The sequence below is a fragment of the Oncorhynchus tshawytscha genome, linkage group LG16, assembly GCF_018296145.1.
Source record: "Oncorhynchus tshawytscha isolate Ot180627B linkage group LG16, Otsh_v2.0, whole genome shotgun sequence".
In the NCBI taxonomy this organism is placed as follows: Eukaryota; Metazoa; Chordata; class Actinopteri; order Salmoniformes; family Salmonidae; genus Oncorhynchus; species Oncorhynchus tshawytscha.
Genome location: NC_056444.1, coordinates 55,058,728 through 55,130,816, shown reverse-complemented (window position 1 = coordinate 55,130,816; position 72,089 = coordinate 55,058,728). Strand labels below are relative to the sequence as shown.

General features: G+C 42.2%; 3 protein-coding genes across 5 annotated transcripts in view; 1 reads left to right on the top strand and 2 right to left on the bottom strand.

The window, feature by feature from the left end:
• The window catches only part of LOC112215941 (serine/threonine-protein kinase 38), a 14,121-nt gene extending 4,754 nt beyond the window's left edge, over positions 1–9,367 (top strand). The window contains exons 4-13 of one of the 2 annotated variants that reach the window (XM_024375453.2): positions 540–662; positions 767–850; positions 993–1,116; positions 1,513–1,667; positions 1,890–1,992; positions 3,811–3,872; positions 4,015–4,132; positions 5,479–5,698; positions 6,695–6,789; positions 7,032–9,367. In XM_024375453.2, the coding sequence (XP_024231221.1) occupies positions 540–662; positions 767–850; positions 993–1,116; positions 1,513–1,667; positions 1,890–1,992; positions 3,811–3,872; positions 4,015–4,132; positions 5,479–5,698; positions 6,695–6,789; positions 7,032–7,171 (1,224 nt within the window). In that variant the 3' untranslated portion in view covers positions 7,172–9,367. Of the gene's footprint in view, positions 1–539; positions 663–766; positions 851–992; positions 1,117–1,512; positions 1,668–1,889; positions 2,002–3,810; positions 3,873–4,014; positions 4,133–5,478; positions 5,699–6,694; positions 6,790–7,031 lie in introns of both variants that reach the window. The other variant, XM_024375452.2, reaches the window with a different exon arrangement.
• A 4,046-nt stretch (positions 9,368–13,413) lies between these two features.
• On the bottom strand, positions 13,414–19,912 carry LOC112215940 (BTB/POZ domain-containing protein KCTD20). Its single transcript, XM_024375451.2, has 7 exons — positions 19,716–19,912; positions 16,355–16,582; positions 16,104–16,206; positions 15,435–15,555; positions 14,869–15,066; positions 14,456–14,566; positions 13,414–14,366 (listed from the first exon to the last, which is right to left on the bottom strand). Exons 2-7 carry the CDS (start codon positions 16,486–16,488, stop codon positions 14,065–14,067), a joined length of 969 nt encoding a protein of 322 aa, XP_024231219.1. The 5' UTR covers positions 16,489–16,582; positions 19,716–19,912; the 3' UTR covers positions 13,414–14,064.
• A 917-nt stretch (positions 19,913–20,829) lies between these two features.
• Positions 20,830–42,481, bottom strand: LOC112215189 (mitochondrial carrier homolog 1). Of its 2 annotated transcripts, XM_024374127.2 has the most exons (12): positions 42,186–42,479; positions 40,149–40,233; positions 39,952–40,058; positions 39,611–39,688; positions 39,101–39,158; positions 37,614–37,665; positions 36,207–36,266; positions 35,800–35,893; positions 34,036–34,083; positions 33,757–33,824; positions 22,731–22,806; positions 20,830–22,606 (listed from the first exon to the last, which is right to left on the bottom strand). In XM_024374127.2, exons 1-12 carry the CDS (start codon positions 42,345–42,347, stop codon positions 22,532–22,534), a joined length of 963 nt encoding a protein of 320 aa, XP_024229895.2. In that variant the 5' UTR covers positions 42,348–42,479; the 3' UTR covers positions 20,830–22,531. The 2 variants fall into 2 exon arrangements, with proteins under 2 accessions (XP_024229895.2, XP_042155303.1); XM_042299369.1 differs by lacking the exon at positions 36,207–36,266 and having other exon boundaries at positions 42,186–42,481.
• Positions 42,482–72,089: the final 29,608 nt, after the last annotated feature.

Sequence of the window (72,089 nt, the reverse complement as noted above, 5' to 3'; positions counted from 1 at the left end):
CCGTGTTCAAAACAACTCAAATCAGGCTTCAGTGCATTCAAGACAACTGGGAATAAAAACGAGTTCCGACTGGGGTGGAAATCATTTTGAATAGTCTTCAACTCGTAGTTCCAACTCTGGAATCGGGCCTCTTTCTAGCGCTCCGATTTTCCGACCTGAAGATCACTGACATGATTTGACCACATATTTTCGAATTTCCAGTTGTCTTGAAAGCACCACAAGATGCTGCGCTTACGCTGTCTGGCAGATTTCCCACTCAAAGGCTCTCTGCTGTACGCATGTGATAAGGTAACGAATATGCTGTACACACGGGCAAATAACCTATAGACTTTTAAGCATCACCAGTCAAATGTATTTCCATCAATGAATAGGCTAAAAAGCATTATTTCACAATGGGATTTATTTTCCTTCTCCTGGACAATTGGCTGGTGCCAATTTGATCTGCTTTCAATATATTTTTCAGACAAAAGCCGGCTAATGGAAACCCTGACAGACAACAAACCTTTTGACACTAACCATTGCCCCCTCTACCTGTGCAGAAGTGTATCCGGCGTTCTCAGCACGCCAGGAAAGAGACCGACTTCCTGCGTCTCAAACGAACCCGTCTGGGCCTGGAGGACTTTGAGTCCCTCAAGGTGATTGGCCGAGGAGCTTTTGGAGAGGTAGGCATCATCCCTTTTGTATAAACGTCTTTTATGTAGCCTTGCAGAGTTTCAGCTTATTATTCAATACACTATTGGCACGTTCTGGTCCTCTTTGTCCCCAGGTGCGTCTGGTGCAGAAAAAGGACACGGGCCATGTGTACGCTATGAAGATCCTCCGTAAGGCTGACATGCTGGAGAAGGAACAGGTGAGAAGGAAGGAGTAGGGGAGGTATACATCGATGGCCAGCAATTTCTCTCAAATATCCAAAGCAGTGTCTTTGATACAAACATGAGTGCCTGTCATGCAATTGAGAAAATAAATGTATGGTGCCGTGTGTGTATTCGTAGGTGGGTCACATCCGTGCCGAGCGAGACATTCTGGTGGAGGCAGACAGCCTGTGGGTGGTCAAGATGTTCTACAGCTTCCAGGACAAGATGAACCTCTACCTCATCATGGAGTTCCTGCCTGGTGGTACGACCCCCTCCCCCTCCCCGAAAACCTGAACCGTCTCCACACTAAGGCACTATTGTCTAGTGAGCAACTCCCAGATTAGCGAGTCTTGCATGTGTATTTAGACCTTGGGGCTTGTATTCATAGTGTTTCAGAGTAGGCATGCTTACTCGACTCAGCCAAAACTCGGCACTCCTAATCTGAGACACTTTGTGAATACGATCCCAGTAATGAGAAGCAATGTTGCAGAAAGACCCGTTTTGTATAGAATAAGCAACCTGCCATTGTCCAAAATGCACGGAATTGTTTAACACATTTCTATCTGAAATTCCACCAAAACAAACTAATGCCTCACTGAATACGCCTCAAAGTCCAGTTGCAATGTGGTGATTTTTAACATGCCGCTGCCCTCTACAGGTGACATGATGACCCTGCTCATGAAGAAGGATACTCTGACTGAGGAGTCCACTCAGTTCTACATCGCTGAGACAGTGATAGCCATCGACTCCATCCACCAACTAGGCTTCATCCACAGAGACATCAAACCTGACAACCTGCTACTAGACTCCAGGGTGAGTTTGAGCACGGACTTGGAGACACACATATGAGCTCAGACTGGTGGTTTGGATAAGGTGAATTTGACCCAGTTGTGCACAAGGCACCAAACTGAAGAAAACAGACTAAACTTCTCCAATAAGAAATGCTTGTTTTCATTTTGTGGTGCAGAAAGTTTTTGCTTTGGTGTGCAATAATGAATATGATCCTGTACTGAAGGTGCCTTTTGATTGTTCCAGGGCCATGTGAAGCTGTCTGACTTTGGTTTATGCACGGGTCTGAAGAGGGCCCATCGTACGGAGTTCTACAAGAACCTCAACCACAGCCTCCCCAGTGACTTCAGTAAGCAAAGTCAGGCATCTCCAATCAATCCATTACTTTACATACTAACACCCTGTATCACTTTGTTTGCAAACATTCAAATGACAATGATGAAATATTTGGGTTACGATGGAGTAAAACAGATGCACTAAGCTCAAAATGAATTTATAAATTCTATTAATTAGAAATGTATTTGAACAGTAGGAAATGTCCCAGATTGAGCCTTTTTAATGTTTCTCTACAAACCTGGTTCTGATTTCAAATGTGCTTTTTAAAAAAATATTATATAAAAGGTGTTTTTAAAAAAAGTATTGTTGCATTTACCAGTGTGTACATATTTGTTGTTGCATGTTTACAATCCTTACTAACAAAGTTATTGAATATATCCTGATTGTAAATCACTGGATTAGAGCTGATAAATGACAAGGCAAAAACAGGTTTTTAGAAAGGTTTGCAAATGTCTAAAAAAAAATATCTTAAATATCACGTTTTACATAAGTATTCAGACCCTTTACTCAGTATTTTGTTGAAGCACCTTTTGCAGCGATTACAGCCTTGTCTTTGGAATGGCGCTACAAGCTTGGCACACCTGTATTTGGGAGAAACTTCCCATTCTTCTCTGCAGATCCCCCTCAAGCTCTTTCAGGTTGGATGGGGAGTGTTTCTATACCGCTATTTTCAGGTCTCTCCAGAGATGTTCGATCGGGTTCAAGGCCGGTCTCTGGCTGGGCCACTCAAGGACATTCAGAGACTTGTCCCGAAGCCACTCCTACTTTGTCTTGGCTGTATGCTTAGGGTTGTTGTCCTGTTGGAAGGTGACCCTTCACCCCAGTCTGCTGTCCTGAGAGCTCTGAAGCAGGTCTTAATCAAGGATCTCTCTGTACTTTGCTCCGTTCATCTTTGCTTCGATCCTGACTAGTCTCCCAGTCCCTGCCGCTTAAAAACATCCCCTCAGCATGATGCTAGCACCAGGTTTCCTCCAGACATGACGCCTGGCATTCAAGCCAAAGAGGTCAATCTTGGATTCATTAGACCAGAGAATCTTGTTTTTCAAGGTCTGAGAATCCTTTTGGTGCTTTTTGGCAAACTCCAAGCGGGCTGTCATGGCTACCGTCTGGCCACTCTACCACACGTCTGGCCACTCCTCCAACTTTGGAGCTCGTTCAATGACCATTGGGTTCTTGGTCACCTCCCTTGCTCAGTTTTGCCGGGCGGCCAGCTCTAGGAAGAGTCTTGGTGGTTCCAAACTTCTTCAATTTTAAGAATGTTGGAGGCAGCTGTGATTTTTGGGGACCTTCAATGCTGCAGAAATGTTTTGGTACCCTTCCCCAGATCTGTGCCTCGACACAATCCTGTCTCGGAGCTCTACGGACAATCCCTTCGACCTCATGGCTTGGTTTTTGCTCTGACATGCGCTGTGAACTGTGGGACCTTATATAGACAGGCGTGTGCCTTTCCAAAGCATATCCAATCAATTGAATTCACCTAAGGTGGACTCCAAACAAGTTGTATAAATATCTTAAGGATGATCAATGGAAACAGGATGCACCTGAGCTTAAATTCAGGTCTCATAGCAAAGGGTCTGAATACTTATTTACATAAGGTTTTTCTGACTTTTTATACATAATAACAAAGCGAACAGTTTTTTTTTTATGGGGTATTGTGTAGATTTAGGACGTTTATTTAAAAAAAAATTAAGTTATCCATTTTAGAAAGACTAACGTAAAGTGTAGGTCTGAATACTTTCCGAATGCACTGTATCTTAACCTGGTGAATTAAACCGGTTGAACCACTATGTAAGTTGCGTCATTTTATAGAACTGTTAATTTTTCTTTACAGCATTCAATAACATGAACTCAAAGAGGAAAGCAGAGACATGGAAGAGGAACAGGAGACAGCTGGTGAGAAAATAAAGCTAGATGGAAAGGCAGCATATTCTACACAGACACACTTGTATTGGTGTGGTCTTATAGTCACATTTATACAATACTATGAAGCCTTGAATCAAGTTTTTTTTAAAGTTTTTTTGCTCTCTCCCTTTAGGCCTTCTCTACTGTGGGCACCCCTGACTACATCGCCCCAGAAGTCTTCATGCAGAACGGATACAACAAGCTCTGTGATTGGTGGAGCCTGGGAGTCATCATGTATGAGATGCTGATAGGTGAGATCTCATTGACATGTTCTACTTGGAGCCTCCTCAAAGCCATTGATGGTAGTATTTGGAAATTGTCTTTCAAACATACACTACATGACCAAAAATCTGTGTACACCTGCTCGTCGAACATCTCATTCCAAAATCATGGGCATTCATATGGAGTCGGTCCCCCCCCCTTTGCTGCTATAACAGCCTCCACTCTTCTGGGAAGGCTTTCCACTAGATGTTGGAACATTGCTGCAGGGACTTGCTTCTATTCAGGCACAACAGCATTAGTGAGGTCGGGCACTGATTTTGGGCGATTAGGCCTGTGTCGCAGTCGGTGTTCTATTTCATCCCAAAGGTGTTCGATGGGTTTGAGGTCGGGGCTCTGTGCAGGCCAGTCAAGTTTGCCACACTGATCTCGACAAACCATTTCTGTGTGGACCTCGCTTGCTGCATGGGTGCATTGTCATGCTGTAACAGGAAAGGGCCTTCCTCAAACTTTTGCCGCAAAGTTGGAAGCACAGAATGTCATTGTAGTTTCAGAAGGGAAATCTTAACGCTAAGGGGCCTAGCCTGAACCATGAAAAACAGCTCCAGACCATTATTCCTCCTCCACCAAACTTTACAGTTGGCACTGTCCATTGGGGCAAGTAGCGTTCTCCTCGCATTCGCCAAACCCCGATTCGTCCGTCGGAATGCCAGATGGTGAAGTTTGATTCAGCACTCCTGAGAATGTGTTTTCACTGCTCCAGTGGCAGCGAGGTTTACACTACTCCAGCCGATGCTTGGCTTTTCGCATGATGATCTTAGGCTTGTGTTCGGCTACTCGGCCATGGAACGCCACTTCATGATGCTCCCGACGAACACTTATTGTGCTGACGTTGCTTCCAGAGGCAGTTTGGAACTCAGTAGGGAGTGTTGCAACCGAGGGCGGGATATTTTTACACTCTTCAGCACTTGGCGGTCCCGTTCTGTGGGCTTGTGTGGCCTACCACTTTGCGGCTGAGCTGTTGTTGCTACTTCACAATAACAGCACTTACAGTTGATCGGCGCAGCTCTAGCACAGCAGAAATTTGACCAACTGACTTGTTGGAAAGGTGGCATCCTATGACGGTGCCACGTTTAAAGTCACTGAGCACTTCAGTAAGTCCATTCTACTGCCAATGATTGTCTATGGAGATTGCATGGCTGTATGCTTGATTTTTATACACCTGTCAGCAGTAGGTGTGGCTGAAACCGCCAAAGGGGTGTCCACATACTTTGTGTCTAATATAGTGCATATTATGAATGTCACAAAATTATGCCATTCCTATGCATTTGGCCATGCCTAGCTTATGTGTTGATCGCTTGTGTGTATTATGCTCCAGGCTATCCCCCGTTCTGCTCGGAGACCCCCCAGGAGACCTACAGGAAGGTGATGAACTGGCGGGAAACGCTGACCTTTCCCCCGGAAGTGCCCATCTCCGAGAAGGCCAAGGACCTCATCCTCAGGTTTTGCTGTGAAGAGGAGCACAGGATTGGAGCGACGGGGGTGGAGGACATCAAGGGCAACGCCTTCTTCGAAGGGGTGGACTACGACCACATCAGGTAGGAGGGCTTAAAAGAATAGTTCACTTTTCTTTTCTTTTTTCTTTGTGTGTGCAGACCTGCCAACATGCATACATTTTGTATACCATGCATGCAATTTGAGGTCAAAGTACTCTGGTATGAAAAACTACCCTATAATATGTAAAAAATAGTCATGTTGTGTTTTTTGACGTTGGAGTGGAGTCAGTACTTGGGTGAGAACATGGAGATCTGAAACCAGCTCATATAGGCCAAGTTCAGTTGTTTCATATTCCAAACAGCCTACTGTAAGCTAGACTACTACATTCCACCAGTAATTGAAATATTCAAAAATATCTCCCCAAACAAAATTAGACAGTTTACATTTTTGTAGGGGCTAACCACATAAAGACACCTATTTAATTAGAATAATCATTACCCCTAAATTTGACCAAGAAAAATATGGAAGTGTCATTAAGACCCACAATTTAATTTTCAAACCCAAAACCTCTGTGTTGGCTACATTTTTAAAAATCCATTTAAGACTCTAGGTTTCAGAAAATGGCAGTTACATGTTTTCAAATGCGAAATTCTCCAACTTTAAGTTGACTGCCCCCCCCGGAACTCTCCCATATCCTGTCAAAAAAAAGCCCTGATTGTACATATACTTTCTAAAATGTTGATCTAGTTAGACTTATGGGTACTTAGCTACTGAAGAGCAGCCATCTGTACAGCCTACTATTCCTATGGAGGCAGTCTTCTGCCAACATCATTATTAGGCAAAACATGAATTAGCATGTTCCTATTATTTGAGCATTGTAGTTGTGTGTGCTGTGAATTGGTACTTGTAAAAATGATTCAAGGTTGACCGGTCTTTATATTTTCATCCAAACAATAAAAAATAAAAAGTTTATTAGCTGGTTATTTACCAACCTCCATTAATATCCTGGCTAGCATTTTCTGACATTGTAGCGGTGCATTTAAAAAAACGGGTGGGAACAGTCCCTTTGTAAAACGAGTCCCGTGTTGTCCCTACAGAGAGAGGCCCGCTGCCATTCCCATCCAGATCAAAAGCATCGACGACACGTCCAACTTTGACGAGTTCCCAGACTCCGATATCCTCCAGCCAACGGGTACGTTGCTTATTGTCACAACACCAGTGGCTGTCAGTAGTCATAGATCGACAGGATCATGTTCATTAGGTCCCTCCCCGTTTTTTTGGTTCCTTCTGTTCTGTTTGGTTCCTAGAGTAAACATTTTCCCTTGCAAAATGTTTTGCAATAGTCTGCGACTAATGAATACACCCATGGTAGTCCCTCCCAGGTTGTCAGTTCTTTCATTTGGTACCTTTTTATCCTTTACTTTTCCTCCTCAGCTGCCCCTGTGGTGTCTAACCATTCTGAGGCAGACCTGAAGAACAAGGACTGGGTCTTCATCAACTACACCTACAAGCGCTTCGAGGGCCTCACAGCCCGAGGGACCATCCCCTCCTACATGAAGACAGGGAAGAGATGAATAATTTCTTTGTTCACTCACTCACTCTACCTGCCCCTCAGACTGGCATTCAAAAGGAATACACCATGGAGCCCACTGACCACTCCTCTAGCTCCAAAAGACACTAAATTAACCTTGTTTTGGGCCCTTCCTGCTGAAGGACGTTCCTCCTTCCCTTGCATGGGACTTGAAGGGCTCTGTGTAGAGAAGTGTGGCCTACTCCAACTCTAGTCTGTGTCGATCAAAAAAAAAAAAGCCAGTATAGTGCTGGAAGATAAGGACGGTGTTCCCATTATACTGTCTGCAAGCTCAATTCTTCATGGAATAATTGTTTTTCTATATGGAAACTCACATGCTGTTCCACCCCAGTATTTAATTTCCCATAGCTTTTTTTCAAGTGGGATCCACCAAAGAGCAGTCTTGGAGATGTTATTTCCTTAGTTTGGGGAACATCTCTCAGATCTCCACTAGCATCGGTCCAACTCGGCCAAGACTGATTCTCTATGCTTCATTATTCCACAGGAACGAACCAAGATACCAGCATAACAGGTCACCCTTGGGGCCAGAGCCTGTTGTCACACCAGCGGACCACACTCAACCGGCTATACCCGCATTCCGTCACTTCTCCCGTCATAAACGGGCTTTGAGGTCTTAGCGGAGCGGCCAATTATCAAGGGCCTGGGATCCAATATGCCTCGCTTTTCTGTCAAAGGGCAAGCTTTTCTCTCTTCAGTCCTTTTTCAACAAGAGAAAAATGCTCCACACACAATCAAATTCTCCATCCTTTAGAAATTAGGTCCCCCTATTAAAACTATTAGAAATGGAGTGTCATTTGATGGGAACTAATGAGTTTTTGGTAAGCTCTCTGAAGCATCTTGGGTGCTAGGCCTTCCGACAGGTTGCCTGTTGCAACAAGGCAACTCTTAACCAAAGAGATTATTATTTTAGGGTTTCAATGTAATTGCTTTGTCCCCATGTAATTGTCACTTCAATACCATCAATGGTAGAGCTGTTTTTATACATGGATTTATGCAAGTGTTTATAGCAATATAATCACCTCTCTGGAATATGATTCCATTTGAAATGGAACTACACCTCCCAGAAGCCCACTTGTTTAGATTCATTCTTGATTTGACAATCATCCACTTTTGAAGGGTAGCATTCATGTTGTCCTGAGTTTTTATTATTTGCCAATAACTTTTTCTGGATATGCATATCCTTTAGCTGGAGCGCAAAGTCAAATGCAAAAATGTGCATGTACTGACCATTTCTTTTGGTTTACTTTTCAATTGACCTTTTTGTGGTAGGGGAGCTAGAAGTAAGGCCAAGACATCAATCTTCTGTTTGTTCTCTCTTTCCTTGTCATTAAAAAAACAACTTCCTGACCATTGGTCTGTAGGGGCTTGGTAGGTGAAGTGGCAGGCAGGGCAAGTTGGTTCAGTGGAGCTGGAAGGAACGGGGAATAGAAAAGGAGCACCTTTTTAGATTGAGGGACTCTGTCTCTGTGTACTCTGACCCCCAGGTTCGGATCATTCACGTCACCTTTCACTTGTCTTGTCTATAGTTTCCTCTTGCTGTCGCTTGTTTTTTTTTCTTAGCAACTGAGCTTTGAGTAACAATTTTAAACATTTCATTTGTCTCAAGTTTTGTCAAGGATATGTCACCTGGAAGTTCCTTACTTTTCAAGAGGTGTGAGGGAGAAACTCTGACCTTAATTCTACCCAGGGCTATATGTGACTGTCCTTAAAACAAAATCCCAAATGCTGTGTCATTTGAATCGAATGTAATCCCCAAGGTGTAGTGGCAGATTAATTTCATGCCATGTTAATTCCAAAATGCTGAATGGAATGTAGCCACAGCCACCATTAGTGGTAGGTTTCTGTCACTCAGGGAAGATGTCATCTGGTCTTTTCTTAAATCCCTGTATGGTGTTCTGGGTAGTTTAGAGTACTTGCTGAAATTTAATAGCCAGATTATTTATTTTTTACAACTGAGCGACAGCTGATTCGAGACTGGTCTCTAATCATTTTACTGATGCTTGATGTCCAAATGATTCTGTAATGCTGGGTTTAAAAACTATTTGGGCGGATGAGGTAGGAATGTGCATATGACTTTTTAAATGATTGTATTGTTTAATTTATGCTGCTTGGTGTGTGTGATTTGCTTGTCTTCAGAGGAATGGTTGATATGCTCAGTAAAAATGAGATGTTTGATTAACCCACACTGATAACCTCAAGTTATTTTCTAGATGTCACCCAACGGTGTGTATGCTGTTCTTTTTCCCCAGGCATTCAGTGTGTGTGCCAGTCAAAAGTTTGGACACCTACTTATTCAAAAGTTTTTTTTCTTTATTTTTTTACAATTTTCTACATTGTAGAATAGTAGTGACAGCATCAAAACTATGAAATAACACACGAAATTATGTAGTAACCAAAAAATGAGATTCTTCAATATAGACATTCTTTGCCTTGATGACAGCTTTGCAGTCTTGGCTCAACCAGCTTCAACTGTAATGCTTTTCCAACAGACTTGAAGGAGTTCCCACATGCTGAGCACCTTTCGGCTGCTTTTCCTTCACTCTGCGATCCAACTCATCCCAAACCATCTCAATTGGGTTGAATTCAGCTGATTGTGGAGGCCAGGTCATCTGACGCAGCACTCCATCACACTCCTTGGTCAAATAGCCCTTACACAGCCTGGAGGTCCATTGTCCTGTTGAAAAACAAATTATAGTTCCACTAAGTCCAAACCAGATGGGATGGTGTATTGCTGCAGAATGCTGTGGTAGCCATGCTGGTTAAGTGTGCCTTGAATTCTAAATTAGTGTCACCGGTAAAGCACCATCACACTTACTCCGTGCTTCACGGTGGGAACCACACATGTGGAGATCATCTGTTCACCTACTCTGTGTCTCAAAGACACTGCGGTTAGAACCAAAAATCTCACATTTGGACTTCCACCGGTCTAATGTCTATTGCTCGTGTTTTCCCAAGCAAGTCTTCTTTTTGGTGTCCTTTTTAGTAGTGGTTTCTTTACAGCAATTTGACCATGAAGGCCTGATTCACGCAGTTTAGATGTCTGTTACTTGAACTCTGAAGCATTTTTTGGGCTGCGATCTGAGTGAGTGGTGAAGCTGGTAACTAATGAACGTATCCTCTGCAGCAGTTAACTCTGGGTCTTCCTTTCCTGTGGCGGTCCTCCGAGCCAATTTCATCACAGCGTTTGATGTTTTTTTTTCTCAACTGCACTTGAAGAAACGTTCAAAATTCTTGGTGTTCTGTATTGACTGACCTTCATGTCTTAAAGTAATTATGGACTGTTTCTCCTTGCTTATTTGAGCTGTTCTTGCCATAATATGGACTTGGTCTTTTACCAAATAGGGCTATCTTCTGTATACCACCCCTACTTTGTCACAACTGATTGGTTCAAACGCATTAAGGAAAGAAATTCCACAAATGTACTTTAACGATGCACACCTGCGAATTGAAAAGCATTCCAGGTGAAGCTGTTTGAGAGAATGCCAAGAGTGTGCAAAGCTGTCATCAAGGCAAAGGGTGGCTACTTTGAAGGATCTAAAATATATTTTGATTTAACACTTTCTTTGGTTACTACATGATTCCATGTGTTATTTCATAGTTTGTCTTCACTATTATTCTACAATGCAGAAAACTGTAAAAATAAATTGAATGAGGTATGTGTCAACTATTGGTGTGAACATTTTAATCAGAAGTAGGGGGTTGTAATTTAATGGGTGTGAATATTTGACAATGAATAACTAACCCTGCACTTAATGTCTGTCTGATTTGTACAGCAAAAGAATGGGCACCTCGGAAGATTTCAGTCTTTAGAATTTTGTAGTGAGTTTTTTTGATGGACCAGTGGAATTAATGCAATTTTACTGGTTGAACAAGCAAGCTGGCCATGTGCAGGACTTATACAATTTCTTCTGGAAATTGTTTCGACTACAAACTAACCACAACTTAAATTGGCACTTTTCTGTAGTTCTATGAGGTGGCATAATGGAAACGCAGTGAACTAACAGCTTGAGGCAAAAGGCTAGAATATTAATTATTCCTAATTTGGCTTCCACATTTTGCTACTCAACCGATTCAGACTGTTAAGTGGAACCAGTTAAAAAAATGTTTTAAGTAATCCCCCCCCCATCCGAAAAGAAGGGTGAGGTTATCCATTTTTGGCTTTTGTGCAAGGCTTGGGGGAAAGTTAGCAGGACCAACCAGTTTCTCAAGCCCCATCATGAAAAGTCACCCAGTCATTGCTCTGTCATCACTCAATATATTGAGAATTTCTTACAGGGCTGAGTTGTCATGTATGCCACAGTTTAAACAGCAGACACTAGTCTTGTAATATAACTTACCTTCCACCTGTGGAAACTGTAGTCCTCAAATCCACCAGTGTTTTTCAGAGAATTCCTTACCAATGTTCCACAAAGGCACTAGGCAGTATCCCTAAGCTAGTAATGGCCTACTTGTACCATAGAGGCTGAGGAACTGACAACGCTACATGTTCGAAATGTGCAGGGTGTTCTGTTCATTTTGAATCACCCACCATGCATCCTTTTTGAATATGGTAGCCACTTAACATTGGGTTAAAAGTTGCTGTATGATCAATCTGACGTCTGCATTGGGCCATGCAGCATTTACGGGGATATGGTCTCTGCAGAAGTCAGGGAATTCATACTTCTTGCACTTCGCCGAGCAATGCAGAGCTTTTGTTAAGGAAGTGAGTTTGTTTATACAGAACCTACTATCAACCAACCATGTAAATGTGGAGCTATACGGAGCCCGCTGCATTGTTACAAAATTTGAGAGGCACAAGGCGATGCCGTATGGTGCTCAATTTGGCCACTGCATGCCTCTGGAGGCTCCGCAATTGCGTCACACCATCCATACGGCGCCTCCGACCACGTTTTCGAATCAGGCTTAAATGGGCTTTTAGTTATATTGTTTCTCCCTTCAAAGAGCACATTTAGCCAGTCAATGGCAGTCCGCTTGTTTCACTGATGGTAGCAATACTGACCTATGTATTTATTTTCATTCCTTGTCTTTTAGGGGTACAGTTGATTTAGATTAGTGAAGAAATATCAGTTTTAGGGTTTCCCCCTAGATTGCAGTTTTGTAACTGCAGTTGACTGGTATTTGATGCAGAATAACTGCAGTGTAAAGATTCCTCGCGAAGGATGCTCCGGTGAATCCTACTGTTTTGAAATCAGCCACAACCCCTCTGAAATAGCTCGTATTCCTCAAAGTATGTACACTTTTTTTTAAAGCCACCTCTTTCTCTATAGAATGTCTAGCACATTTAGTTAAATTTTATTGTTACGACTTTACCCATGTATTTTTGGATTCCACCCCTCTAACTGTAATTTGTCTGATACACTATGGAGAAGGACTTGTAAGAAAGAAGTGCATTTGTTTCCACATTTCCTCTCTTAGTTTCTGTCCCGCTGAAGGTTTCAAAGGGAGGGGGTGATGTACAGTGCGTTCGGAAAGTATTCAGACCCTTTCACTTTTTCAACATTGTTACGTTACAGCCATATTCTAAAATTGATTTTGCCCTCATCAATCGACACAATACACAAACATCTAAACCTGTTTTCACTTTGTCATTATGGGGTAGTTTGTGTGTGTGTTGCTGAGGATTTTTGTTTTATTTAATCCGTTTTAGAATAGAGCATCCAACCCGGAAGCCAGCCGCACCAATGTGTCGGAAGTGCACGGTGTTCCCTATCGACCTGGTCAGCGCGCACTGAGCCCGGCCTGCCACAGGAGTCGCTAGTGCGCAATGAGACTAGGATATCCCTACCGGCCAAACCCTCCCTATGGACGTCGCCCCATGGACCTCCCGGGCACAGCAGGCTGGGACAGAGCCTGGGCTTGAACCCAGAGTCTCTGGTGGCATAGCTAGCGCCTTGTGGCACCCGGGAGGCCTACGACACTCTTTTTAACACCCATCCACCTCCAACCTACCTCACTGGAGCCAATTTCTTTATTTTACTCTCACTTGGAAACTCCACCCACTAACCTGTCACTAAGCTCTGCCCACTGAGCTTTCATGCAACCAATCAATTAATCCCGGACTACCTCTGGTGATGGTCATGAAGCTCTGATCACATTCAGATCTACACCACCTGTTTAAACATGTGGACAAGATCAGGACACATGTTAGCACAAGGTATAAAAGGGGCTAAAGAAAGACCTGCAGCATAACTACTTCCCATGTCACATCACATTTGTCATGAAAAATATGTATAATGCTCTTTAATTACTCAAGGCACACATTCATCTAGCCTACAACTGATTATAGGATCTACAGGCTCAGGGAGACAGTGTAACATGGCAGACGCATCAACATGTTGAACGTGGCACACATTCATAAGGTCATGTTGCCATGGGAACATGTCATTTGGAATGGAATGTAAAACAAATTGGCTTCATTCATAGGCCTACATCTCATTTGCATGCCTACAACAGAGACTAAAACAGCAGGTATTTTAAATGCATACCATCACAGACGACACATAACGTCATAAAATGTGCATATATTGCACATGTATGTGTATAAAAGCTATCTCTGAAATAGTCATATGACATTCAAAGCTATCCACCAAAATGACGATTTCGCATTCCAAACAATAAAAGTGCCTAGTTAGAACTGTAACATAGCCCTCTGTATGGGAGGACAGTCTTGCAGTTATCAGAGGTGCAATATATCCAACATGGCCAACAATACCTTAACTTTTAATGTGCCCCCTGTTGAAGACAAGCACTGTACTCTTGCCAATATGCTTGCTTCCAAGGGAATAACGACTTCCACTGGTTTGAAGGGAATAGTCCAAGAGCCTCGGGATGAGATGGGTAGCAGCAGATTTGAGGTGGGGGTGTGGTCCGAGAGTCTCAGCTTTCATTGGTTGCAGTCTGGGGGAGTTGAGAGGGCGCTGGCCAGTTGAGCCTGTCCAGCTCATCCACCTGCGGGGAGGGCATGGTGCCCCCCCAGGCCGCCCCACCTCCGCCCCCCTCCCCTGGCACCGCAAGGTTGGGCACGCTCTTGCTGCGGACGCACTGGAAGTCAACGTGACGGCTCTTCCCTTCCTCCTTCTCCCAGGACAGCTGAATGAAGGGCCGCTGCACATAGTTGTAGATGACCTCTGACCTTCCTCCCGGACGCCGCTTCACTTTCTCCTTATATGTTGGGTACCCTGGGACACAGATCAGTGGAAATCCATGTGTAATGTATATCAATTCATATTTTACTGGGGGTAGCTTGGGTAGAACAAGCCCGACTCACCCTCAATGCCTATCCGGATGTTCTTCAAACCTCTCTCCTTCAGCAGGGTTTTAGCAACGTCTCTGTTCTCAATGTACTTGAAGAAGCGGTAGAGTTTGGAGCTGTACAAAACTGGACAGAAGAGAGAGAAACATTAATTCACTCAACACTGAAGTTGTTCCGGCGCACAGTTAGGCGAGATGGTTAGCTAGCTACCCAAGGTTAACAGTTAATAAGCAACCACTCCTACGTACACTCTTGACAGAAACCCTAACACTGCTGCGTCAAAAACATGCTTCCAAAAATGACGAGGTGTCTCCTGTTGCGTAACCTTTTTAAATGTGACCAATTTTGAATTGACATGGATTTTGGAAGTTGGTCATTTTTCAGGTACTTTAGGATTTGTGATGTGTGTGTTGTGACTGATGCCTTACTTTGGGAATACTCCTCTCCCATGGGTGGAGGGTGTTCCTCATCCCAGTCCACAATGTCATCGTCGGCCAAAACCACGATGTGGCACTCCCTCTCCCCTCCCTGGGCACATGACACCATGGCAGGCACCACTAGCTCCTCCAGGAATCCCTCAAACTGCCTCCGTGCCCCATCGTTGGACAGCTCATGAAGCAGGGCACCTGGGAACAGAAAGAGACAGTCACTTGACCAACCTCACTATCATGATAATCAAGTGAAAGATGTGTCTTTGTTGAGACTGCAGGAGGTTTGAATGCTATGAAGTCATTTTGCAATCATTCTCAAACAAAATATTCACTCAAAACATTTAGTACCTCAACTTGTTCTTGTTAAGATTCATAGATGTGGGTATCCTTGTGACGTGTTGTGCTGTCAGTCATAAGAGTTGCTCATACTGGTAAAGATATATTTGTAATGGCTGCTGTACTGCATATCCCATTCCTTTTGCCTGCCACTACCCCTACCTTGGGCAATCCTGTAATCTGGTCAGTTTACACATGGAGTACACATAATGGGTGGTTATACTCACTGAGGTCGCGACATTTGACTGTGCTGGCACTGAAGTTGATACAGAGGTAATCACAAGCCTCTCTCAGCTCCGACACTGATACGCCATCGGGACACCTCATAACACCCGTCTGATAAAAGTTCTAACGGAGAAATACACATTGGAATGAATGAACTGACTGTTTTTGGTACCTCTACAGCTGTGGCAATATCTGTCATTTCACTGAGATGAGAGACTGGCTTTAAAAATGCCAGCCCCCATCACAAGTACTGGAAGAGAGCTTTTAAGTTTTGCACTTAAAAGGTCTCCAGAAGTTAGTTGAGTCGAGGCTATAAAGCATACACTGAGTATACAAAACTATAACAACACTTGTTCTTTCCATGACATAGACTGACCAGGTTGAAAGCTATGATCCCTTATTGATGTCACTTGTTAAATCCACTTCAATCAGTTTAGATGAAGGGGAAGAGATGGGTTAAAAAATGATTTTTAAGCCTTGAGAAAATTGAGACATGGGTTGTGTATGTGTGCCGTTCCTTTGAACAGGGTACGTAGTAGGTGACAGGCGCACAGGTCTGTGTCAAGTACTGCAACGCTGCTGGGGTTTTCACGCTCAACAGTTTCCTGCAAAAGGTTGGGTTCCACTCAACATTAGGACAGTGTTCTTATATTCAAGTTGTGCCAACTTACCAGTATGACCTGAAAGATGCTGGCACTGATGCCCTCTGTCAGTTCATACTCGCCCTTCCCATTGGGCCTGGTGAAGTTGTGCTGTCGCGCCGGGCCAAACATTCTGCAATGACAACTTGAAAAAATGTAACCCAAACCTTGATACCTTAACCAACTATGTTTTCTCTAAGTAACATTTTCATGTCTGTATGTACTGTACATTCATAAGTAAGTGAAATAAAATAGTTATTTAAGTTAATTTCCCACTGTACCTTCCTAGCATGGTGTTGGGGTGTGCAGTGAAGGTGGCGGGGTCCACTGCAAAATGGCTACCGTCCACAACCAGAGTGACCCTCTCACGGTGAACGGTACCCGGGTCCGTTCTTCCCTCTTTCAATCCGCTCATCTTTCGGCGTCTCTTTACCTCTAGCCGTCTCCCCCTCTACTGTGGGTGGACCTGGCCACTTAGAGATCACTGTAGGATTGGCTGTTTTTAAGATCTGTAAAAAAAAAAATACTGTGGAGGATGCCATTGTGAGCTGCTCTGAGGTCTGTTCCGAAATCAACAGGATTCTGATGATTTCATGAGAGAATATTGAATGGGCTGCAACGATATTAGCATGAAAATGCTTTAGAATCCAGACTGTCAAAATTCACCTGACTGTCAAAATTCCCCTTAAAAATAATGACAGTCGTAGTCATCACACACAAAAACGTATAAAATGTAATACATCGTTCACTAAATCTCTAGAGTTTAAACCAACATTAGATGAAGTTCTGTTGTACGAGAAACTAGCTATTCTACATTTAAATTGACTTTAGGCCGATTGACTGTATGTGATTTCAAGAATGAGTTAATCAAGGCTACATTACAGTAGCCTATTCACATGGCACTGCTGTTACATGAGCAGCATACAGTGCCTTCAGAAAGTATTCATACCGCCTTGACTTATTCCACATTTTGTTGTGCTACAGCCTGAATTAAAAATGGATTACATTGATTTTTCTCTCTCACCATCTGCACACAATAACCCATAATGATGAAGTGAACATGTTTTTAAACATTTTAGAAAACCATTTTGAAAATCAAATACAGAAATATCTCATTTACATAAGTATTAACATCCCTGAGTCAATACTTTGTAGAAGCACCTTTGCCAGCGATTACAGCTGTGAGTCTTTCTGAGTAAGTCTGTATGTCTGGATTGTGCAACATTTGCCCATTATTGTTTACAAAATTCTCCAAGCACTGTCAAGTTGGTTGTTGATCATTGCTAGACAACCATTTTCAGGTCTTGCCATAGATTTCCAAGTAGATTTAAGTCAAAACTGTAACTCGGCCACTCAGGAACATTCACTGTCTTCTTGGTAAGAAAATCCAGTGTAGATTTGGCCTTGTGTTTTAGGTTATTTTCCTGCTGAAAAATGAATTAATCTTCCAGTGTCTGGTGGAATGCAGACTGCTTTTGCTCTAGGATTTTGCCTGTGCTTAGCTCCATTCCATACATTTTTTTATTCTGAAAAACTCCCCAGTCCTTAACGATAACAAGCATACCCATAACATGATGCAGCCACCACTATGCTTGAAAATATGGACATTCTGTAATTAATTCTGTAAATTAGGTTATTATTGTGGAGTAGCTAAAATGTTGTTGATCAATCCTCAGTTTTGTCAAATCAATGCCATTCAGCTCTGTAACTGTTTTAAAGTCACCGTTGGCCTCATGGTGAAATCCCTGAGCTATTTCCTTACTCTAAATCAAATCAAATTATATTGGTCACACACGCATTTAGCAGATGATATTGCGGGTGTAGCGAAATGCTTGTACGGGTGTAGTGAAATGCTCTATGGCAACTGAGTTAGGAAGGACTCCTGTATTTTTGTAGTTACTGGGTGTTTTGATACACCATCAAAAGTGTAATTAATGACTATCCCTTTGAGCATGGTGAAGTTAATGGCTGCTCCCCCCCATCTACCAATAGGTGCCCTTCTTTGCAATTCATTGGAAAACCGCCCCGGTCATCTGTGTTTGAAATTCACAGCTCGACTGAGGGACAATTATCTACGTGTGTAATTTACAGAGATGAAGTAGTCATTCAAAAATCATGTCAAACACTATTATTGCACACAGAGTGAATCCATGCAACTTATTGTGACTTGTTAAGCACATTTTTTACTGCTGAACATATTTAGGCTTGCCATAACAAAGGGGTTGAATACTTACTGACTTAAGACATGTCAGCATAAATTTTTTTATATTGTAAACATTTTGAAAACATAATTCCACTTTGACATTATGGGGTATTGTGTGTAGGGCAGTGACCCCAAAATATAAATTTAATCCATTTGAGGTTCAGGCTGTAACACAATTTTTTTGAAGTCATAGGGTGTGAATACTTTTTGAAGGCACTGTAAAAACGGAACATGCCGTTACAATTATGAAACATATTTCGTGAACAGCATAAATATTGAGTTTGTCCCGGCCCCTTTACCAACCAGAACCAACTTGTACATTCCTGTTCAGCTAGACAAGTCTACATTACTGTCCTCTGAATCATCAGTCTAGCTGTCTAAAATAGAATTGAAAGTTAAACAGCCTAGACTCTCATAAAATAATTATTTGTTTAATAATTACCATAAATGTATATGTAATATCAAATGTGTTACCATAGAATTACGAATTAGAATACTAGAACATAAACCTTCTTATGGTGGTATAAAAGGTCAGCCATTTTGGTAAGGGAGTTAGTCAACCATGGTCAGCCATTGCTGTGATAAGATAGTGTAAAGAAGATTATCTGCACTGTATGTTTGTTAGCTAGCTAGCCTGACAGTTTTAGAGGAATGATTCCATAAATTTGCTAAATAACTGCCAACATTCCAACATTCCATTCAAGCAATGCAGATAATCCATTACCATACATTTGGCTGGAATCCCCCGAAATGTATGGTCAGTTTACATATATTTTAGAGGCTATGTATACAGAAAATGTGTCCCAAAAAAATTGTTTATAATTTATATGACAATATTTTACGTTGACAATAATATTACACAATTTCTGATGTCTGCCTTACTTTTATTTTCCTGCATAAGTAAAATCAGGAAATGAATAACCTATGACTATTGCCATTCATTGCAACTAGACTGGGTTGGATTTCTCCCTGACCACAATGGCTGCCATTTTTGGACCATTCTGGAACGTTTAGGGTTTATGACATGACCGCTCTAGTAATTAAATAGGATATCTATGTGTGTTACAATCTACAGTATCGCCGGAGTTCTAGAACGTAATGTGGAACCTTTATTGTGAGAACACCATGTGACTTTTACATTGAAGTCTTGTAATACAGTCGCATTGTCCCTGGTCATCATTCATAAATAGGTCTACATTAGTCGATAGGCACATAATTGTCCTGAAGGAAAGCCCTAATTCAGATAACTAGTTTAAAAACGGTCAGTCAGCTATCTGTCTGCTTTCGTCTCTTCGTCCAGCCATTCGTTAGTCAAATCATTGATACATTAGCTTCGTTGCTTACTCTGAGAAAATACAAATATTGCATAGTCACTTGGACTACCGCGACAAGTTGCTACATGTTGCATAGACTACTGTACCTAAAATATAAAAACTTACGCCAGTTTCATGCCCTCGGTGCTCCGGTCGGTTCAATATTTCAAATGTGCCATGGTGCCACCTCATGTGGTTTCAAGTAATTTGAAAAACCTTCGCCATGACTCAAATATGCTCCATTTAGGTTCTTTCCTTGTACTGTACAAACTGAACCAATGATGGCCAGAATACTGCGCCTGTCATAAGGGGAAGTCTTCTAGCCTCAGCTGCGCAAGAACCTGAATGCGGCACTGAACGTGTTTGTCAATACATTTGTATCTATATTGCCATAGGTTCATATCAATGTATTTGAGTTTAAATATTTTTCCTAATTCAGGAATAAACAAATTATAAACAATTTAATAACCTCAGTGTAACAAAGTATAGTGCCTCTACCCTTTCAAATGTATACATATACGAATTTTGGATATCTGCTTGGATAAACACATTGTTAAATGATATGTAGCATGTATCAACTATATATTATAGTTGTTACTCATGTAAAATATACAAAATCCTAGAGATGGAGCTGCCCAGAGATTTCACCTTAGTGTCATCATTAGGCCAACAGTCTGGCAGGTTGCTAACATGTTGCCCAGGGGGTCTTGAACAGTCTAAAACTCTTCTTTTCAATCCATCTTCTATTAAATCCTTGCAAGAGCTCTGTTGGTATGGCTATACATTTTAAGTTTAACATGCTCATTTTACTTTTTTTTGTGTGCTAGGATCAGAAACACGCAACCTTTTTAGATTTGTTGCAAGGTGAGTGCCTTGTTTATGTTATTTCACCAATAGGGACAACCAGTTCTTTTGGGGTTTTGAACATCATTCATGGCAAGACAGGTCACCGCTGTGACCCACTGGGTAAAAGAAAGACTGCTTTGTGCAGACTGGACATGTAGAACAACTCCTGGCATGCACAATGGATTTTAACTGGTCAGATAGATTTTATATTACAAATGGGTTTAATGAAAAGCTGATGAATGATTAACTATGCAGGGAACAAAAAGTATGTGTCTGTCCCAGCTAATACATTTACAGGAAATTACCACTTTTTGACCCTCTCATTCAAGCTGTTGCCTGGCACAAAAATGTGTGTGTGTCTGCCCAGTTGGTCACAGAGAAATGACTACTTGTAGACCATCACATCATCCATGTAATTTCATTTAAAAAAATATATAAAACCAGATCAAACGATTGTTTTTAACCTAACACAGATACTGTAGAATAGACAAGAATGCCAGGTTTCATATTATTTCAGGAAAATAGACATCGGAAATGCAAGGTCGCAAAGCAACTGCCTCGCCATTGCTTCTCCCTCTTTCGGAGATCACAGTTTACAGGGAATGTTTGACTGGAACACACACACACACACACACACACACACACACACGAGTGAATGCTCATGACATTTTGAGAAACAAAAAACATACAGAAAGATTACAGCACTGGACATCATATTCTCAATTACATGGTATAAAGATGCACACATCATAAACCCACTCACACACTTAGCAAAGCAGGTCTCTTCTGCAAGCTTTTTTCCACACATTACTTCAAGTAGACATGATTAGAGCAATTCATTGCAAAAAAATAAAAATAAAAATTGGGAATAAGGACAAAAACAGCCTATACCAAACCCGGTCAAGATCATTTTGTGGTTAACACTGATCATGGGGGCAGGGGGAGACACAATATGATCATGTTAACGAGGAGGTAAGGTGATTCCTTTTATTTATATGCTACTACAAGTGGTTAACTGTAAACTATCAGGTTAATTGGGATCTTCACCTGCAGTCAAAAAGGAACTCAAACAGAAATGGTTGGTTCAAAGATCAGGCACACACCCTTAGCCTGACTGCAAAATGTATCGTAATATGCATAATATGCTCAGCCATTGTCATCACATAATTTAGCATTTCTTTGTCATTGGTAACACAAACATACCCATAATTTTGCACCAGTTAGATATATCACTTATTTGATATATTATACATTAAGGACAGTTGTCAATATGGCCACAGAGAAAATATTTTTGGGATGGCAGGCTAAGTTTTTAGACATCACTGAAAACCACTGGTTGCCCTCTGAATTCCTCCCGTTTCATACTCCTCATGGCAGGCGAACACTAGAGCTGCAATTTGTAAGAATTTGCGAGAAACCAGTTGTCTAATTAATCTTATGGTTGAAAGGAGAGTACTCCAGTTATTGTGGGTTTATGATGTTCCTTAATAGGTATAATTCTTGGTTAAAACACTTCTGATAGGAGACAAAGGATCCCCTTTGAATGCAACAACACTTATCATGCTTCTGGGAAGAAGATCATTTGAAAAATAAACATTTGGCATATTTCAATAGATGACGTTATCAACTATCCAATTCCAAAGCTTACATAGAACTTAATTAAAAACTGTATATAAAAATAAATAAATGGCTAAATGAAGTGATAGATTTGAATTTAAAAAATAAAAAATAATTGTGCAACTTTAGGCTGGGATAGTAAAAGGAGATTATACTCTCAGCATTCAACCAAGAGGACATCTATTGGATAGCATTTTGATTTGCTCACATTAATTCTCCAACCTCTTACTTTTGAGTGGCTACACTAATACTTAAGATTAAAAACCAAATTAACAAAACTTATTTTGTAAGTAACTTTGATTCAGCAAAAAAAAAGATCAGTAGATCACCAAGCCCATTGATATCTTGCTGCTCCTGCTGTACCCACCAGGGTGTTTAAGGTGAGGGGAAGGTTTGACTTGGTGGGCTGTACGTTGGTCTCACTGAGGTACCAGTTAGGAGGGAGAACAGTGGCACAGGTTGTGCGGCGGTTGATGACATCACTCCTCAGTCAAGGCCATCGCTTTCACAGGTACGCGGCGGAAGAAGAAGCTGGATCCTCGGAAGAGATGGCCCTGGTGGGTGAGGCACAAAAAGACAGGTTTCAGACGTGCGCTACCAGAGAAAACAAAAATATACTCACACACAAATACAACCAGTTTCAGTGGGTTCCATTTGCTCCACATAAGTGGACTGTACCTCATGGCTCAGGTGAGCCCAACAGCGCACCCAGGACTTGAAGATGGGAGAGTTAGGGGGAACACCAGCCACTAAGCTGTGAACACACAAGGCAGAGATCCATTAAAAGCTGAACCCACAAGCTAAAGGATTGATCTAATGGACGTCAAACAAATCAATAGAAACCATATCCCATCAAGTCTATGTATTGACTTCATATGAAAGTTGAGACAGATACAACATTATTACTATTTTCAACTGGCACCAGCTATAGTACAGTTAAGTACAGAAAACGGACCATAACAAGGGCATAATCAGTGGTACTTTCTACTGTTGTTGTGCTCTTGACTTAAAGGCTTGCTTCAGTGAGAGATCACTGACTCGGGTATGCTTGGAACCCTTACAAACGGAATTGAATAATTACCTATGTAATAACAAATGATGTATGATGTATAGTAAATCTTGTCCTCCAGCAAATAATACTATGACACTTTGTGACAGATGTTGTACACAGACAGTTGGGAATTGAACAGTGATAACTAATCAATTTATTATTCTTATTGCCTGCATTTAAAAATGTTCAGCTAAATATATCCACTCAAGCAATGGTTTAGTTTTACCAACCCCAACCAATCAACTATATGATAAAACCCAGACACAAACTCGGCCAGAGAGGCCAGAAACCCCCCACTCCATTGGCCCCCACTCACTACCCCTCATGCTGACATGACAGCACCGCCACACCCCATTACCTCCCATGCTTACATGACAGCAGCCCCTCACACCACTACCCCTCATGCCGACAGGAGAGCACCCCATACCCCCCGCCACTACCGCCCCGTGCCGACAGGAGAGCACCCCATACCCCCGCCACGTGCCGACAGGAGAGCACCCCATACCCCTCAGAAATAGAATTAGAAACACAACCTATAATATTATTACAGGTTCAGTTTTAGATAAGCTACCCAGGAAAGGTTCTACATTCTCTCAGATAAATATATGTAGCTTCAGAAACAAAGTTCATTAGAAATTTGCTCATTTCAGATATGAATATATCAGCCATTTCTGAGACTCATTTAGACTGCACCTTTGATGATACAGCAGTAGGAATACAAGGATAACATCTAAAGAAAAGACAGGAATGTCAACAGGGGAGGGGCTGCTGTATATATTCAGAGACATTCCTGTTTAAGCTCAGAGGATCTCATGACAAATGAAGTAGAAGGGCTGTGGCTGCAGGTTCACCTGCCTCATCTGAAGCATCTTCTTTTAGGGTGCTGCTATAGGCCACCAAGTGCAAACTGTCAAAATCTGGTGAATGTGTGTGTGATGTTAGATACGGTCTCTGATGCGAACAGAGAAATGTATGTTCTTGGTGACCTCTCAAGAGGAACATTTTTACTGTGACTAATGCCTGTAACATGACAGGTTATCACTCAACCAACTACAGTGTATGCCAATAGTGTTGGTTCTGTGATATCCATATTTTCACAAATGCTGCAGAGCTTTGCTACAACGCAATATCACTCCCCATTGGCTGTGGTGACCACAACAGTGTAGCAATAACAAGGAAAGCCAAAGTAACAAAGGCAGGGCCTAAAGTTTTTAAGAGATCATACAAAATGTTTTCTCAGGACTCTTTTGTTGAAGGTGTAAAACATTTATGTTGGTCTGATGTGTATAAGGAGGAGAATCCAGATGCAGCACCTGAGAGTATTTGTAAAATTATTCTTGCCAATTTCTTGACAAGTGTGCACCTGTTAAGAAACTAACTGTGAGAACTGTTAGAGCCCCTTGGATCGATGATGAATTGAAAAATCGTATGGTTAAAATAAACGATGAAAAAAAGGTGGCAAACTATTCAGGCTGCACAGAAATTGTGACTAAACTTAAAATCAAATCAAACTTCATTTGTCACATGCACCGAATACAAGTGTAGACTTTACTGTGAAATGCTTACTTACAAGCCCTTAACTCTTCTTGAAGTGCACTGTTGGTTAAGAAAATAGTTACCAAGAACATTAAAATAAAAAGTAACACAATAACGAGGCTATATACAGGGGGTACCGGTACTGCATCAGTGTGCGGGGATATAGGTTAGTTGAGGTAATTTGTACATGTAGGTAGGGGTGAAGTGACTACGCATAGATAATAAACAACGAGAAGCAGCAGTGTACAAAAGAGAGGGGGGGCGAGGGTCAATGTAAATTGTCCGGTAACGATTTTATTAATTGTTCAGCAGTCTTATGGCTTGGGGGTTGACGCAATAGCACCAAAAATGGCTTTGGTGAAACCGCTTCCGTTAGTGACGCCTCTGTTAGAAACACAACAATCTAACGAAGAGGAAGTGTGGATGACTCTGATGAGGGAGTTAGAGTTGCCTAAGTAGTGACCACAAAGAGCTGAGTACTCAAGGTCTAACTACTGAGAAAGGGTATATACACTGTGCTAAAAGGAGAGAACAGGGTCACAACCTGGAGTTCTGAACTCATAGACTACTTGTCTTGTTTAAAACTACCACTGTTACCAATTGGAAACCGTATTTCGTTTTATACTTATACGCTCGTTGAAGTACCTTAGTCCTTTCCTGACTATACTATTCAAAGTACCATACCTACAACCTGTTAGGATAAACGTGCCTACATATCACTAATCCACTGGAAAGTGATGTAGTTAACTACAAAAATACACGGTTCTAGCCGGTCGACTGAATACGAGTCTACAGCGAAAGCTACTACGTACTGAGTGTCGTCCAGTGTAAGTGATAGAGTTCCAAACTTAGGAACATAGCCAAATTCTAAATTCCTGTCCAGATCAACTCCGGGCACAGTATCTACCCTCCTCAGGATCAACTGACTTCTGGTAAATATTTAAAAAATGCACGGATAGACACAATGTACCACTGATATAGGAAAAAGTTAGGAATTACTCTGTAAAACTGTGGTTGATGTTAAAAGGGTACTTGCTTGACAAGCTTTGTTGCTAAACTGATGTAATGGATTGAATAAATGACAACAAAACAAAAAGGTCCCATTGGGGAATCAAGAAGGAATGGGTCTAAAAAGAAATTAACTGGGAGATAATTATTCCGTACAAGAATAGTTGGACTAAGTATATAGGCTATCGACGAAGGACGAAAGAGGACGCTCATAGGGTGAGAAGTACCCTAGGCTTATAGAAAGGGGAGAGAAGACTACCATAAAGGGAGAAGTTTAACTAAATATCTAAAAAGGAAAAAGGTATCAACACTGAGATATAAAGAACCAGATAGGTTAGGTGTAACTGAGTTGTTCTTAAATGTGCTTCGCTCCAAGATTCCACACAATAGAAATAGGTATTGTTCGGATACACAAAGGTGAATATGGGTTTCGTTCGGGAGACCTCAAGTTAGGTGACAAACCAGCTAACTGAAATCTAAGGCTTAGAAGTGACAAACCACAGCTAAGTTGACCCATCCGCAACAGGGTAGAAGCTGTTGAGGAGCCTTTTGGTCCTAGACATGGCGCTCCGGTACCGCTTGCCATGTGGTAGCAGAGAAAACAGTCTATAACTTGGGTGATTGGAATCTCTGACAATTTTATGGGCTTTCCTCTGACACCGCCTATTGTATAGGTCCTGGATGGCAGGGAGCTTGGCCCCAGTAATGTACTGGGCCGTTCACACTACCCTCTGTAGCGCCTTACGGTCAGATGCCGAGCAGTTGCCATACCAGGTGGTGAAGCAACCGATGGTGCAGCTGTAGAACCTTTTGAGGATCTGGGGACCCATGCCAAATCTTTTCTCCTAAGTGGGAAAAGATTTTGTCGTGCCCTCTTCATGACTGTCTTGGTATGTTTGGACCACGATAGTTCGTTGGTGATGTGGACACCAAGGAACTTGAAACTCTCTACCCGCTCCACTACAGCCCCGCCGATGTACCCAAATTATAGAGATTGATATACACTACCGTTCAAAAGTTTGGGTCACTTAGAAAGGTCCTTGTTTTTTAAAGAAAAGCACATTTTTGGTCCATTAGAATAACCTCAAATTGATCAGAAATTCAGACATTGTTAATGTTGTAAATTACTATTATAGCTGGAAATGGACAATTTCTCATGGAATATCTACATCTGCGTATGGAGGCCCATTATCAGCAACCATCACTCCTGTGTTCCCAATAGCACATTCAAGTTTATAATTTTAAAAGGCTAATTAATCATTAGAAAACTCTTTTGCAATTATGTTAGCACAGCTGAAAACTGTTGAGCTGATTAAAGAAGCAATAAAACTGGCCTTCTTTAGACTAGTTGAGTATCTGGAGCATCAGCATTTGTGGGTTTGATTACAGGCTCAAAATGGCCAGAATAACTTTCTTCTGAAACTTGTCAGTCTATTCTTGTTCTGAGAAATGAAGGCTATTCCATGCGAGAAATTGCCAAGAAACTGAAGATCTCATACAATCTGTGTACTACTCCCTTCACAGAACAGTGTAAACTGTCTCTAACCAGAATAGAAAGAGGAGTGGGAGGCACCGGTGCACAACTGAGCAAGAGGACAAGTAAATTAGAGTTTCTAGTTTGAGAAACAGACGCCTCACAAGTCCTCAACTGGCAGCTTCATTAAATAGTACCCGCAAAACACCAGTCTCAACGTCAACAGTGAAGAGGCGACTCCGGGATGCTGGCCTTCTAGGCAGAGTTCCTCTGTCCAGTGTCTTGTCTTTTGCCCATCTTAATCTTTTCTTTTTATTGGCCAGTCTGAGATATGGCTTTTTCTTTGCAACTCTGCCATTTTATTTAATCAGGCTATCTTTTTGAAATAGCGTCTAGACCTACTATCTCTAAGAGTGGGCTAAATGCTGATTCTGGAATTTTACAGATTGACTCTGAAGATGGTAGTTGCATTTTGGCAGTTCACAGAAAAATAAGTCATTGATGGCTTACTTGCTACTGATACCAGGAACACCACAGGGTCTGACCAATTGGAGCCCGGTAAGCCCAAGTGTGCAGCCCCCCTTATTGCTGGCTCAGTAACCCATATTGTAAATCTAACAATGTTATCAGGAAATATTCCTAAATTATGGAAAACAACATATGTGCTGCCACTACATAAGGGTGGGGATAGTGGTGATCTTGATATTTTATCATCCCATCTCCAGGCTTCCATTTCTAGCTAAGATTCTTGAATCTTTGGTAAATAAGCAACTAAACTTTATCTGACCATGGTATTTTGAATATAAATACATCTGTGTTTAGGCCAGGGCACAGTAACCACATTAGTTGTTAACAATATTGTCAATGGTTTAGACGCTAAAATGAATTGTGCTGCCTTGTTTGTGGACCTGTCAAATGCGTTTGATACTGTTGATCATGCTTTTTTATTGAACAAGTTGTCCTCGATTGGCCTGGGCTCTAACACCATGTCATGGTTTCACAATTATCTTAGTGACAGGTCTCAGGTCATAAAGGTGTTCCATAGGGGTCAATACTAAGACCTGTTATTTTCATTATTTATATCAAATGTTAAAAAATTTCTATTTCAATTTAATAGTAAGATAGGTCTCTGTCTATGTTACAACACTTTAACTGTTCAATGACAGGCTCAATATGCACTATACACAGGAAAGTAATGCACCAGTTCTGTAACTCTGTTCCAAGAACATTAAATCCGTTCTGACAGGCTCAATAGACTACATATGAAAGTAAGGCCCCACAGTAACAATCTCTCCGTCTGTTATGAGCTCAATATTTACACTGGAAAACAATGTACAATACTCATTCAGTCAATGTGATGGCTGTGACTCCACACTTCCTGCAAGCGTTTTGTAATCCGGCTCATAGTCTGAGACGGCTAGTCTAATGCAATCTGTTAGATGTGCAGTAGTAAGGCGAGTGCAGTATTATCTACTTGATGATTTTCATCTCTGAAAAGGCCATCTTACAGAGGTACGTGGATCCAAAGAAGATCTCCACCTTAAGAATGCAGAATGAAACGAGTGAATACTTCGCTCTACTCACAAGTCCTTGTCTCTCCATCTAGCTTTCAACTCAATGTCACTTTGTAAATCAAGTATCTCCATGTCAGCTCCCGTTGGTAAAGCAAACCCCTGCATTTTAGCTGACAGCTCTTCAATGTCAATGAAAGGAAAGGGATTGAAATAAAAGCAACAACTTTCTCCATCTGGTTTACCTCCTGAAATCGCCAGTCGAATTCTGATGCCAGCTTGTTCAGATCGGCATAGAATTGTTCAGGATGAAAGGCGTTTTTGTCTTCAATGTTTTGTGACACATTTTCAAGGTTTGGGAAGTGTGTCAGCCTCCAATTCCTTAGCTGGGAGGTCCACAAACCCAGCTTGACCTTGAATACATTCACTGCGCTAATCATGTGGGTGTTTCGGTATTTCCCTTTCAGCTCACAGTTGAGCTGGTTCAGTTTTGCTGTTAAATCTTTAAGGAACCCCAAGTCAAGCAACCATGAGTCCTCTGACAGCTGTTCATACTCCTCGTTCCTCGATTCCAGAAAATCAATAATCTCAGGCACCAAATCAAGAAAATGCTGGAGCACCTTGCCGCGATTCAAGCACCGCACATCAGCATGGAGAATCAGATCTCCGTATGCAGAATATTTTCAGAATTCTAGAGAGGAGTAAACTAATAAACACTTAGGCTACCTTCAGTTTAAACATCTTATACACATTTTACAGACACAATCTATTTTACAATAGTTATATTTTGTTTGTTCTTTAGTCCTTCCTCTATTTCTGATGTCCATCCAGTTTGAGGGTGACTGAAAGATGAACTTAGGTCCACACTCTGGTCGGCTGTAGTAATGCTGTCAAGTTGGTTGCCAACCGCAAAAAAAAGTCCAAAGAAGAAAAAGAAGGAAGGAGGAAGGAGGAGAGATGACGAGAAACAAATTATGTTTACAGTTTTATCTTTGGATTACATGTCGGAGTAGAGGACCTTGTGCATGTCAGGTAAAATAACAACCCAATGTTTATTTACTAGCGCTGGACGATATGGCCAAAATATTATATCACAGTATTTTTTTAAAATAATAACGGTATGATGGCATTTTTAGTTTTTGAATAATAAAAGTTCTACATTTGCTTTATGAGTAGTGAGTGATCCTACAGTCAATTGCAGTGGTAGAAAAAGTACCCAATTGTCATACTTCAGTAAAAGTAAAGATACGTTCACAGAAAATTACTCAAGTAAAAGTGAAAGTCACCCAGTAAAATACTACTTGAGTAGAATTGGACCATTTTTCTGTCCTGCTAAGCATTCAAAATGTAACGATTACTTTTAGGTGTCAGGGAAAATGTGTTGAGTAAAAAGTACAGTATTTTTTTTAGGAATGCAGTAAAGTAAAAGTTGTCAAAAATGAAAATAGTAAAGATACCCCAAAAAATTACTTAAGTAGTACTTTAAGTACAAATACTTGAAGTACTTTACACCACTGCTCAATTGAGATAATTTCCACACTGCCATGTAGGGCTGTACGATATGGGCAAATAATCTACGATTTATTTTTAACCAAAGGTTGCAATTGCGATTTCACTTGCGAATTAGAGCAAAACTGTTGGAATCATGGAAATAGAGACTATTCTAATTCTATTGTTAGAATATAATAGTGGGCACTTTGAATACAGTGTTGTTTGAGATGACAAGGAATTGAAATGCCAGGGAGGAGTTATTGTGACATGGTAGGAACTAAAGTGTTGATAAGTGTTTCCTAGTGGACCCTAGAAGATACAGTTGCACAAACAACATGCTGATTTAGGTCTACACCATCACTGGTATTATCAGGCTGTATTAGCTTGCTACGTTTGCTCTTACTCAGTACATGTATTAGCTAGCTAGCTATTAGCGGTTAACAATTAGCGTCAAGATTTAGGGCAACTTGCTAAGAAAAGACAAACTATTAGTGTAATTATAGAACGCTCGTGGATTTAGAAGCAAAGTGATAAAGGCATTGTTGTCATCAACATTGTTGCATGTGCTGCATTGACCATGCAGACTGAACGCAAGTGTCTCGTGAGGAACATCAAATGCGCATCTTGAGTGATAGGGGGCGTGGCTAGGTCTGTTGGAAAGTGGCACGGAGAGAAAGAGTGGAGAGAGATCACTCAAGTAGCAAAGTAAAAACCAAAACCGGTCCCTGTATCAATACTGGTATATCATAAAATACGGTATACCGCCCAGCCCTATTATATACCAGGACAAATTAGCTAGCAACAGCAAGCTAGCTAACTAAATAGCCATACATGTTTAATGCTTTTTGACCTGTCCCCAAATGAATATAATTGGTTCAGAGTTTGTTTTGATATTTCAACCTACTTGTCCTGATCGCTTCTGGTGTGGGTAAACAAAATCAACTTGCGAGCGATGGTGGTCAGCATGTGAGAAACAAAGGTTCATGAAATCGACAACCTACTAACATCAGAAAACATTCATATCCTGGCCATCTGTGAAACACACTTGGATAATTAATTTGATTATGCACTAGTAGCTATATATGGTTATAGAATATATAAGAAAGATAGAAATGCAAATATAGGAGGTGTCGCTATGCATGTCCAGAGTCTTATTCCTGTTAGACAGAGAGGATCTCATGTCAGATTATGTCGAAGTAATATGCTACAGGTTCATCTGCCTCACCTAAAGCTTATTCTCGTAGGAAATTGCTATAGACCACAGAGCAATAAAAGTTAGGATTTGGACTATATGTGTGAAATGTTGGATAATGTACAGTGCATTAGGAAAGTATTCAGATTCCTTGACTTTTTCCACATTTTGTTACAGCCTCATCAATCTACACACAATACCCCATAGGGACAAAGTTAAAACAGGTTTAAAGTTCCAAAAAACTTTTAAAAAACGTATTTACATAGGTATTCAGACCCTTTGCTTTGAGACTCGAAATTGAGCTCAGGTGCATCCTGTTTCCATTGATCATCCTTGAGATGTTTTTACAACTTGATTGAAGTCACCTGTGGTCAATTCAATTGATTGGACATGATTTGGAAAGGCATACAAGGTCCCACAGTTGACAGTGCATGTCAGAGCAAAAACCAAGGCATGAGGTTGAAGGAATTGTCCTTAGAGGTCTGAGACAGGATTGCTTCGAGGCACAGATCTGGGGAAGGGTACCAAAAAATGTCTGCAGCATTGAAGGTCCCCAAGAACACAGTGTCCTCCATTATTCTTAAATGGAAGAAGTTTGGAACCACCAAGACTCTTCCTAGAGCTGGCCACCCAGCCAAACTGAGCAATCGGGGGAGAAAGGCCTTGGTCAGGAAGGTGACCAAGAACCTGATGGTTACTCTTACAGAGCTCCAGAGTTCCTCTGTCCTTCCAAGGACAACTATCTCTGCAGCACTCCACCAATCAGGCCTATATGGTAGAGCGGCCAGACTGAAACCACTCCTCAGTAAAATAAAATTACAGGCCGCTTGGAGTTTTGGCAAAAGGCACCTAAAGGACTCTCAGACCATGAGAAACAAGATTCTCTGGTCTGATGAAACGAAGAGTGAACTATTTGGCCTGAAAACCTAGCGTCACGTCTGGAAGAAACCTGGCACCATCCCTACGGTGAAACATGGTGGTGGCAGCATCATGCCATGGGGATGTTTTTCAGCAGCAGGGACTGGGAGACTAGTCAGGATCGAGGGAAAGATTAACAGAGCAGAAGATCCCAGATGTAAACCTACTCCAGAGCGCTCAGGACAACGACCCTAAGCACACAGCCAAGACAATGCTGGAGTGGCTTCGGGACAAGTCTATGAAGTGTCCTTGAGTGGCCCAGCCAGAACGCAGACTTGAACATCTATGGAGAGACCTGAAAATAGCTGTGCAGAAGCGCTTCGGACAGAGTTTGAGAGGAGAAGAATGGAAGAAACTCCCCAAATACAGGTGTGCCAAGCTTGCAGCATCATACTCAAGAAGACTCGAGGCTGTAATTGCTACCAAAGGTTCTTCATAGTACTTAGTAAATGGTCTGAATGCGTTTTCTAAAAAGTTGTTTTTGCTTTGTCATTATGTGGTATTGAGTGTAGATGAGGGGAAAAACTATTTAATCTATTTTAGAATAAGGCTGTAATGTATCAAAATGTGGAAAAAGTCAAGGGGTCTGAATACTCTCTGAAAGCACTATGTGATATCAACAGAGGTATATTTTCTGGGTGACCTAAATATTGACTCGTTGTCATCAAGCTTCCCACTCAAAAATAAGCTTTCAACTGTAACCGACGACTGCAATCTGGTTCAGGTTATCAGTCAACCTATCAAGGTATTTACAAACAGAACAGGAACAAAATCACCCACGTGTATTGATTACATCTTTACTAATGCTTCTGAAATCTGTTCTAAAACAGTATCTACACCCATTCAATGTAGTGATCATAGTATAACAGTCATATCTAGAAAAATCAAAGTTCCAAAGACGGCCTAAAATTGTGTATAAGCAATCATACAAGAGGTTTTGCAATGACTTCTATGTTGAAGATGTGAGAAAATATTTGTTAGTCTGTATCATGTATGAAACTGCGCCCATCAAGAAACATAATGTTAGAACTGCCAAATCCCCATTGATAGATGATGAATTGCTGAGCGGAATAAGGCAAAGGGAATAGCAAAGAAGTCTGAAAACACAGCAGTCTGTCAAACAGAGTAAATTGAGAATTCACTTAAGTAAACTAAACAAAAGGAAGAAGAGGCTTTACAGAGCCAGACAAAGTTCTCTCTTCGATGAGATCGCAAGCACTTCCCAACAGGAGCATCATTTTGATCTCAACTGTGCTTCATTACAACTAATCTTGATGACCATAAACACCCCAAATCAACATTTCAGCCCAATCTTTTCAACAAGAGCAGCAGCATTTTGATCTTCATTATACCTACCAACAGAATATTTTAAGCAGACAATCAAAGCTATTTTTTCAACAAGAAGGGGGCACGTTTTTGCACTGTATTGTGAGTGCTCTGGTCATCTTGAGTTAAAAACGTTTCAACTTTTTTGAACAGACAGAAAAACTGAGGTGTGATTCCCAGCCTTACTAATCACTTACCCACAGTTGTTGACTGCCATCAGGTCTGCCACCAGCATAAATGGGTATGTCAACACACTCACTGCAATCTGAAGACAGAGGTAGGGAGATCAAACATGGGACAACAAGGTGAACACAACTGTCATAGGTGCAACACCATCTGATTAGCATTGTAAAACAAGGAGTCTTTTAGAACTGTGATAAACAAGGGAAACAGATACTCAAAATAGCCCCACCGCCACAGTTCATTCATTAAAAAAATTGTACAATGACATGCAGAGGTTGTGCAGCTGAACTTACCCCCATCACAAACTTAGTGTAGCTTCTCACTGCTGGGGCTTGGCTGAACTGCAAAAAGGTGTGAGAGGGAAGCATTTATAAAATAACGGTGTTAGGCATTTTCTGAGCAGAAAACAGCTTGGAAATATGCACAAAAAAAACTCAGTGAAAATGTATTTCATGCGATGCACTCACTAAATCCAGTATTCCATACTCTTGTCACCTTTTGCAAGGGATGTTTTGTGGACAGAAAATGTTCAAATTTAGCGTCATCATGTTGGTTTTCTACTGTGCTCCGTCATGAACATACTGTATTCCAACACATGATGTCATGATCTCTTCTATCATCCCCGACTCTGGGGCATCTGCCCGAAGCTATTATATCTTGAACCAGTGTTGAGCGGGCCAGATGTCAACTGGCTACCCAGTCATTGCTGGATTGATCAGACCCTCCAGCCCAGTGTTCAGCTGAAAGGTATCAACCCCTACTCTGTACCCCATTGTCACTGGATTACCAGACCCTGCCTCAGACAAATTCAAGGAAGGCCTTGAACCCTGGACCATCACCCTCTGTGCACATTCACTTTAAACAGAATAGCATGATGATGATATGATTATTCCTATCCATTTGAGATCATTAAAAAGTAGAAAGAATACATTGCATCCAGACAGGGGATGGAACCGATTAGCGAACAGAACCCGAAAACATCATTTTTTAAAGGAATAGAAACGGAACGAAAGTGATCCATACTGTTCCGGGAACAGAAACTTTATTTTAAAAGCATGAGAACCAGTTAATAACGTTATTTTACGTTTCAGACATTTTTTTTTTATAGTCCCACAAAAAAACACAAAGCGCCTATGCAAAGCCCTTACTCTGTCACTCAGAAACATATTCCAGTGCCAGCTGAAAATCTTTGCCTGTGTGTGTGGGCGCGTGTTTAGGCTACCGGTCCCTCCCACATTCGAAGCATAGGCTACTATACTGACGTTACGAGTGTGATTCAGAAGATAGGGATGTAGATTTTTTTATTGGTTTGAGATGAATGGATTAAAGTTTCAAGTTAGATTTATTAACTACAAAAAGGTAGGACGCGTTTTTAATTCTGGTGCCACTGTGCATACACACAAGCTTTTTAGCTAGCAAGTTACAATAAAAGTTACTTAATTGAAGCCGCTATAATTCTGTGGACCTAATTCAGATAATGCATGCCATACCATAACAACATGTCAAGCCTCATCAACCCTCTCTCACCACCTGCAAAAATTTCAGTCGCATCTTGCGCCATATGCTACACTTGTCTGTCCATCACGCATGTAAACAACTAGTTTGCCTGCTCTATCCACACTGATTGGTGAAGTAATTTAATGAGCTAAAAACGGTTGACTTCACAGGTTAAAAAGCTACAGAAATGAATGATATAAACCAGTACTTTTCTTTGGTTCGAACCGGTTCGAACTGTATTTTGCTGGTCGGAACCGTGGAACGGAACAAACAAAGTTTCTGTTCAGAATAAAAAGCTTATAAAATACATTTGGTTCCAACTCCTGATTGCATCTGATGGAAACTCATGTCCGTTACTGGACAAAGGATGAAGTAGAATATGTTTTAAGAATTCTCTTCATGTTATTCAAGAGTGGGTAACAAGACAAGTAGGTTATTGTATTCTTCCTACCCTAATGGCCTCGTCAAGTATCTACAATTTCTCACGGGTTTACAACCGAGGTTATTTTAGTGACAGCTGATCTTAGACCAGTGCTTAGAGGTGTCTGTACTGTGCTTACATTGTTGTCCACTGCGTAGGTGTTGATGAAGTGGGCCAGGAGGTTACAACACCACAGGAAGATGACCTCACCCAGGACATGGGGCACAACCCCCCTGCAAACACACCAATAATAGACAAGGCCATAAATATAGTACAGGCCAAAACCATTTCAAAGGTTTTGAACCAGTAATATTGAGTCATACCATGATTTGAATTTGGTTTGCTGAGGTAGTATACATAAAGGATAATGATGTCCTTCAACCTATAGTGCTACACAAACTAGGACACCCACATAAACATTGCGGTCATGTAGTCAGTGAGAATGATGGTTAATTCCAAAGAGTAAATGTGTCTCACTTCTCCCACTTGTCTAACTGCTAAGAAATTAAATTACTTTACAAATTGGTAGGAAAAAGCATGACTTACACAAAGAATCCCCCAATGCCCTCCTCCTTGAAGATGTTGGCTATGCAGCTGAACAACCCCCTTCCAGTGTCAATCCCAGAGGAAATAAAGACGAAGTTTCAGCCAAGTGTTAATCATTTACGTGTTTAAAACCTCTGAGTGCCTCTAATGCAACTAAGCTATCAATTCTACCACTTCAACCTATGTAGACCTCTAATATAGCATTTTTGCATAATAAGTAAACATTCTGCATTACACCATGTCAGTGGAATCATTAAGTTGCAGTAATGACATTCTTCCCAAATGTTTGATGAATTCAGGTAAGTCAAATCAATTCAAATTTTATTGGTCACATACACGTGATTACCAGATGTTATTGCAGGTGTAGTGAAATTCTTGTACTTCAAGCTCCGACAGTGCAGTAATACCCCCCCCAAATTACACTACATATACGCAATACACACATCTAGTAGGAATGAATTAAGACTATATACATATGGATGAGCAATGTCAGAGCGTAACGGACTAAGATACAGTAGAATAGTATAGAAAACAATATTTACATATGAGATGAGTAATGCAAGATACTTAAACATTAAGTGAATGAGATACCGTAGAATAGTATAGAATACAGTATATACATATGAGATGAGTAATGCCAGATATGTAAACATTATTAAAGTGACTAGTGTTCCATTCCTTGAAGTGGCAAGTGATTTCTAGTCTATGCCTATAGGCAGCAGCCTCTAATGTGCTAGTGATGGCTGTTTTAACAGTCTGATGCCTTGAGATAGATGCTGTTTTTAAGTCTCTCGGTCCCAGCTTTGATGCACCTCGCCTTCTGTATGTGAGATGCAGTGGCTCGGATGGTTGATGTCTTTGATCTGTTTGGCCTTCCTGTGACATCGGGTGCTGTAGGTGTCCTGCAGGGTGGGTAGTTTGCCCCCGGTAATGCATTGGGCAGACCGCACCACCCTCTGGAGAGCCTTGCGGTTGGTGCAGTTGCCGTACCAGGCAGTGATACAGCCCGACAGGATGCTTTCAATTGTGCATCTGTAAAAGTTTGAGGGTTTTAGGTGACAAGCCCAATTTCTTTAGCCTCCTGAGGTTGAAGAGGCTCTGATGTGCCTTCTTCACCACACTATCTGTGTGGGTGGTCCATTTCAGTTTGTCAGTGATGTGTACCCCAAGGAACTTGAAGCTTTCCACCTTGTCCACTGCGGTTCCGCCGATGTAGATAGGGGGAGTGCACCCTCTGCTGTTTCCTGAAGTCCACGATCATCTCCTTTGTTTTGTTGACTTTGAGTGAGATGCTGTTTTCCAGGCACCACACTCCCAGAGCCCTCACCTCCTCCCTGTATGAGTCAACTACTCTTTTTGTAAATTTGCATACAAAATCTGAGGTATGCTGCATGTGTCACACCTTACCTGTACTTGATCTCTCTCCCCACAAACTGGGCCATGCAGCGCACTGAGATCACTAAAAACAGGACAACTGAACATCAGGGGAGCAAACATTGTTACAGTGCCTAGTGAAAGTATACACACCCCTTACACAGTCTTCCCATTTTGCTGCCTTAAAATTAAACAAAAAAACATTTGATTTTGACCGGTAGTGTACAGTATATCCATTGTTTTTGTAAAAAATTGCTCAAGCTCAGTAAATTTGGTTTTGGGGGTGGACTGGACCATTCAGGAACACTCAACACCTATTGAAAAGCCATTCTGGTGTGTCTTTGGCATTAACATTTGTGTAATTGTCCCGCTGAAAAATACAACTTTTGTAGGCTACAAGCAAACGAGAACACCAGTTGTCTGATACTGACCGATTAAAGGGTAGCTGGCCCAGCAGCCGCTTGAGAACTCTCGGATAGAGCACGTTATGACGTCTTGCCTGGGTTTGTTTTGTCGCCCCTAAAGTTTGATATTTTATAATCACAAATGATGTAATTGAGACTTACTGACTCTGGCTTTAACGGTCTTGTTGAGTAAAGGTTAAATAAAAAATAAATACAATTTTAAAAAACTGAATGGATGATTTGGAGTGGATTTCTTTAACACAGGCTTTCATCTTTTCACTTTGTCATACAGGCCAGTAATGTGGCGTGAATGCAATGTTGTTGATCCTTTGTATTTTAAAATATTGTGATGGCAGCATCAAGTTATGGGTATCCTTGTCACCTGCATGGACTTTTGGAGTTTATCAGGATCAAAATAAATATAAAAAGGAGAAAAGCCCAGGTAAAAGATTAGTGGGAAACCCACTTCAATCTTCTGAAAACCTAACCTACAATAGTTTCATTTTTCAGCTAGACAGTTACACAAATGTTAACGCCAAAGACACACTAGAAAGGCTCTCCAAGAGGTATTGAGTGGTCCAGTATCAATCATTACTTAGATTTGCTTGAAAATCAGAGACAATATTTGAATATTGCTGTCCATCAATGATTCCCAACCAAATTTACTCATCTTGAGCTGTGCAAGAGTTGTGCAAAGTTGGTAAAATCTTATTCACAGCTGTAATGGCTGCCAAAGGTGCTTCCACAAAGTGTTAACTGTGGGCGTGAAGACATACACAATCAAGACAAATATATATACACATTTTTTTAAATTATTATCATCAAATTCAAAAGTTAGACATTTTTCTTTCACTTTGAAAATGTGGAGTAGGTTGTATAGATCGGTAGGAGGAAAAAAACAAATATACTCCTTTTTAGATCAAAATGTGAAGACTTTGCAAGGGGTGTGTAGGCTTTCACTAGTGACTGGATCTGCAGAACATCACAAGGAAACTAAACCTTAGAGCTAACAAATAAATAAGGCCAATCTGCAGTGTCCACTAAAATACAAAGCTATGAACTCCTTGCAAATAGAGAAAATAAACAGACAAAAACAGCAATAGCCTTAGGACTTACCATGGAAGGGATGAGTGGCTATCCTGGACAGGCACTGGATGACCATCTCATGTGAGGTCTTGAGAGAAAGAGGAAATCAAACAGTGCAGCGGGCATAGTTATGCAAAACTGCTACATCTAATCCGTTCAGAAATCACCAATGTAGGCTATACTGGAAGCTAGTGCAAACACAAAGATAAGACCAGCAAATTAAGAATTTCTCAACATAATGTTATACTTTATCAACTAAAAAGTAAGAGTAGATTTGTTAATTACTTGTTACAGGTATGCTGGCCATTCAAGTTATTTTATTTATGAGTTTATTTAAATAGGAATATACACACACACACACACACACACAGTTATCGTAATAATTAAAGAATGTTTAGGAAAGGGAGAATGATATGATTCACAAAAGAATGATTCACAAAACTATTTCTCACAATTTACTAAACTCAAATGGCTTTACATAGACCCACCTGAGATTTGATACATTCATTTTATGTGCCCTATCGCACTTTGACCTCTCACCTCTTTGACCACTTTCCTGAGGGAGGTGTTCAAGTCATCTCTGTCAGATACATTCTCTACCTCCTCTGCTGGAATGGTCTGGAGAGAAAAAAGATGTCAGGTCTTCAATAACTACATAAATGAAGTACTTCCAGCATTCTGTCACAAAGGTATTATTTAATTACATCTGTCTCTCACATTTGATAAGGATACTCTGACTGTACGTTAGCAAGCGCCAATGATTGGTTGGATTATAAGCTTTTGTGGCCAGAGTTGCAAATTTCAAAGACCGATTGAGAGCAGTTGCAATATGTTACTAGTGAGTATGAACTACCTCTCCTCTGGGTCTAGGATTCCTTCACCTGTTTGACTTTACTCCGGACCATGGTAGAGATGGCACTGGACATAATACGAGGGGACAGACCTCGGAAGAGTCCCCTCTTTCCATCCACCCTTATGATGTGCTGTGCTGTGGACAGATAGACATCACATTCCTGTCACCTCTTCTTCCCCATTCAGGGTGAGGAATTAGGATGATAAGCCATTAAGACCCACTCACCATAGGAGAAGAATCCAGGGAGGTACAACACTTTCCTCCCAAACATGGTGGTTCCGACAGTTGGGGTGAGAGGCTCATGTCCAATCTACATTTACATTTTAGTCATTTTTAGCAGACGCTCTTATCCAGAGCGACTTACAGTTAGTGCATTCATCTTAAGATAGGTTGGTGGGACAACCACATACAGTATCTCAGTCATAGTAAGTACATCAGCAAAGTCAGTGCTAGTAAGAAGGAAAAAAAGTAAAGTGCGAGTGTTAGTTCACGAAAGGCAAGGGTGTATTTTTTGGGGGGGGCGGTATGTCCAACTGGCTTCACAACCAGATACCATATGTATGGCATTGTGTGGGTGAGCGTTTTGCTCATGTCAACATTGTGAACAGAGTGCCCCATGGTGGCGGTGGGATTATGGTATGAACAGGCATAAACTACAGACCAAAAAACAAAATAGCATTTTATCAATGACAGACATCGTGACGAGATCCTGAGGCCCATTGTCGTGTCATTCATCTGCCGCCATCACCTCATGTTTCAGCATGATAATGCACAGCCCCATGTTGCAAGAATCTGTACACAATTCCTGGAAGCTGAAAATGTTCCAGTTCTTCCATGGCCTGCATACTCACCAGACAAGTTTGGAATGCTCTGGATCTATGTTTATGACAGCGTGTTCCAGTTTCCACCACTATCCAGCAACTTCACAGCCATTGAAGAGGATTGGGACAACATTCCACAATCAACAGCCTGATCAATTCTATGCGAATGAGATGTGTCACGCTGCATGAGGCAAATTGTGGTCACACCAGATAATGACTAGATTTCTGATCCACGCCCCAATTTTTTTCTACGGTATGTGAAATCCATGGATTAGGGCTTAATGAATTGATTTCAATTGACTGATTTCCTTATATGAACTGTAGCTCAGTAAAATCTTTGCAATTGTTGCATGTTGTGTTTATGTTTGTTTGTTTGTATAGCTAGTTGTAGTGTTAGGAACTTGGCATGCACTTGCAGTTAGAAGAAGGGGTGGCATCTTGACAAGTACAGTTATGAAAAGAGGGAAGGTCGCCAGGCAGGGTATTTTAGCATAGCTTTTTCGTTTTTTCCCTTTTATTTTGTGTATACACGGCAGCTAAAAGCTGAATTGTGTATACCAATAAACAAACAATAACAAATAAATCTAATTGTGACAGGAACTTGAAGGGATGATGATTTACATTAACATTTAATGTAAATAATATATGAAAATATTGCTTTCGGTCTTCCCCAGACACACTTACTTATGTGAGAGAGCATTGCGGTTTATTTGAGGTTAGGCAAAGGAGAGATGATGCCCTATGACACCCAGCTAGCCAGTGTTATGCCGAAAATCTCCCCCCTGCCAGAATCCCCCCTTCTAATTTTCTTAATTTTGTGGCTAGTGTCCAATACTTTCTGTGGCACACATCAGAGTCAAATACTTTCTATAGAACAAACTTCACGTCACGTAGGAAACCGAAATTAATAAGTAATGTATGTGTGTTATATTAAACATAGAAGGGGGAGTAAAATGTTGGCAAGCAATAAACATTTCAGAACAACTATGGCTGAATTATTTTCCTTACACATTCAAAAATACTAGTCGAATAAAATATGGGACAGATTACGAATTTTGTCAACGAGATTTATTCATAGACTAACACAAATCAGTAGAGGATTTAGGTACGGGACACATGGGTAAGGGGTACAGCGCAGTCCCGGGGGGCGCCACATAAACAAATAGCCGAAAACGGCAGACAAATGCTTTCTGCTACTAAGATCAGTGAAATGTATGCTAAACTGACAACGGAGTGTAGAGCAGAAATCTCAACTAGCAAGCAAGTCGTAGAAGGGGGAGAGGATTTTCGCCACAACACCGGCGTCAAGCAAACTCAAACGCCCCAATGAGGTGGCACTTCAAAGTGATAGCTTTCGCGCTTGCTAGATAAATAATTCATAACTCAAACGAAGTATGTGGATTTAGTTAGATAAATTGAGTTTGCAAGTTTAGCTAGCTACCTGAATTAGCAGTTTGACGTACAGCAGCGGGTGTGTGATCGCTGTCACCCCGGCTCCGAGAAGCACGATTGCTGTGTCCACGGCCGTCGTGGACGCATCCCGGTCAAATTTGGGCTCCCTTTGAGCACCTGTCTCGCCGGACAAGTTCTCCGGTGTCACCATTTTTACGGCGGTATTGAGAATTTCGGAGACTGTGTAGGAAATGAGATGAGCAAAACAAGAATATAGGCATGTCACGTGATTCCTCGGCGCACCAAAACACAGGAGGCGGGACTACTTTTCATCCATGTGGACAGGGAATGAGCTGCATGCACTTTTCTATCCAGCAGATGGCAGTGTTTGTCAAAGACAATTGACAGTGCAATACGCAGGTTGGCATTTATTTTTTTATTTATTTATTTATTTTACCTTTATTTAACCAGGTAGGCAAGTTGAGAACAAGTTCTCATTTACAATTGCGACCTGGCCAAGATAAAGCAAAGCAGTTCGACAGATACAACGACACAGAGTTACACATGGAGTAAAACAAACATACAGTCAATAATACAGTATAAACAAGTCTATATACAATGTGAGCAAATGAGGTGAGAAGGGAGGTAAAGGCAAAAAAGGCCATGATGGCAAAGTAAATACAATATAGCAAGTAAAACACTGGAATGGTAGTTTTGCAATGGAAGAATGTGCAAAGTAGAAATAAAAATAATGGGGTGCAAAGGAGCAAAATAAATAAATAAATAAAAATTAAATACAGTTGGGAAAGAGGTAGTTGTTTGGGCTAAATTATAGGTGGGCTATGTACAGGTGCAGTAATCTGTGAGCTGCTCTGACAGTTGGTGCTTAAAGCTAATGAGGGAGATAAGTGTTTCCAGTTTCAGAGATTTTTGTAGTTCGTTCCAGTCATTGGCAGCAGAGAACTGGAAGGAGAGGCGGCCAAAGGAAGAATTGGTTTTGGGGGTGACTAGAGAGATATACCTGCTGGAGCGTGTGCTACAGGTGGGAGATGCTATGGTGACCAGCGAGCTGAGATAAGGGGGACTTTACCTAGCAGGGTCTTGTAGATGACATGGAGCCAGTGGGTTTGGCGACGAGTATGAAGCGAGGGCCAGCCAACGAGAGCGTACAGGTCGCAATGGTGGGTAGTATATGGGGCTTTGGTGATAAAACGGATTGCACTGTGATAGACTGCATCCAATTTGTTGAGTAGGGTATTGGAGGCTATTTTGTAAATGACATCGCCAAAGTCGAGGACTGGTAGGATGGTCAGTTTTACAAGGGTATGTTTGGCAGCATGAGTGAAGGATGCTTTGTTGCGAAATAGGAAGCCAATTCTAGATTTAACTTTGGATTGGAGATGTTTGATATGGGTCTGGAAGGAGAGTTTACAGTCTAACCAGACACCTAAGTATTTGTAGTTGTCCACGTATTCTAAGTCAGAGCCGTCCAGAGTAGTGATGTTGGACAGGCTGGTAGGTGCAGGTAGCGATCGGTTGAAGAGCATGCATTTAGTTTTACTTGTATTTAAGAGCAATTGGAGGCCACGGAAGGAGAGTTGTATGGCATTGAAGCTTGCCTGGAGGGTTGTTAACACAGTGTCCAAAGAAGGGCCGGAAGTATACAGAATGGTGTCGTCTGCGTAGAGGTGGATCAGGGATTCACCAGCAGCAAGAGCGACCTCATTGATGTATACAGAGAAGAGAGTCGGTCCAAGAATTGAACCCTGTGGCACCCCCATAGAGACTGCCAGAGGTCCGGACAGCAGACCCTCCGATTTGACACACTGAACTCTATCAGAGAAGTAGTTGGTGAACCAGGCGAGGCAATTATTTGAGAAACCAAGGCTGTCGAGTCTGCCGATGAGGATGTGGTGATTGACAGAGTCGAAAGCCTTGGCCAGATCAATGAATACGGCTGCACAGTAATGTTTCTTATCGATGGCGGTTAAGATATCGTTTAGGACCTTGAGCGTGGCTGAGGTGCACCCATGACCAGCTCTGAAACCAGATTGCATAGCAGAGAAGGTATGGTGAGATTCGAAATGGTCGGTAATCTGTTTGTTGACTTGGCTTTCGAAGACCTTAGAAAGGCACGGTAGGATAGATATAGGTCTGTAGCAGTTTGGGTCAAGAGTGTCCCCCCTTTGAAGAGGGGATGACCGCAGCTGCTTTCAATCTTTGGGAATCTCAGACGACACGAAAGAGAGGTTGAACAGGCTAGTAATAGGGGTGGCAACAATTTCGGCAGATAATTTTAGAAAGAAAGGGTCCAGATTGTCTAGCCCGGCTGATTTGTAGGGGTCCAGATTTTGCAGCTCTTTCAGAACATCAGCTGAATGGATTTGGGAGAAGGAGAAATGGGGAAGGCTTGGGCGAGTTGCTGTTGGGGGTGCAGTGCTGTTGTCCGGGGTAGGAGTAGCCAGGTGGAAAGCATGGCCAGCCGTAGAAAAATGCTTATTGAAATTCTCAATTATGGTGGATTTATCATTGGTGACAGTGTTTCCTATCTTCAGTGCAGTGGGCAGCTGGGAGGAGGTGTTCTTATTCTCCATGGACTTTACAGTGTCCCAGAACTTTTTTGAGTTAGTGTTGCAGGGAGCAAATTTCTGCTTGAAAAAGCTAGCCTTGGCTTTTCTAACTGCCTGTGTATAATGGTTTCTAGCTTCCCTGAACAGCTGCATATCACGGGGGCTGTTCGATGCTAATGCAGAACGCCATAGGATGTTTTTGTGTTGGTTAAGGGCAGTCAGGTCTGGGGAGAACCAAGGGCTATATCTGTTCCTGGTTCTAAATTTCTTGAATGGGGCATGTTTATTTAAGATGGTTAGGAAGGCATTTTTAAAAAATATCCAGGCATCCTCTACTGACGGGATGAGATCAATATCCTTCCAGGATACCCCGGCCAGGTCGATTAGAAAGGCCTGCTCGCAGAAGTGTTTCAGGGAGCGTTTTACAGTGATGAGTGGAGGTCGTTTGACCGCTGACCCATTACGGATGCAGGCAATGAGGCAGTGATCGCTGAGATCTTGGTTGAAGACAGCAGAGGTGTATTTAGAGGGGAAGTTGGTTAGGATGATATCTATGAGGGTGCCCGTGTTTAAGGCTTTGGGGAGGTACCTGGTAGGTTCATTGATAATTTGTGTGAGATTGAGGGCATCAAGTTTAGATTGTAGGATGGCTGGGGTGTTAAGCATGTTCCAGTTTAGGTCACCTAGCAGCACGAACTCTGAAGATAGATGGGGGGCAATCAGTTCACATATGGTGTCCAGAGCACAGCTGGGGGCAGAGGGTGGTCTATAGCAGGTGGCAACGGTGAGAGACTTGTTTTTAGAGAGGTGGATTTTTAAAAGTAGAAGTTCAAATTGTTTGGGTACAGACCTGGATAGTAGGACAGAACTCTGCAGGCTATCTTTGCAGTAGATTGCAACACCGCCCCCTTTGGCAGTTCTATCTTGTCTGAAAATGTTGTAGTTTGGAATTAAAATTTCTGAATTTTTGGTGGTCTTCCTAAGCCAGGATTCAGACACAGCTAGAACATCCAGGTTGGCAGAGTATGCTAAAGCAGTGAATAGAACAAACTTAGGGAGGAGGCTTCTAATGTTAACATGCATGAAACCAAGGCTATTACGGTCACAGAAGTCATCAAAAGAGAGCGCCTGGGGAATAGGAGTGGAGCTAGGCACTGCAGGGCCTGGATTCACCTCTACATCGCCAGAGGAACATAGGAGGAGTAGAATAAGGGTACGGCTAAAAGCTATGAGAATTGGTCGTCTAGAACGTCTGGAACATAGAGTAAAAGGAGGTTTCTGGGGGCGATAAAATAGCATCAAGGTATAATGTACAGACAAATGTATGGTAGGATGTGAATACAGTGGAGGTAAACCTAGGTATTGAGTGATGAAGAGAGAGATATTGTCTCTAGAAACATCATTGAAACCAGGAGATGTCATTGCATGTGTGGGTTATTGCGATGACTCATGAGGAAGCGCTGCACACTGGACAGTAGCTGGCACCGTCATAAAATCTTTTTTTTTTTTTTTTACCTAACCACACTGCTAACCCTATCTACCTTAACCTAAGCTTAAAATAAGATTTAAAAGAAAAGCTCAATTTTGGCACTAGCAAATACCACGACCAGTTAGTTATCAAAACTCAACTCCACCTCGATATAAGAGAATGCAGTTGAGCGTTCCTCAGCCAACTACCATTTGTTGTGATCTGACTTATGGAAAAAGAGATCAATATATAATTAAAAACCGTTGAAGTCCTGCACCTTGGAAAAACTGTAGGACTATTTCTGCATTTCTGGGAGGAGGAATGTCAAGGTTTTTAAACTGCCAATTAAATAGGATCTATTTTTAAGTGTTTTCCTCCTATCTTGGTTATTACATTTCTTTAAAAACATATGATAGGCTACTCTTGTATAACAAATAGAATTAACTGTTTAACAGATGCCTAACATTTCTCAAAAATAAAATACACATCTGAACAGTTTAAAGATTATAGCAAATAATGCCATCAAGCTTTCAGTAAAGAAATACAGAACAAACGTACTCTCAGAGGATGAAAAATGAACTGTGCCTCAGCACCTGGGACTCAAACCATGATCCCTGTGACTGTCATTTCCAAACTTTAACCATTACATGAAAAGGCTCAGATCTGTTGACGTGGTCACTAGGTATAAGTTTGCTATAGTATTAAGGTCCCTTAGGTCAATATAGTATTTTTAACAAGGTGGTCCACTTGTATTTCTCTATTTTACTTGCTCCCTCACGTCACTTTGCAAAAACTAAATATCTGATAAGCAAGTTTGTATGGCCTTACCCTAGTAGTTTCATACACATAACACCAATGATTAGTACATTAAATCCCAGACCATGATAAATCATCCATATTCCACATGAATGGTTATGGGAGATATAGGGAATATAGCTACACTAAACAAAAGTGTAAATGTCAACAAGCCAATTGAGCAATCAACCAATCTGTTCGAACCAATATTCAGGTATTACACAATCAACACAGAATTCATGCAATACTCTTAAACGTTAGCACTTATTCAGCAATTAATGCTGAATCATCCCCCCCACTCACCTCTTAGTAGTAAACACTGATTGTTTTGGGTTTTAAAGCTGAATTCCACATTGTTCATGTACAAGTGAGAATAAACAAGCTGATTGCCATGACAAAGGGAATGACACTTAAACTGTGCTTGCTTAGACACACAAATCAGTTAGGACATTATAGGATGAAAGTAAAACCTCTGGACTGCAATTATTTGTAGCCCAGTTGCTCATACACACACACACAAATCTATCCCTTATGAGAGCGAGGAGGTTTGTGCTTTTAACAACCAGACTATGGCTGGTGGGTGTTTGTCTGCAGGCCGCATCGGGGGTGAGCAGAGCGTTGATTTACAATCATCATGGCTTGCGCTCATCTCGTCATAACCCACCGGCTAGTTCCATTTGACTGGACAGAGGCAAGCTGCTGCTGTTCACTGATCGACACATCCATCATTTAAGCTGTCTGCTGATGCACAGCTGTTGAAACCAGGCAGCCACCACCACCACTACTACAGTTCTACATCAACATGTTACCTCCATTTTGAGAGAAATAAAATACAAGTTTGTCAGATGTTTTCAGATTTCAAAAGTAGAATAATGTTGAGATATGTCCACATCCCCAGGCCATCTCTGTTGTCTAGATTCAGCTATTCCTCCAACCCAAATGAATGGAAAAGATAAGCACCGTTTGATTTCCTGGTTTTATGCTGAGTTGACCTTTTCAGTTCATTTGGGATTGAGGCATATGAGCAGGATCTACACAACTAATGTCATGGGACATGAATTCATCTTGACATTAGCCTACTTTTGAGGTCTGAAAACTTATGACAAATTTTGGTTTGAAGGTGTAATGTCCTTTTAAATAAGGATTTCCCACCCCTGGCCTACCACGAGCACATTACAAAACACATTGTAAACGTATATTTCAGTGATTGAAATACACAAAAACATCCTCAAATATATTTGTATTTATTATGGATCCCCATTAGCTGCTGCCAAGGCTACTCTTCCCGGGGTCCAGCAAAATTAAGGCAGTTTATGCAATTTTAAAAACATTACTTCACAGACAGTGTGCCCTCAGGCCCCTACTCCACCACTACCACATATATACAGTACACAATCCATGTGTGCATGTGTGTATAGTGCGTATGCTATCGTGTGTGTGTGTGTGTATGCATGTGTCTGTGCCTATGTTTGTGTTGCTTCACAGTGCCTACTGTTCCATAAGGTGTTTTTTTTTCATCTGTTTTTTTAAATCTAATTTTACTGCTTGCATCAGGTACTTGATGTGGAATAGAGTTCCATGTAGTCATGGCTCTATTTAGTACTGTGCGCCTTCCATAGTCTGTTCTGGACTCAGGGACTGTGAAGAAACCTCTTGTGTCATGTCTTGTGGGGTATGCATGGGTGTCCGAGCTGAGCGCAATTAGTTCAAACAGACAGCTCGGTGCATTCAACAATACCTCTCATAAATACAAGCATTGATGAAGTCAATCTCTCCCTCACTTTGAGCCAGGAGAGATTGACATGCATATTATTGATATTAGCTCAAGTTACTGTAACGTTAGATTCAATATTGAGACATTTTTGTCCTCATTTATACCCATGATACACTCTCTCCCCATCTCCTTCCATGCGTCTCCCTTCAGTCCCTCCCTTTAGTACCTGGTTTATCCTGCCCCTCCCTGTCCAGTTAAGTGGTGAAGAGTTTGGGAGCTGTGAGCTCTGATAGAGAAATGTATCAACCTCTACTAACAGGTAAGATGAGGTATGGTTATGTTAAACTTGACAAAAAGAAGAAAACATAAAACTGATCATATTAGTTAGATGCATTTGATATTGAATATTCATGTTGTTTATGGTGTGCTTGTGTCTAATTGATGTCTTTCGGGTTGGTGTATTGGGGCGGCCTGTTCAAAGCAAGATGATGTTTAAAGCTCACAACCAGGTTAGCTTCTATAAAGTCTTCGGATGTATTTGCTGTGTGGTTATAGTATGTTCTGTGTTATTTCTTTGTCTTTTCCAGTATGAACTGAATGGTGAATGAATGTATTTAGTGTGATTATTGTTTATGTAAGTCCGTTGTCTTTGTCTTTTAAAATATCAACTGAATAGTGAATTAATGTATTTACAATCAATCAATCAATCAATCCAGTGTGATTGTGTGTTTTGTGTAATTCCTTTGTCTTTTCCAATACTAACTGAATGGTGAATGTCGGGTGTCATTTTGTCTTTTTGTATGTGAGAAGTTCTTTCTTAGGGTAAGGGAAATGTTTATTTTTGATTCTATATATTTGAAAAAAATTCAACTCCAGTTTAAGAACTGGGATAAGCTACAAATCTCATTGTGGGGTAGGCCACATGTTATAAAGATGGTTAAAGCTCTTAAACTGAATTACGTCATCAGCATGTTTCCACTGTCCATACCTGCCTACACCTGTAACACCTGTGAGAGCAAAATTGCAAGATTGTTATAATACTGTAATTGCATCAAATGGTTGTTTTATGCAACAGAATAGAGTGTTCTTATAACTCTATTGTGTCTGTGTGAACTGAAAGTGGGTCTCTGGAAGATTTAACATTGACAGGAGATGTCTTTGAGTGATAAGCCTGACAAGAACGCATTCCAGAGCAGGAATTAATGTTTCTATTCTATAAGGTACCAGGGAGAGATGGTTTCTACACAATGAGAACCGTTTTTACAGCAGATACTGTCTGCTGTGAATTATAAGTATCTTTCATACAAATCTTAACCTTGTGACCCATTCCATACATCTGTTGTTTGTCATGTAGACTGAAGGGGGTGTATCTTGGCTATAAAATACCTTTGTACCTTTGTCTCGGGGCTCTCAATGAATCATCTGAGGGTGATTCGTCGACCAGCCATCATTATCGTACAGCACTCAGTCGATTCTGTCACGTTCTGACCTTTATTTCCTTTGTTTTGTATTTATTTAGTATGGTCAGGGCGTGAGTTGGGTGGGCAGTCTGTTTGTTTTTCTATGATTTGGGGATTTGTATGTTTCGGCCTAGTATGGTTCTCAGAGGCAGGTGTCATTTAGTTGTCTCTGATACTAGAATCATACAGTTTGTTTGTGGGTGATTGTCTATGCTAGTTGCTTGTGTCAGCACAGGTCTCATTTATAGCTTAACGGTCGTTATTGATTTATTGTTTTTGTATTCAGTGTTCAGTACTTTCTTTAATTAAATATTCACCATGAACACATACCACGCCGCATTTTGGTCCTCCGATCCTTCTCGCCTCTCCTCTTCAGATGAAGAGGAGGAAGACCGTGACAGAATCACCCACCAACCAAGGACCAAGCAGCGTGGTAAAAGACAGCGACGACAGCAGCGGCAGCAGCAACAACAGCGGCCAGCATAACAGGACTCCTGGACATGGGAGGAGATATTGAATGGAGAGGGACCCTGGGCACAGGCTGGGGAATATCGCCGCCCCAAAGCAGAGCTGGAGGCAGCGAAAGCTGAGCGGCGGCGATATGAGGAGGCAGCACGGCAGCGCGACAGGTACGAGAGGCAGCCCCCAAAATGTTTTTTGGGGGGGCACACGAGGTGTGGGGCTAAGCCAGGTAGCAGACCTGAGCTCACTCCTTGTGCTTATTATTAGCAGTGTGTTACTGGTCAGGCACCGTGTTATGCGGTTAAGCGCACGGTGTCGCCAGTACGTGCCCATAGCCCGGTGCGCTATAGGGCAGCCCCCCGAGAGTGTCATGCGAGTGTGGGCATCCAGCCAGGGCGTATGGTGCCTGCTCAGCGTGTCTGGTCGCCGGTACGCCGTTTCGGGCCAGGGTATCCTGCGCCGGCTCTGCGTGCTGTGTCTCCGGGGCGCTGGGAGGGTGCAGTGCATCCTATGCCTGCGCTCCTCTCGTGCCAGGCAAATGTGGGAGTGGAGCCTAAGGGAGAGGTGCGCGTAGTAGGCACTAGATCTCCCGTGCTTACCCACAGCCCGGTTCAACCTGTGCCTGCACTCTGGAGGGTCCGGGCTAGAGTAGTGATCCAGCCTGGGGGAGTGGTGCCAAGGCTGAGCACCAGAGCGCCAGTGCTCCCCCACAGCCCGGTCCTTCAGGTGCCTCCTCCTAACACCAAGCCTCCTGGAGGTCTCCCCAGCCTGGTGGGTCCTGTGGCAGCCTCACGCACCAGGCTGTCTCTCCTACAGGTGTTCCGGTGCTGCCGGAGCCTCCCGGGAGCCTCCCAGTCGTCCGGCGCTGCCGGGAGCCTCCCAGTCGTCCGGCGCTGCCGGGAGCCTCCCAGTCGTCCGGCGCTGCCGGGAGCCTCCCAGTCGTCCGGCGCTGCCGGGAGCCTCCCAGTCGTCCGGCGCTGCCGGGAGCCTCCCAGTCGTCCGGCGCTGCCGGGAGCCTCCCAGTCGTCCGGCGCTGCCGGGAGCCTCCCAGTCGTCCGGCGCCCCTCAGCCCAGACGCGCCAGAGCCCCTCAGCCCAGACGCGCCAGAGCCCCTCAGCCCAGACGCGCCAGAGCCCCTCAGCCCAGACGCGCCAGAGCCCCTCAGCCCCTCCGTCCAGAGCCCCTCCGTCCAGAGCCTCCCCGTCCAGAGCCTCCGCCCCTCTGTCCAGAGCCTCCGCCCCTCTGTCCAGAGCCTCCGCCCCTCTGTCCAGAGCCTCCGCCCCTCTGTCCAGAGCCTCCGCCCCTCTGTCCAGTGGGGTCATTTAGAAGGGTCGCCGTGGTTAGGAAGCCACGGAGGCGGACAATGAGGCGGACTAAGACTATGGTGAAGTGGGGTCCACGTCCCGCGCCAGGGCCGCCACCGCGGACAGACGCCCACCCAGACCCTCCCCTATAGGTTAAGGTTTTGCGGCCGGAGTCCGCACCTTGGGGGGTACTGTCACGTTCTGACCTTTATTTCCTATGTTTTGTATTTATTTAGTATGGTCAGGGCGTGAGTTGGGTGGGCAGTCTATGTTTGTTTTTCTATGATTTGGGGATTTGTATGTTTCGGCCTAGTATGGTTCTCAATCAGAGGCAGGTGTCATTAGTTGTCTCTGATTGAGAATCATACTTAGGTAGCCTGGGTTGCACTGTTTGTTTGTGGGTGATTGTCTATGCTAGTTGTGTCAGCACAGGTCTCATTTATAGCTTAACGGTCGTTATTGGTTCATTGTTTTTGTATTCAGTGTTCAGTACTTTCTTTAATTAAATATTCATCATGAACACATACCACGCCACATTTTGGTCCTCCGATCCTTCTCGCCTCTCCTCTTCAAATGAAGAGGAAGACCGTGACAGATTCACTTTATATCTGTGTGTTGTATTGACCTGCTCCCTCATTAATACGTTAATAAAGATTTAGTTTAAGTATAACTCTGACTTGTGTGAATAGTTTGTCTCTCCTCATTTGATAGTAAAGAAATTAACCACCACACACCATAGACAAAATTATTACTCCGTTTATTTGGACTACTAAAATGGCAAGGAATAACCTAGCTAGATTACAGACAAAGACTTAGAAGGGAGGATTAAAGCTCCCTAACATGCAATTATATCAAGAAACCATTATAACGGCCCAAATAGGCTCTCTTAATTGAGAACGCTAATAGGCCAATTTGGGTTGACATGGAAGAAGAACTTAATGCCCCATAGATGTAACAGGTGTCGTCGGTGGAAGAAGGTGAGGACCAAGGTGCAGCGTGGTAAGTGTTCATGATTTTTAATAATAATCCAAACTGAACACTGAATAACAAAGAAACAACCGAAACAGTTCCGTCTTGTGCAGACACACAGAGATTGAAAATAACCACCCACAAAACACAATTGAAAACAGGCTACATAAATATGGTTCTCAATCAGGGACAACGATTGACAGCTGCCTCTGAGAACCATACCAGGCCAAACACAGAAATAGAAAAACTAACAGACAACCCACCCAACTCACGCCCTGACCATACTAAAACAAAAGACAAAACAAAGGAACTAAGGTCAGAACGTGACAAGATGCATCATATTATCTGAGTCGGCACTTAAATGTGGGACTGCAGAATCTCAATGTCCCATGCTAAGAAATATGGCGTCAGATAAATAAGAGCAACATCTTCACCTTTCCTGACAAGCTATGCTTCTTTGTGGAACAACCATAAATACAAAACAGGAGGACAGGTGGTTGTCTGGAAGGAGTGTTATAGGTTTTGTTTTATCCTCAACACTAATAAATTTCACTTTTGCCTTTAGTGTCAACTTGAATTTGAGTGTGGTTGTGGAAGACTGGTCCATTGATGATGTCTGCAAGTGGCTGAGTACCAATGATCTCCATGATTCCATCCCATCATTCTAAAGTTCACAATCTGTCTGAAGAATTCCAACTCTATTCAGTTGTCCACTTTGCAGCAAACATACATTCTATGTGTCCAGACGACTCACACATATTGGCATCTATCACCAGCATAAACCACATTTTATAATTACCTGTGGACTTAATGGTTGTGGGAAAACAAATGCGTAGATGTTTCAGCGCCTATTGAAACCACAGCAAGCCTTTAAGCTCCAACTTCGATGAAAATTGCCCTCATGATGAATTTAAGACTGGGACTGATCCCATTGAAGATTACGTGAGTGATGTAGAGTCTGCCAGAGCCTGAAAATGTTCAAGCCACAGAGTTCAACACTGAGCAGCTAATTGAAGGTCTCAAAAATAAGGTATTTTTATTTTCAAAATCAGGGAAAAACACTGCATCCCAGCTACGGTAGAGAATAGCATTTTTGAGGACCTCAGAACCATTTTTTTAATGCATTTATGACATGCTACAGTGATGCCCTCAGGTTTCACCTTAAAAATTAGCAAATAAATGTGGATGAAGACAACGATCTCAGGGACTTTCTTAACAACTCTGCAGTATTTGAGGAATACATTAGATGCATAAGCTCTGAGTGGATGCTGGAGCATTACTGTATGAAAGAATTGGGCATGGTCAGGCCAATTGAAGTACTCCTGAGCAACAAAGATGGTTATGAAACAAGGTCATTTCTGTACATCCTATTGGTCAGCATACTGCAAAAAATAGCAAGTAATGAAGAGGTCTGGGCCACCTTGAATCAAGACCAAAAGCCACATAATGATGAAATTCTAGAAGACTTTACTGACGATGAATTGTTCAAATCAAATCCCAACCTAACAAAGCAGAGCATCCGTCTGCAGTTCCATATAGATTCATTTGAAGTAGTCTATCCATTGAGTTCTAAAAAAGACAAACACAAATTGACCACAGTGTACTTTAGATTAGGAAATCTTGACCACAAGGATACTTCCCAACTCCAAAATATATACCTCTCCACACTGGTTCATCACTGCCTCATTCAAAAACAAGTACCCACTTCCGAAAAAGTATTCAAGCCTTTGATACGTGACATCCAAGAATTGGAAACACAGGGTGTGAAGTTATCATGCAATGGTGAAAACAAAACCTTCCGAAGCAAAATCACAACGATCTCAGCAGATAATCTCTTTGCACATGCAATTGCAGGGTTGAGCAAAAACTTTTTCTCTGGTCGCATTTGTCACTTCTGCTTGGCTACCAAGGGACCAAGGGGGACATTTTCTCAAATCACTGAAGAGGAATTCACCATGTGTGACCCAGAAAACTACAAGTACCATCTGCAGGCTGTGGAAGACAATCCGTACAATGCATCGACGTATAGCATCAAAAAAGCCTGATGCTTCTCTCAGCTGAATCATGTGCCGTCTCCAATTGCCTGTCTGTTTCCACCAGGTGTCATGCATGACCTTCATGAGGGCATCATACCCACAGTGCTTAGACTAGTACTGTAACAACTGGTTCAAGAGAGGCAAATTACTCTTGCCAAGATTAACTATGAGATTGAGAACTTGTCTACAGCAAACGAGATGTGTCTTCTAAACCTGTGCCACTATCCGACAGTCCTAAAGAAGAATGGCCATCTACCAGGAAGTGCATCAGAAACATTTAGACTTTTCCATTTACTCCCCGGAATAATTGGTAGTAAAATACAAAATGTCAGTGCTTGGGATCTCTACCTCCTGCTTTGAGAGATATCCGACATCATTTTGGCCCCAGTTTTAAGAAGATCCTGGATCCCATATATGACAGAAAAAAAACACTGAATTTCAAGCTCTCTTCCAGGAGCTGTTTCCAGGGAAGACAATCCCAAAGATGCACTACCTCGTCTACTACCCTAGCCTGCTATTTGCCTATGGACCTTTGATCCACCAGTCCACCATGCGATTTGAAGCGAAACATCAATATTTCAAAAGGCTCTCTGCAGTTGTGGGAAACATTTAAAAATATAACAAAAAAGACATCAGCACAGACCATTCTGGGAGCAAACCAACAACAGCTGCCGTGGCAACACAGCAACACAGTGTGGACACAATGTCACACCCTGGCCATAGAGAGGTTTTTATTCTCTATTTTGGTTAGGCCAGGGTGTGACTAGGGTGGGCATTCTATGTTATTTTTTCTATGTTTTTGTATTTCTTTGTTTTGGCCGGGTATGGTTCTCAAATCAGGGACAGCTGTCTATCGTTGTCTCTGATTGGGAACCATACTTAGGTAGCTTTTTCCCCACAGGGTTTTTGTGGGTAGTTGTTTTCTGTTTTTGTGTCTGCACCAGACAGAACTGTTTCGTTTAGGTCGTTCTCTTTGTTATTTCAGTGTTCAGTTCAAATAAAAGTATGAACACGTACCACGCTGGGCTTTGGTCCACTTCTTCATGCACCGATGACCGTTACACACAAGACATTCCACTGCATGCAAACTCTATCCGTGCAGTATTAAGTGCCAGATTTGAAGAAGCCATCAGAGCAAAATGTGTCACCAAGACAAAGTCCAAAGCACAATACAATGTAGGAGATTCTTCAGTTTTCCTACTCATATTAATTCACACTAATAACCTTTTTACACCATTGAGCCTACCCAGGCCATCATTTGCTGACTTGAATATTTTCTTCTCACATTGTTAAACCATCACATTTCCAGCATCATAAGAAGACCATCTCTAGTCTGCTCCTCTGACCTGTCCCAATAATCCGTCATGACATTTCTCCTCTCCATATAACATTTTATAAGGAGTGATGGAAAGGCATGATAAGTAATACATACAAATAAGAAAGGCAGCCACTTGCTCACATTGCACAAGTGCAGGAAATGCAGAGGCTTGGGAGGCAAGGGGAAAAAAATAACCCAGATGACACCCAAAACTGAAGACGCAACTAAAATAGCCAAGGTAACTGCATACAAATAATGGCCGATATTCAGTGTTTCAAAGTCGAACCGCTGATCCCGGGTTAGTTTTTAAGATCATAAATAAGATTGTATGTAACGGTGAGGACCTGATCCTAGGTCAGCACTCTGAGATGTTTTGTGAATACGGGACATTTAGCCTTTTTCTATACTTTGATCTTGTTTGATGCTGTATGTATCAATATTTGATCATATTTATATTTCATTTTCAGATTGAGACTTGTGAAGATTCCTTCAGTCAGCAGTTGCATGTTGAAAAGTGCCAAAAAAAGAGGCCGAACATAAGTTCTCTACAAGACCAAACGAAAAGGACTGAAAAAGGAACCTTTTTATAAAACAAGGCACCAAGGACATATTAAAAAACAGTACCCAGCACTCCGTTTGTCAGCCATTGTAAGTAGACAAAAAGTCTGATAGAAAGAAATGGTAAAAAGCACAACTAATGTAACATAGCCAAGTACTGTCATTTGAATCCAAGATATATTGATGATCCATTATAAACAAATTGACTTTCAGATTTTCTCAGAAATGAGAAGCAAATTCTATATGGATGTGGACAGAAATATTCCCGAAATATGGCACAATAGCTGGCAAAAATCATTGCAGAAATGGAGAGGAGGGGTATGGCCGTGGAATTGCTAAAGCTCTACAAGACAGCACTTCTCTCACACACGGAGGAGGCTCACAAAGGTTTTTTTGAAATCAATGTTACTGCACTGCATGTAAAATGTACCTTTAACAGAATGGGGACATTCTAATTATATTCATTCTAATCCAGCCTTTTTATTACACACCCTCCAATTTAAGGTCTGAGGATAACTGCAGCCATTTTGCTCCTCCCCTATCTGTACGTCACACACAGGGTATGTATTTCCCAGTAGAAAAATAAATACATGTAAAGTTAGTAGTATTGTGTAAGGTGTACTGTGCTCAGTTGTCAATTTACGGTTTGAAATATGACTTGAGTAACCTTCATTTGACTTTTTATTTTATTTAGTGTGTAAAGTTCCAATCACCGACCATTAGAATAGAGGGGAATCCCTTTGCGGATGAGAGCCACATCCAACTCTTCCTGGATGGAGAGGAGCTACTCATTGAAGAGCCGGAGGACATCTCCATGGGATTGGGAGTGGCAATAGATGACACTCAAAAATATTGAGTATGCAGTATCAGTGAAAAGCACGATGTTGTTCATTCAGAAATGTGTTCTGGGCATTTATGACGGGGCAAATTACCAACAAATGTTGTACGAATGACAAACTTTTTTGCTGTAGAGAGGGATAAGGGAGAACAGAGATTTCCGTGATGTCTGCAAGTGAGATTTCTGTGACTTTTAAAGTCAATAAAATTAATTTGTGAATTTACAAGTTTGCCACTCAATGTTATTTATATTATTGTTAATATTATTATTATTCAGAATAGAATACATGGGACAAACGGTTCCTACAGTTCCTACCTTAACAATCTGAAAGGTTCTTTGAGGGGTTCCGCAGGTGTTGCCATCTGAGAATCTCCGAAAGGTGCCACCAGGAACCTTATCTTTTTAGAGTGCAGCTTGAAAGAAGTACCCTACGTTCTCCATTGGCTTTTTCTGTTGAGTGTCTGAAAGCACATTTTTCAAAGGTTTATCACTCTCTTCCCACTGGGCACACACTGGATGAATCAATGTTGTTTCCACATCCTTTCAATGAGATTACGTTGAACCAACGTGGAATAGACGTTGAATTGACATCTGTGCCAAGTGGGTACACACTTGAATTTATGTATGTAATTATACCGATTTGTCATTTAACTTCAATACTAGATCTTCAGAGCTACCATTAATGAAATATGAAGTCATTTTCAATAGAGGCCAAAATGCAGAGGATTTCCTACCATGAAATGATGTGTCAGGGGCGCCCCATTCTATTGAGTAGGGTCATAAAATCCCAGTGATTGCGTGCTTGAACAAGTACAGCATAGTCTAGCGAGCTTGTGACCATCAATGTTTTGGAACATCTAATGCATAGTCTCCACAGGTCTCGCTGAATAAATGATAGGGTTAGTTTATCTTGGATATTAAACTGGATGTTATATTGAATGCCTGCTGAGATGGCAAATGTCATGGGCACTAATGATGAGTTAGGCCTATAAAAGTGTATGCGCCATTGGTACAGGAACACATTAACTTCAGCCTTAGTCAAGTGTGTGCCATGGCCATAATTGTGCTTGAGTTTTTATATGTCTCTATGGCCATTTCAGTCAAGTAAAACTTCCATGAATGGTTGGAATTGTTGCCTTCTGACCTATGTTTTTCTCCTCAACATACGAAGCCTACTCATGAACAGTCATTGGTGACGTCAACGTCTTTCAAACGTCCTTTCAACGTTGCAACACTTGGTCTCCTTTTGTCATCTAGCGATCAACAGAACCCTCTCATATACAGTAGCCATTAGCCAATGGCCCATGGGGTTGCAGCCCTCAATGCCATTGATAACTTTGCATGCGTTAATTGGCAAAGACACCCTTATCTTTGGGATGAGGAACTCATTAGGAACAAAGAATCGTGTCGTGTTGTCAGTCCGTGGTCATAATTGAGAAACCGACGCCAGGGACGGGACCGCAGGGACCAATAGTTGCCATCCATGTGAATTAAACTGTCACAACAGTTAATGCACAGAAAAACAACTGTCACAAAATGTGGCAGTGTGGGTGTGTGTGCAATTAATATCATACGGAGCAATACTGTCCACTGACATAATTTACACAAAAACAAATAGTTGAAAAGCTTAAAGGGATCTCTGGTTTATAAGCCAGCCAGATTGCTGTTGTTGCGGCATTGATCTGTAAAGGCTGTGTTATTGGTCTCTGCTAGCCTCTTCTACTCCTTTGTGTCCAGCACTAAAAAAAATACTCCACCCTGGACATGTCTTTCCCAAACAGAGGAATACAGGCCATACCTGAGTTCAAATATGATTTAAAATCTTTCAAATACATTTAGCATTTGTTTTAGCCTGCCTGGAGTGCCAGGTGGGCAGGATTTGCAGTTTTTCTGCTATTCTATTGGTTCATTGCGCTAGGCAAACTCAACTAATCCCAGCTAGAGTATCTAAAATTATTTCAAATAGTGTTTGAACCCAGGTCTGATATAGATACACACAGTGTTGACATTTAGATGCTGAAGTTAGTGATAGAATCAGGGGTATGGGATCATATTTGAGAGCCATTGTCCCATGGGGAATCCATTAATGCAACTCGAAAGATTGTGTATTGAGTGCAAGACATAGAACATGGGTAAAGCATGGTTGTAAAAATAAGATTGATTCTGAACACTGCAAGCTGTCACTGAAAAAAATGGTAGTATCCATCCCAAAAAGTATCCCCCAAACATCGCTCAATTTGTTGCATTGTTTTGTTGAATGCCAGAGGTGTTTTGGTCCGAATTGTGAACTCAATATGAAGCAATTTGCTGTGGGTAATTTCTAAACTCTGAACCAAACAAACTTTAGTCTATACAATATTATTTGGTGGTATTAATCCCTGGACCCCCAGGATTAATGGAGATCCGGTCCAGTAGCAAGCATCAGTATGGCTTTGGAGGAACCTGCCATATACTAAATCAAACAGGCTCATAATTTCTATAGACAAACCTAAACAGGCTTTTCATTTGCTCTGGAGAGGAAAGACAATACTCCTACAGGATTAAGGCAAACCCAGCTCTGGCATATTTATACACAACTATAAAAATAAGCCTCTCGATTCGACAACTCCATCTAGTCTCTATAAATACAGCCTATAAAGTGCCATGTTGTGCAGAACACTTCCAGACTCAAGATCTCATGAATGAATGCCTCATAAAACATGAATTCTAATGTCTGAGCCAATGTGACATATCTGTGAATTTATATAATGACCTATTCATGGTGCTGTTCTATGAAAGCTTGGTCTCAGTCTAAGTCTCAGTCTCAGCCTCAGTCTCTGTCTCACACATGTAAAATAATATAATTAGTTCTTTAGGTTGGTGCTGTTTGGGTGAAGATGATATATTAGTAGGTTATAGAATAGCCTATAGAGATGACCAGACACTTATAAACAATACAACAATAACTATATTATAAACATACAGCTTGGTCAGTGATAAAAAGAAAGTCTAGCTTAGGATCATCTGATAGCCACTAGGGGGAACTATTTATCTAATTCTATGGCAAACCCAATAACCTGGTACAGAAATGGGTAGTGTAGAGCAAGGTTCCCCGACTGGCAGCCCACGGGTGGTTTTATTTGGTCTCCCAAGTTTTCTGAGAAAAATATATATACGTTCCCAAGTATTCCCACGCATAATAAAGAGACACATGATCGTATATAAATGTAAGCAAGGTTTGAAATGATTATATTTAGTCAAATATTATATCTGTTTGGCCTTTTTGCGGTCAATTTGCAGTCTAACATTTTTTTGTAATTATGTTCAGTCCCCCTGACCATCCGCTCAAGAAAAAACCATCCGCTCAAGCCCATGGCTGAATCTAGTCGATGATCCCTGGTGTAGAGTTTCCAGCCTTTCATAAAGTCTTGAACTGTACTCCCGGCACTCAGGGGTTGTTGTATTCAGAAAGTCAGAACCCGATTCTCAGTCATGTATAAATAAGACACTATGTCATCTCTACATATTACATGTCATTTTTCCCCATTTTTTTTTGGGGGGCATAGAATTGAATTGCACTGCATTGGGGGCCATACTTGATTTGGCAGTGCTAACATTTGATCAGACTTAAGAGTCAGGTCTGTCCTAAGGGTTGGGTTGGACATTCACGACATCCACATTTTTAAAGATAATACAAAACTTTTACATCAAGTTCCTTTACTGTCTTGACAGTCTGTCTGGCTTTGTCACATCGTCTGAGGTTTGTAGGTAATGGATCTGTATGTGTTCCTACCTGACAAGAAGGTGATAATACTGTCATAGTATCTAACATTCAAATCAGGGCTCACTATTAATCTACATTTCACACTCCTTAGATTTCAATACCCAATATTGGTATTGAACATAATGAATGCGGTCTCTTGTTTTCTATGCGATTGCAACACATGAGACAAATATATTTGTCACAACCTACTATGCAAGCCAATTATGTGTGAGCGAGGTTTGATCACCCTTCAACCTGTGGAATGAAATAAAATGTTCAGGGTGTGAAGTTCCCTATGTAAGTTCTAATGCGAAGAACTTGGTGACAGAAGACAATTGTAATCGTATTCTGAAGGTGTTGCTCTTTAATAAAAAATTCTAATCACACAATTGTCAAAATGCTATAGGGACGGCATGAAATACACAAACCGTTCCAAACTCCACTTCTAAGCTGACACTGATTCAGGAAGCTTTGTTTCAATGAATAGCTTCTCATTTCAACAATAGGAGGCGCTATTGTTTATGTTGACGAATGGTCCATGCACTTTCCTAAGAAAAGATTGTGTAAAAAAACACGATTGAAAAACAACAACGCTGGCTCGATGATGTAGCACTCATTAAATCAGCTGAAGGACACTTTTTGTAGTCCACTTGATAGACAGTTTATCTTCTGGCAATATAGCTGCTGCATAGGCCTATTCTTCACCATAGTCCTCCTTTGATGCCACAAAACTATGTTTTGTCCATCCTCCTACACCATGGAGGGAGCAGCAACCTTCCAGTGATAATCCATGCCAAGGTCCGAGTCATGAGAAAACAATGACAAAACACACTTTGGTTCTCTATTACGCATCTGTCCGTCGGCTTCGATGTGGGCGATGTGTTTGGAGAGTCCTCGTCTTTTGAGCCACCGGCAGCTAACTCAGAGATTAGATAGACCAACTGGGGCTGTAAGGGAAGACAGACTAAAAGACACCCACTCAACTGTATTTACATGGCAAGGTCATCCCTGTCTTTGTTGTGAATAAACCCTGTTTGCGGTCCAGGGTGGGGGTTAGGTTATATAACAAACCTATTGAACAGTACACGGCGATGCTCAAACCTCCAGGTCTCTTAATAAGTAGACAGGTTAACGATAACTGGGAGATAATTGCACTTTTATTTTGGCACTAGGCATATTCATTTTAGACTCCAGTAATCTAACATAGCCCTTGAAGTTAATTGCTCTAAGGGGCAGCCGGTGAATTGATTGGAGGACACACAGGGGCTGTAATTAGTGGTCCGGCAATTAGAAACTGAAAGGTCAGGCCTTCTTTTTGCAGACATGTTTGGAGGTGCTGCCAATCCCTCTTCCTGTTTTTACTGCAGGGGTCTCAAACTACTTGGTGGCCAATGTGATAGTTCTATTTACTGTTGTCATAGGGGCCATTTCCAGTATTGCCAGCATTGCGCAAAATCGTATCATATACTGTGATTTCGGGGGCTCATTAACATTCCCTGTTAGTGATTGGAGTTGTTCCACAAGATTGTTGTGCCGGTTTACGTGTGTAACGATGTGCACTGAGAGTTGGGAAGCAAGTTCAGGGAGTGAGTGTTCTAATAAATAAAAATGTAATACAAAACAAGAACGCACAGACATGACCCAGGAACAGAAACAATGACACCTGGTGAAGGAACCAAAGGGAGTGACATATATAGGGAAGGTAAGCATGGAAGTAATGAAGTCCAGGTGAGTCTGATGACGTGCAGGTGCGCGTAACGATGGCTATAATGCGCCATAATGAACAGCCGGGTGACCTAGAGGCCGGAGAGGGAGCACACGTGACAGTACCTCCTCCCTGACGAGAGGCTCCAGACGCAGAACGCTGACCAAAAAGATGATCCCGGGGATCAGGAGCGGACACCTCTGCTGAGGCGCGGGAAACCTGTCAATCCGGCTGAGACGTAGGAACATGGAGACCTAGAGTGCTGGAGAAAGAATCATACGTGACGGTACCCCCTCTCCGGCGCCGTCGGCTCCAGCCACAGGACACAACCAAAAGGTACGATCCCGGGGATCAGGAGCTGACCGGTCACCCCTGCTGATGCACGGAAACCTGTCGCCGGCTGAGGCAAGGAAGCCTGGCGATTTGGTTGAGGCATGAGAGCCTGACGAGCCGGTGGAAGCAGGGGAGCCTGGCGATCCGGCGAAGGCATGAAAGCCAGACAAGTCGGCTGAGGCAGAGGAGCCTGTAGAGGCTCCCGGACCCAACGTCATTCCCACTGAAACAAAACAAAAACTTCCTGATGCTTCCCTTAGGTGAGGCGTTATTCTTTAACGATGTGCGCTGAGAGTCGGGAAGCAAGTTCAGGGAGTGAGTGTTTCAAAAAATAAATGAAAACATAATACGAACCACAAACAATGCACAGACATGAAACAGAAACAATAATGCTTGGGGAAGGAACCAAAGGGAGTGACATATATAGGGAAGGTAATCATGGAAGTGATGGGGTCCAGGTGAGTCTGATGACATGCAGGTGCGCGTAACGATGGTGACAGGTGTGCGCTATAATGAGTAGCATGGTGACCTAGAGGCTGGAGAGGGAGCACACGTGACAATGTGGTTTGTGGTTACTTAAATATGGCCTGTAATATGCCATAGTACTAAATAAACCTGTTTGTGTACATGGCTTGATTCCAAATAGTATAGAAATCAGTCTAGGGGCCACAAAAAATCTGCTTTTGGACCTGATATGGTTCCCAGGACTTGAGTTTAAGACTCCTATTTTTCTGTTTCCCTCAATAAAGTTGTTCTTTAAACCATTCAAGTCATTGAAATGAAATGTGCTCTCCTTCCCTTGACCCCAATTATAGAGCCCTGATCCCTTTCAGTCTTCTAATTCCTTCCAATGGTGAGAGTCCAGTGCACTAGACAGGCCCTATCCTATAGTATCTTATCTGGGCTAAGGCGCTGACGGGTCTACCTCCTCTGGTCTACATTGGCCAGGCGATTAGCGTCCTCTGGGCTAAGGATTAGGAGGAGCTTCAGATGTAGGATTTTAATTTGATCACCCTTTTGCAGGAGAACTTTCCTGCAATGCAGATCATTTACAAGTTGTAGTGTATTTGAGGTTTGAAAAGGCTTCTGAAGTTTGTAATTTCCACTTTGAAATGTCAGAATTGATTTTCCCTTACGGAAAATATTTCAACCCATAAACAAATTCTCCATTAATTATAATCCACATAATAATTTACATTTCCTATTGCTGCAGGATTATTTTCCTGCTGTAGCAAACTGGCTCAAATAAAGATCCTACATCTGTAGCTGTATGTGACAATAAAACCTTATTTTTTTATTTTACTCATAACACAAGCCAGTTAATTAAATTGTGCTAATCCTTCTTACAAACAATCTACTCCCCTTTCTTCTCTCCATGCAGGACCTTTTTGGTGACAGACGAACGTCACACCATTTTTTTTGACTCGCCATCAGATAAAGTGTGAATGGACACGTCACTGCATGGCAAAAGGCATGTTGTGAGTCCCTTGCTTTGTGGTTTCAGGTTGGCCTGCGATTTGTACTCGGTTGTCAGTGTTAATGAGGCATAGAGTGGATTAACTTTAGGTAGGTTAACACACCAGATAGCATTATTTTTTAATATATTTTTTTATCTCTTTGGTGCATTTTTCACTAGTATGTGGTACATTTTCAGAGCTGGTAGTACAAATATTTTCTATAATCAAGCTAAGTACATTTTCAATTGACTGAGTACTACAAACAGAGTCACTTGTTCACTGCACCAAATCATTCTTTCAATTTGCGTACATTTTCATTTTAAGTATCTGCTTTTCAAAATGAAATATTTACATTACTTTAATATGACTTTCTTGCTATTTGTTAACAATACATTTAACTATCCCTTAATAAAACTGCTCAAAACTGATGACTACTGAACCAAAACTGTATGGTGTTTAGTTTACGTACTGTATAAAGTGTGAGAAATGCTGAATACTGTAAATTCAATATTTTTAAATCATGCATAAAACAACTGACATCAATTTACTTTGAAAGGTTAACAACTATACCAAATACTATGTGGATGTGGCAGTAAATACACATCATCATTCTCCATCAGCCAGTGTGCTTCAATAGGACAAAGTGGAAAGAGTCCGTGTGTGCTACTATTTGAAATGATTGTGTAGTGTATGTACAATGCAGTGGTGAAATACCTGGGTTGTATATAACAATATATTCCACCCATTATCGGAATTTCATCGATACACTTTAAGCTGATCAATTTCAAGCAGAGAGACAGGAGATACTGTATCAGAAAAGGTAATCGTGTACAATGTTGCATTAGGCAGAAATGGAATGCAACACTGTGCTACGTTTTTACAGTAGCCAACTGGTTAACACTTTACATTAACTTGCCCCTATTACTATGTAACAAGCACAGTAATAACTATGTTATTAACATAGTAGTTCTGTAAGGGATATTTAGTGAGGGGCTATGCGTTCCATAGAAAATAATGAACGGCATGGAAGGTGTGTTCCATGATGCGCTAGAGGTGTGGAACTATAACCTTCCACTGAGTTGCATTATTTTCCAGAGAATGCAGAGCCTTGAGTTGATTATCCCTTTTATACCATGGCTATAAATGACCACATTTGCCGCTAGCAATGTGTTCATGAGCAGTTAAATGTGTTTACTAGATAGTTACAGTAGTTGCCTAGGTAACCAAACAAACAGACTTGCTAGTTTCTCTAACCAATTACACTTTTCCTTTGAAAAGCAGCTCAAACATAGAACATGTAAGAATGAACTAAAGCCATTGCATTCTACAGTGCTGATTATATACCGTTCAAAAGTTTGGGGTCACTTAGAAATGTCCTTGTTTTTGAAAGAAAAGCACATTTTTTGTCCATTAAAATAACAGCAAATTGATCAGAAATACAGTGTAGACATTGTTAATGTTGTAAATGACTATTGTAGCTGGAAACGATTTTTAATGGAATATCTACATAGGCATACGGAGGCCCATTATCAGCAGCCATCACTCCTGTGTTCCAATGGCACGTTGTGTTAGCTAATCCAAGTTTATAATTTAAAAGGCTAGTTGATCATTAGAAAACCCTTTTGCAATTATGTTAGGACAGCTGGAAACTGTTGTTCTGATTAAAGAAGCAATAAAATTGGCTTTCTTTAGATGATTTAAGTATCTGGAGCATCAGCATTTGTGGGTTTGATTACAGGCTCAAAATGGCCAGAAACAAATACCTTTCTTCTGAAACTCGTCAGTCTATTCTTGTTCTGAGAATTTAAGGCTATTCCATGCGAGAAAATGCAAAGAAACTGAAGATCTCATACAACCTGTGTACTTACTCCCTTCACACAACAGTGCAAACTGGCTCTAACCAGAATAGAAAGAGGAGTGGGAGGCGGGTTGCAGGGAGCCAAGTGCTGAGGCTAAGGCTGGAGTGAGGGGCAGTTTCCAGGTACAATAGTCATTTACAACATTAACAATGTCTACACTGTACTTTTGATCAATTTGATGTCATTTTAATGGACACATTTGTTTGCTTTTCTTTCAAAAACAAGGACATTTCTTAAGTGACCCCAAACTTTTGAACGGTAGTGTGTGTTATATACAGTGGCATGCCGTGGGCCTGGGGGCTGGGCCTTCAGTGAGGTCTTACACGGTCCCACCCGAATTAATCCACCTCTTATTACCATCATTATGATGCCATGGCTCTAGACACTATACATTTAGACAGAAACGCAGTATAAAACCAGTCGTTGCGTCACCTTGAAATTGACATTTTTATTCATAGAATTGCAGGGGAAGAGTACAATACCTTTTCATTGTGCAGCTCCCGTTGCCCTGCGCGCTTGTTCGTTGAGCTGTAGATCCACTCGGGTGTCCCCAAAAGTTTTCAAAAGCACCATTGCTTGTAAGTGCCCAGCCGTGTCTCATTGCTGCCTTGGTTAGACAACTCAAGTTTGCAAAGCCAGTGTGGCTCCAAACACCAAATCTATCACTTGCAAATAATAGGCATTCCCAGCAGTACAGTTTGCAGTGCTTCTCGGAGCCTGTGAGCCATTGATAGCGCTCGTAGTTGGAACGCAGGCTTTGTAGCGTCGGCGTCGGGCGACCTCTCCTGACAATGTCTAACTTTTCTTGAAAAGTTTGTCTTGAGAATGGCGATATAATTATATCCTCGACCAAATCGATATCTTCTCCTCCTTCCGCCATTGTGGGTTAAAAAAAACAGCTTAGTAGTACGCAAATTAATTAGTTTATCAAATTCAGTTCCCTAGTTCTGAAGTTTGCATAGACCTGCCCATATAGGACCTGCCTCTCAATATTGGTAATCCAATCAAAAGACGTGCACGCACTACGCCTGCTAGCTGGCTCCTGTGTAACACTGGAGCCAGCCAGCAGGCGTACAATAGCCAACTCTAAAGCTGATTGGTTGACACTAAATTTTCATTTCCATTCACTTTAAGCTACAAGTGCCCGCACTGTTGATTCTGAAGGCCTGAGGGCAGATTTTAAACCCCTGGCAACACATGATGGCTGAATATGATTGGATAAAAGATCTAACATAAAGACCAGCCCTCCAAATCTCAACCTGGGGCTGGAAGCAGTGCAACCAAGAGGAAAGCTATGAAATGAAGAGTATAACTCTTACTCTGGGGAATAATTTAATACATATTTGTAGGAAAATATATATATTTTTTAATTAAATTCTGATGATGTTTAGGCCAGCAGAGAAGGCCTTGCTGGCCCTGACGGCCCACCACTGGTTTCAAGGGTTTTTCTTTATTGTACTATTTTCTACATTGTAGAAGAATAGTGAAGTTATCAAAAATATGAAATAACACATATGGAATCATCTAGTAACCAAAAAAGTGTTGAAGCAAATCCAAATATATTTTGGATTTTAGATTCTTCAAAGTAGCCACCCTTTGTCTTGGTGACAGCTTTGCATGCTCTTGGCATTCTCTCAACCAGCTCCACCTGGAATGCTTTTCCAACAGTCTTGAAGGAGTTTCCGAATATGTTGAGCTTATTCTCCTTCACTCTGCGGTCCAACTCATCCCAAAACATCTCACTTGGGTTGAGGTTGGGCGATAGTGGAGGCCAGGTCTCTGACACAGCACTCCATCACTCTCCTTCTCATTGTCCTGTTGAACAACAAATAATAGTCCCACTACGAGCAAACCAGATTGGATGGCGTATCGCTACAGAATGCGGTGGTAGCCATGCTAGTTAAGTGTGCCTTCAAGTCTAAATAAATCACTGATAGTGTCACCAACAAAGCACCCCCACACTATCACACCTCCTCCTTCATTCTTCACGGTGGGAACCACACATGCAGAGATCATCCTTTCACCTACTCTGCGTCTCACAAAGACACTGCGGTTGGAACCAAAAATCTCAAATTTGGACTCATCAGACCAAAGGACAGATTTCCACCGGTCTAATGTCCCTTGCTCGTGTTTCCCCGCCCAAGCAAGTATCTTCTTCTTATTGGTGTCCTTTAGTAGTGGTTTCTTTGCAGAAATTTGACCACGAAGGCCTGATTCACGCAGTCTCCTCTGAACAGTTGATGGTGAGATGTGTATCAGGTATGAAGGTAAGACCCAGATGCAGACAACGTCGATTTAACAATGGTTTAATAATACAACAGGGGCAGGCAATAGACAGATCAAGGCAGGCAGGGGTCAGTAATAATCCAGAGGTGGGGCAAAGGTACAGGTCGGCAGGCCGGCTCAGGGTCAGGGGCAGGCAGAGAATTCAGGCAGGTGGGCTCAGAGTCAGGAAAGGTAAGGGTCAAAAGCAGGAGGGTGAGAAAAAGACAGACTGGGAAAAGCAGGAGCCGAGGCAAAAACGCTGGCTGACTTGACAAACAGAGAACACAGGTATAAATACACAGGTGATAATGGGGAAGATGGGCTAAACCTGGAGGGGGGTGGAAACAATCACAAAGACAGGAGAAACAAATCATGGTGTGACAGTACCCCCCCACCCCCCTTCTAGGGGAACCACCTGGTGTCCTACCTGGGCGCATACCTGGTTGACCAGGTATGTGCCAGTGGTGGAATTCGGCGATGAGGGCTGGGTCTAGGATGTCTTTAGCGGGGACCCAGCACCTCCCTCCAGGCCATAACACTCCCAGTCAACCAGGTACTGGAAACCCAGGTGAGGAGTCTCACCGTGTTTGCCGGATGGCCATCAATGACACGGCGGGGGAGGTGTGGGCCTGGAAACAGAAGGCAGTGAGATACGGGCTTAATTCTAGACACATGGAAAGTATGGTGAATACGGAGGGTACGGGTTAACAAAAGACGAACAGCAGTGGGGCTATTGACTCTAGAGATGGGGAACAGGCCAATGAAACAGGGGGGGGGGACGTTTTCAGGACTTCACCCAGAGGGGCAGGTCCCGGGTGGAGAGCCTTACCCTGCCCAAGCTGATAGCATGGAGCAGGGGTCCGGTGGAGATCCACTTGACGCCTATACCTGGAAGTGGTCTTCAACAGAGCGGCCCAGGCTCTCTTCCAGGTACGGCGACAGTGGTGGATGAACATCTGGGCAGAGGGATTGCTGACCTCCTCCTCTTGCTCAGGGAAGAGCGGAGGCTGATATCCCAAGGAACACTCGAAGGGCGAGAGACCCCTGGCAGAGCAAGGAAGGGTGTTGCGGGCATACTCAACTCATACCAGTTGCTGACTCCAGGTGGTAGGGTTGGCGGAGACTAGGCAGTGAAGAGTCATCTCCAAGTCCTGGTTGGCTCGCTCCGACTGGCCGTTGGACTGGGGGTGGAATCCGGAGGACAGGTTGGCCGACGTCCCAATGAGCATGCAGAAAGCCTTCTAGAACTGGGACAAGAATTGCAGACCCCGGTCGGACACCATGTCCACCGGGAGTCCGTGGATTCAGAAGATGTGCTGCACCATAAGCTGGGCCGTCTCCTTGGCCGAGGGTAGTTTGGGGAGAGGAATGAAGTGGGCGGCTTTGGAAAACGGGTCGACCACAGTCAGGATGGCAGTGTTCCCCTCAGATGGGGGGAGACCCATGACAAAATCCAGGGATATATGGGACCAGGGACGGTGAGGGACAGGCAGTGGTTGGAGAAGACCAGCCGAAGCTTGCCGAGGAGTTTTGTTCTGTGTGCAGACCGTGCTGGCGGCAACAAGCGCGGCAACATCAGGAACCATAGTAGGTCACCAAAAGCGTTGTCGCGCGAAGGCCAGGGTCCAACTAGAGCCCAGGTGACAGGCAAGTCTGGAGGAATGGGCCCACACCAGGACCGTGGAGCGAACAGCGCCAGGCACAAACATCTGGCCAGACACAAACATCCGGTTATCTGGGCCTCCCCCCAGGGTTCGGCTGGGACCTCTGCACCAGGCACGAGGTGGGAAGGATGGTCTCGGGCTCCGGGGTGGTAACCGTGGTGTTAAATCTGCGAGACAGGGCATCTGGCTTGACATTTTTGGACCCCGGCTGGTAGGAGAGGGAAAAGTTGAACTGGGTAAACAGCAGGGCCCATCTCGCTTGCCTGGAGTTGAGGCGCTTGACAGTGCAGAGATACTCAAGGTTTTGTGGTTGGCCCACACAATGAACGGATGTTCTGCCCCTTCTAGCCAGTGCCTCCATTCCTCCAACACCATCTTCACCGCGAGAAGCTCCCAATTCCCCACATAGTAGTTCCTCTCTGTGACGTTGTGGCGGTGGGAGAAGAAGGCGCAGGGATGCAGCTGAAGGTCCAGCGCAGAACGTTGGGACAGGACAGCCCCCACTCTGACATTTGACGCATTGGATGTGGTGGTGAAGCTGTGTTTAAGGTCCCGGAACGCCCGGTCAGCGGCAGAGGACCACGTGAACGGAACCTTGTTAGATGTGAGTGCAGACAGGGGGGTGGCCATGGTGCTGTAACCCCAGATAAAGTGGTGATTAAAGTTGTCGAACCCCAGGAAGTGTTGCAGCTGCACACTGGACGTAGGCTGAGGCCAATCCACCACTACTCTCACTTTCTCTGGATCCATCTGGACACTCCCAGCAGAGATGATGTAGCCCAGAAAGGGAATGGTGGAGCGATGGAACTCACACTTCCGCACTGTTACTTGAACTCTGTGAAGCATTTATTTGGGCTGCAATTTCTGGGGCTGGTAAACTCTATTGAACTTACCCTCTGCAGCAGAGGTAACTCTGGGTCTTCCCACTCCTACCTTGTCACAACACAACTAATTGGCTCAAACACATTAAGAAGGAAAGAAATTCCACAAAATAACTTTTAACAAGGCACACTTGTTAATTGAAATGCATTCCAGGTGACTACCTCATGAAGCTGGTTGAGAGAATGCCAAGAGTGTGCAAAGCTGTCATCAAGGTAAATGGTGGCTACTTTGAGGAACTGTAAATATAAAATATATTTTGATTTGTTAAACACTTTTTTGGTTACCACATGATTCCATGTGTTATTTCATAGTTTTGATGTCTTCACTATTATTCTACAATGCAGAAAATAGTAAAATAAAGAAAAACCCTTGAATGAGTAGGTGTGTCCAAAAATGTATCTAAAAATATATTTTACATTTATTTTTTACCATATGGGAGTGAAGAGAAATAGTGATATTGCAAAGAAATAGTAGAGTATGTTTGCGTGTGTGTGTGCATAGCCACGAGAAATATGGGTGCTGAGGGCGCTACAGCACCCCATGAAAAAAATCTG

Bases quoted from the DNA above. Each gene is read 5' to 3' on its own strand.
- LOC112215940 (XM_024375451.2), bottom strand. From the start codon at position 16,488: ATGAGCGGATTGAAAGAGGGAAGAACGGACCCGGGTACCGTTCACCGT. The intron at 15,556-16,103 runs GTAAGTTGGCAC...TTTCTCCGTTAG, and splicing joins GCATCTTTCAGGTCATACTG to AACTTTTATCAGACGGGTGT. The intron at 14,367-14,455 runs GTGAGTCGGGCT...TCTGTGTCCCAG, and splicing joins CATCCGGATAGGCATTGAGG to GGTACCCAACATATAAGGAG.
- LOC112215189 (XM_024374127.2), bottom strand. From the start codon at position 42,347: ATGGTGACACCGGAGAACTTGTCCGGCGAGACAGGTGCTCAAAGGGAG. The intron at 37,666-39,100 runs GTAAGTCCTAAG...TCCTGTTTTTAG, and splicing joins AGCCACTCATCCCTTCCATG to TGATCTCAGTGCGCTGCATG. The intron at 34,084-35,799 runs GTAAGCACAGTA...ACCTTTTTGCAG, and splicing joins CCTACGCAGTGGACAACAAT to TTCAGCCAAGCCCCAGCAGT.